Genomic DNA, 68,839 nt, shown 5'->3' with positions numbered 1-68,839 from the left:
ACACTCTTTGGCAGGTTGTGCCAAGAGTTTACAATACTCACCCCGAAAAAGTTTGCCTAACTGTTTTCCGAACTCGTGGTTTCTTTCAACCTTAGTTTGTGATCCCTGTTTTCTCCGAGTATTTATAAGATATTTAATTTACATATATGGTCTGAAGATAGTGTATTTTTTTTAGCACCAAGGAATAAAATGTAAAACATTAAATATTTACGTTTAATGTCCACTCGTTACCCATAATGGAAGTTTCATAAAGCATATATCAATATATTTTTTAGTAATGGTTAAACAGTTAATTTAGTCACATAAACTATTTTATACTTTACTTTTTCTATGATGTTCGGGAGTACCTCTTCTTTGAGCCTCAATAAACAGTAATAGTTTACACTCATTTTATGGACGTTTTCCTCGGAAAGTTGGTCACTGTCATCAGGTGGCGTCATGGTCTTGCTGTAGCAACTCATTTAAAATAATGGTTGTAAAGGATAGTTATACTTCCTTATTGAATATTCTTTGTTCAGAGTTTTGAATATTGCTTAGTTACGGTAGTCGCAACTTGCAAGATGGCTGCTCTCCACACGGGTATGCTCAGCTTGGCAAACCATTCATTGTGTATTTGAAAACGAAGCCGCTGCCATTGACATCTTTAAGGCTCATGGTATTCTGCCAACCTCCGTGAAGTGTGGAAAGTGCGGTTCGAACTGTCGCTATCGTTAAGATAAGATGAACCTTTGGTTTTGTGCAGAAAGACGTAAAGTCGCCAAGACAAGAGATCTCCTTACTGTGACTTCTGCGTTTAATTCCTCATTCAAGTGGCATCACTCCATCATCCCGCTTTTATTAATAAAGGTAAGTTTTTTACACACCGCTGTCGTCCCATCCCCCTCGCTTGAACGTCAGGTCAGGTCCTTCTGGTTTCTCTGGTGAGGAGGTTTCGTTAGGTTGGGTTTCGTTATTTTTTGCGTGTTTTTACCCCCCAAATTCCAGTTATTTCAAAACTCTGCCCACTTTGTGTGTTTAAAGTTGTTGGGAGTGGTCGTCATAGATGCATAATGGCTTGAAACAACACAAAATACGCTAGACAAACTTATTTTTGTTAGTAGTTTCCGTAGTCGTCCTTTTCCGAATCTTTATCTGTTAAGGTCAGTTTGATAGTAGCCAGGTTCCGATTTTTTCATAAACACGCTTTTCACATAGTTTAGACTATTATAAGACACCTTTTTTCTTTGGCATTTCCGTCGGAAATTTACATTTTTCGAGTATTTTAATAGATACAATTACTAACAATAATACTTTTTACAAGTGGGCAGGGCCTTAAGGTCGAGGGAAACACGTATTTTTTATGGAAAAATTGAAACCTGGCTGCATAAATCGACCCCAGATACATACCAATTGTTATTTCAACATTTGGAAAAACACATTTCACATCCTTATTAAGTATCAGCTTATACAGAAACATTGTCTGCTTATATCATCCCCTTCCTCATCACTCTGCCAACTGGACAAGCTGAGCACCAGAGCATTGCTAAAGATCGTCTTTGTAGGAGTCTCGTGGCTGCATCCTCTACAGATATTTCGTTAGAACTGAGGGTTTCCAGTTGACGCAATAAATGACTCCATAATTCACATAATTATCCCACCTGTCAATGAGTGCTTTCGTGTGACGTCTTGCATAATTGAAGTGTTGCCCATATTAGAACCGTTTTTAAGTAATTTATAAACAAGAAAATAAAACATCGGAATCATCGTACTAAACTAGCAAAGTAATCGTATTCTATATAATATTATCGTACAATCCTAATTTTTTCTTGATGTGACCAGTTAACAGAATGATTTTCACCATATTGCCACCGTATATGATAACAAGAAGAAAAACTCAACACAAAATGAAATTGCAGGTTAGATGCATATTAATTAACACATAAGGTGAACGCCCCGAGAGTTGCCCAGTCTGCACCCCCCTTAAAGCCTGCCGTGAGTCTCTACCAATATTTATTTAAACTCCTTTGCCATTGTACATAAGTTACCATCGAGTACCTGGATACCACCTTGTCCTTCCGCCCCACCCCACTATTAACCTTGATGTGCAATCCAATGTGTGTGTTGTGGTCTGTTTTTTGTTTTCCGCCTGTAGAAGTGGTGGTGAGGACATACACACACACACACACACACATACACACACATAACCAATATATTAAGAGAGTGTCAGTATAGTCCGACATCTCTTTCAGCTGGTTAGGTTAGGTTATATTAGCTTTAAGTCAGGTAAGGTTAGCTTAGATTAGGTTAGATGAACTTAGATTCCAGCACTGCGATTCTTTTTTCGGATAATTTCTGGTTCAGGACAAAACGATTTGGCTGCCGCACGGAGCTGGCAAGGTCGGGTGAAGAGTAAGGTACTTTTTATTTTAGTAATTTCCGCCAACGAAGGTCTTACGATGATATAGATGAATCAGGCGTAGAATAAAGTTCATTTTCTTTGAAGTATATAGTTAGGCGAATTAATGTGGAAAGTGACTGTTCGTGTGGCACAGTTCGTATACGGCACACTGCACTCGAGCGGCTTCACTTTCCCAACTATTTAGTTTGGTACAGTCACCCAAACAAGTCCTGTCGCGAACCACGGACCCCGAGATTCAGACTCTTGAATCCGAAGCATTTATGGACAGAATAATATATCGGTGTCCATTGCTTCGGGTTCACGAGTCTGAATCTCGGGGTTCGTGGTTCGCGACAGGTCTTTTTTGGGTGACTGTACCTATTTTACACATAGTTGGGCTGGGAATATACTCACTTAGTTCCCTCTAGCGACAACATGCCCATTTAAGATTTACACTTAACTACATAGTGCTGGATACCACAAACGTGCCTATTACATAACACGCAACGGGGAAAGCCAGGGCAGGGTAGGGCAGGACAAGGCAGGGGAAACACGCACACTAAGCAGCAGGAACCAGGTAGGCCCCAAATCATCATTATGTAAACACGACCTACCAGAGCGGCCAGGTGCGGCTGCGTTCACACCTAGCGAGGCGAGTCACGTCGAGTCATGATTCTAAATTACTCGCCATTCAAAATTACATTATTTTGTATGAAATTTTGTGGAAACCGTTCACACCAGGGAAGTCGAGTAGAATCTATTTATGAATACGGCTGGACCCATTTTTTCGTCAGTCATCGAGAGTCAGTTGTGGTTGTGGTGGAAGGAAATCTCGTCATGCAGCTGGAGGATATAATAAATCTTGTTGGAGAGCGCCCTCCTCTCTATGATTCTAGTGAGTGGAGGCGCCGGATGACTCGAGTCGAATCATTAGTCATTTGACTCGAGTTAAATTGACTCCTCCCGTTCTCACCGAAAGAGTCAAACCGAGTCAAGTTCGTCAGTACCCAGCCTGATGTCGAGCAGTATGGACACATTCTCTCGTTGAATTATACTGTATGTTCAATTGTGGGTTTGGCGGATGCAGAGGAGCCGAGTGAGGGTACAGGAAGTCAACACTGAAAGACCAGATTTTGGTGATTTTAGTCATTTATTCCCAGACTTGGTGAACCAGACAGACAAAACTTCCAGGAGTTGGTGGACTTAAAGGATCCTAGGCTGTTATAATATACCTTTAATCTTCCCTGTAAAATTTAACAGCTATCTGAATATTGGTTACTTGATCAGGATATTTACTACTACTTTTCCTTTATTTTGTGTATGTACAGTATATGTATACTTAGTAAACAATGAGTAAACTTATGTAAATTATTTGGATATTCTTAATTTACAAATAAAATTCTAGACTACTATTTACTTGTATAGTCTTACCTGTACATTTCACTTCAGCATCAACCTCTTTCCACTGGGCAGAGATCACATCACGATCTTGGTGTCTCCGATCACTAGGATCCTAGAGAGCAGGACGCTCCCGATCAAAATTTATTAAATCCTCCAGCTGCATAATAATGTTCACACTACAATTGGCTCGCCTTGACTGACGAAAAAATGGGTCCGGCCGTATACCTGACTCGACTCGACTCGACTCGACTTTCCCGGTGTTAATGGTTTCTGCAAAAATACATATAAATTAATGTGAATTGGAATGGCGAGTCATGTAGAATCATGACTCGACTCGATTAGACTCGTTTGGTGTAAGCGCAGCCTGTGGCCAGCGGTCCATCAGAGTGGTCAGCGACTCCCCAGAGTAGCCAGCAGTCCCTCAGAGTGGTCAACGGTCCTTCAGAGTAGCCAACGGTTCCCTCAGAGTGACCAGATGTCCTTCTCCACACACAAGAAAACTGCATTAAAATCACGGCGTTTTTCGGCTGTAAGGATGGGATTGGTCTCATATGAATGGGCAGCTTAAGTGAAGCGTTTATACAGGACTGCGTAGCTAAGTAACCTCTACACACACACACACACACTACTTACTACTACTTTTGCTGTCACTCGGAATCGAGTTCGACTATCATCCAGCTATGATAAAATGATAGGAGTTATTAAGGATGTCACCTTCGTTGGTGAGCTCTGGGGTGAATAGAAAGGCCAATATAATATAGGACCGGCAGGGTCGTCCACAGATGTTGCACGTGTGGAGGGCTACATCTAGTGTGGGAGGGGCCGTGGCAGCGTCTTTCCGGCGTTGGCGCTTGTCTGCATAGGTATGCAGACAAGATATGCTGGTTGCTAGTAGTAGTGTTGGGTTGCTATTCGTAGTGGTGGGCTGCTATTCGTAGTGGTGGGCTGCTATTCGCAGTGGTGGGCTGCTATTCGCAGTGGTGGGTTGCTATTCGTAGTGGTGGGCTGCTATTCGTAGTGGTGGGCTGCTATTCGTAGTGGTGGGTTGCTGCTATTCGTAGTGGTGGGCTGCTATTCGTAGTGGTGGGTTGCTATTCGTAGTGGTGGGTTGCTATTCGTAGTGGTGGGCTGCTATTCGTAGTGGTGGGCTGCTATTCGTAGTGGTGGGTTGCTATTCGTAGTGGTGGGCTATTCGTAGTGGTGGGCTGCTATTCGTAGTGGTGGGCTGCTAGTAGTAGTGGTGGGCTGCTAGTAGTAGTAGTGTTTTTCGTAATCTTAAATGTTATTTTAGGTGTCATAGTTTGTCTTTCAGATTAATTAAACAACTAATGTATGTGTTAAATTTCTCTCCAATTACGAGGAAAATTAACATCGCGAAACATAATTTCAAGAATTCCCATATGCAAGTTTTAATTTCTGCCTTAGCGTTACAAATACATCACACTATCCCAACTTAAATCCCAAGGTATTTATTTACTCAACGGAGAGAAATGGCATCAATGTGGGTCTAGGATTGTAATTTGATCACCTCCATACGGAGAGAGATTGAGCAATAGTGTGTACGGGAGGTTTAATGTGTTCAAGGCAGGTGTGTGCTATGATGTGGGCCGCTTCCTGTACCATATATAAAACGTCCTCCCTTCCCCTTCCTTCTCCTTTATTCATTTTCTCCTGCCTTTCCCTCCCTCCCTCCCTCTTTCCTTCCCTCTCATCTCCCTTCCCTCACTCCCTCCCTCTCTTCCACCCTTCCCCTTTCCTTCACTCACCCCCTTTTTAACGTGTTTAGTTGATCTACATAAACAAGGGTTGCGTTACCTGGTTGACCTCTAATACTAATAAATTTCTAGTGTCGTTTCCTCCTTCTTAGTGCTTAACCCCTTGAGTAAGATGTCTTAACCATTTCACTACGATGTCTTAACCATTGAGTACGATATCTTAACCATTGAGTACGATATCTTAACCATTGAGTACGATGTCTTAACCATTGAGTACGATGTTGTAACCCCTTGAGTAAGATGTCTTATCCCCTTGAGTACGATTTTAACCCCTTGAGTATGGTCTTAACCACTTTGAGTACCATGCTATCGTATTCAAAGTGTTAAAATATCGTACTCAAGGGATCAAGACATAACCTGTGTGTAATACTCAAGAGGTTAAGTCACCATACTCACTGGAGTATTTCATAGTACTCAAGGGTTCGGGACTGTACTCAGGGGATAAAAGTACAGAGTACATGCATAAAGATACTTCCCCTCCCTCCCCACCTCCCCACCTCTCCTCTCTATTACCTCCCTTCCCTTACGTCTCCTCCCCCCTCCCTCTCGCTGCCTTCCCCCTCCCTCACCTCCCGTACCTTCCCTCACCTCCCCTCCCTCGCCTCCCTTCTCCTCCCCTCCCTCACTTCTCCCCCCTTCCCCCCCCCCCTCACCTCCTCCTCCCTCACCTCCCCTCCCCTCCTTCGCCACACCTTCCCGTCCTTCACCACCTCCCCTCTCTCACCTTCCTATAACACCTCCTCCTCCCTCATCATTTTCCTTCCCTTCTCTCCTCACCTCCCCTCCCTCTCCCTCACATCCCTCCCCTCCCTTCCCCCCACCAAACCTCCCTCCTCACCAACCCTCCCTCCTTCACCACCCCTACCCTCCCCTCACCACCCCTCCTTCCTTCCCCCATCCCTCACCTCTCCCTCCCCTCCCACCACCCCTCCCCTTCACCACCCCTCCCCTCCCTCCTTTACCCCCTCTTTCCCGTCCCTCACTTCCCCCACCCCTTCCCTCACTGCACCATATATTCTCACAAATTATCACCCTAGATCTTCGTCTCCTCCCCTTCCCGAGAACACCACCAAAAGAGTGATATCCTTCCCCACCAAGGCCAGGTAGAGGACCTTGGTGTTACCTAGGAGCATCGGTCCTTCCCGCTCCACAAACTACCTGTAAAAAACTAGACCTGAGTGACTGTTTCATGGCAAGGAAGAGTCTACGAGTGTGTGTGTGTGTGTGTGTGTGTGTGTGTGTGTGTGTGTGTGTGTGTGTGTGTGCGTGTGTGTGTGTGTGTGTGGGTGTGTGTAGTAGGGTGGTGGTAGGATACTGCAGACAGACCTCCTCATTACACAGGATTCCTAACCCACAAGAGATGATGACTCGCCCTAACACACACACACACACACACACACACACACACACACACACACACACACACACACACACACCACTCTTTCCGGCATCCCAGATTAGTACTGAGACCTATTAGAACTTAGACCTATTAGAATTGAGACCTATTAGACCTGGGAACTATTAGAACTGGAACCTATTAGTACTGGGACATATTAGAACTGGGACCTAAATAGAACTGGAACCTATTAGTACTGGGACTTATTAGTACTGGGACCTATTAGTACTGTGACCTATTAGTACTGGGACCAATAGTGCTGGGACCCATTAGAACCAAGACCTATTAGAACTGGGACCTATTAGAACTGGGAACTATTAGAACTGGGACCTATTAGAACTGGGACCTATTAGAACTGGGGCCTATTAGTACTGGGAGCAATAGTGCTGGGACCCATTAAAACCGAGACCTATTAGAACCGAGATCTATTAGAACTGGGACCTATTAAAACTGGGACCTATTAGAACTGGGACCAAATTTACCCCAAACGTCGTATGTTTATATAACCGCCCACCAGGTGACATCCCCGTCTGACCATCACCTTGAGGTCTGAACGATAATCACAGGTGTGTATTATTCCTGGAAGATGACTATTAAGTAATTATCTTCTTTTATCATGGACTCGATAAAATCCCTTGTGTGAACTAGAGATGAAGTTAGTTTTTGCTTTCTTTGTGATGTTCATATGACGAGTACGGTTAATTTTGATGTTCCGAGAGAGAGAGAGAGAGAGAGAGAGAGAGAGAGAGAGAGAGAGAGAGAGTATGTCTGAGGCTTTTAAGAGAGAGTGTAAAAGTGAAAGTGGCCTTGACCTATCACAAACTACTACTACTACTATTACTAACTCCCCTAATCACTACTAACTACCACACCATCGACCATATTTCACTACCATTATCACCATCAACCACCTTTCACAACCACCATTGCCACGTACAACCACCACTACTAACCCCCTTTACTACCACCATCTACCACCACTACTAACCCCCTTCACTACCACCATCTACAACCACTACTAACCCCTTCACTACCACCATCTACCACCACTACTAACCCCCTTCACTACCACCATCTACCACGACTGCAGCTGGTAAGGGCGGGTCAAATAGTACTTTCCAGTCACCCTCTCATTCACGCCAAAGGTCACCAAGTATCGGAGGGTGTACTGGACTGACTCGATCCTGGACTGACTCGATCCTGGACTGACTCGATCCTGGACTGACTCGATCCTGGACTGACTCGATCCTGGATTGACTCGATCCTGGACTGACCTGCAGCTATAGTAATGCTTGTAGGCCCTTGTTTTGATAGGGCCCCAGTCCTAATAGATCCCTGTCCTAATAGGTCCCGGTTCTAATAGGTCCTCAGTTGTAATGGATCCCCAGTTCTAATGGGTCCCCAGGTCTAGAAGGCCCCTGGTTCTAATAGGCCTCTAGTTCTAATAGGTCCCCAGTTCTAATAGACCTCCAGTTCTAATAGGCCCCCAGTTCTAATAGGCCCCCAGTTCTAATAAACCCCCAGTTCTAATAGGCCCTCAGTTCTAATAGGCCCCCAGTTCTAATAGGCCCCCAGTTCTAATAGGCCTTCAGTGGCCCCCAGTTCTAATATGCTCCCCATTTATAATAGGCCCCCAGTTCTACCCCCAGTTCTCCTTCTAATAGGCCCCCAGTTCTAATAGGCCCCCAGTTCTAATAGACCCCCAGTTCTAATAGGCCCGCAATCCTACCCTACTACTATCCGTCATCGCCACCACTCTCACACACAAGCTACCTGTTACCTGTTGTTGATAATGACCTTAATAGTGATTGTTTACCTGTAGGTGAAGGTGAACACACACACATACACAGTGTGTATGTGTGTGTGTATTACACACACACATATATACACACACACACTCATAGCCCCCTGTGTGTTTAAGCGAGACTAGGGCGTCCTCCAGGGGGCCGTATCTTCAGGTGGCCCCAAGACTCGCCACCATCAACACCTACATAACTCACACCTTTACGCTTTGTTAATTAAAACACACTTAGGAGTAGTGAAGGTTAGAGTGACCTCACGCTCCCGGATACGCCATTGGAGTCAAGTAAATATTCGGACCACGTAGTTTATTTTATCTTAAAGGTAACCACACTAAGGCTAACCTAACCTAACCTAACCTGAGACTAACTTAATGCTAATCTAACCTAATCTAACGCTTAACCAACCTAACTAACCTAACCTAACTTAATCTAACTAACCTAAACTAGCTTTACCTAACTTAATCTAACGCTTAACCTAACACTAATCTAACCACATCTAACATGATTCTAATCTAAACTAACTCGACCCTCTAACCTAATCCCCCCACCATACTAGGTAGTGTTAAGGTATTGATTCATCAGGTGTAATAAGCTGGGGACCTAATCTTCATGTAATCCACTTTTTTGTCGTATCTAAAGTGAAATCGACTCGGAACCCGGATTTTCTTAATTTCGCGAGAGATCTTCGAAAGGTACAGTTCCCAGTTTTTGTTATATTTTTGTCGTGAGTGAGTGAGTGGGCGAGTGAGTGAGTGAGTAAATGGGTGAGTGAGTGAGTAAGTGGGTGAGTGAGTGGACCAGTTAGTTACATTTTGACGGTCTCCTCTGGTTAGGGATTCTCAAAGGTGCCCAAGTTGATGTTTTTCCTTGAGTGTCGAGATAACAATACACATTTCTCTCTCTCTCTCTCTCTCTCTCTCTCTCTCTCTCTCTCTCTCTCTTTATTTTGTCTTTATCTCGCTTTGTCTCTCTCTTTATCTATCTTTCGCCCTATTTCTCTATATCTTGCTCTCTCCCTCACACACACACACATACACACACACACACACACACACACACACACACACACACTTAAGTATCATCATCACCACATTAATTAACATAAGAACATAAGAACATAAGAATGGAGGAAACTGCAGCGGGCCTATTGGCCCATACTGGGCAGTCCCATTTACACCCAACCCCTATTGCTCATATGAGCATCCAACCTATGTTTGAAGCAATTCAGCGTATTCGAGTTAATGATGATATTTGGTAACTTGTTCCATTCATCCACTACTCTGTTTCCAAACCAGTGTCTACCTATTTCACGCCTAAATCTAAATTTGTCTAATTTAAAACCATTGTTACGAGTTCGCTCCTGGTTGGATAATTTGAGTACCTTTGTAATGTCCCCTTTGTTTAGCCCTGTCTTCCACTTATACACTTCTATCATGTCGCCCCTCACTCTACGTCTCTCAAGGGAGTGCAAATTAAGATGCTTTCACCTGTCTCTATACTCAAGGTTCCTAATGCCCGGGATTAGTCTAGTCATTCTCCTCTGAATTCTTTCCAAGGATTCAATAACCCCTGACAGTAGCATGCAAATGAACGTTACGTGCATGTTGCTCCGATGTGCAATAAGCGATTGCATCTACAGGTGGTGTGTGTGTGTGTGTGTGTGTGTGTGTGTGTGTGTGTGTGTGTACGATGGTTTTGCCCACACATGCACTCGTCCATCACACACACACACACACAGTCAGTGATGTAAGTCAGTGTACGCGCGCCTTGCATAGCCCCGTGTACCTCAGGGTGTGGTGGAAAGTTGGAGGGCGGCAAGCGACTGACCTTGTGTATCGCTTGCTTAAGTTTCACCGGGAGAAGGAGTTTTACCCCCCCCCCCTCGCTCGTGCGCCGCAGCCGGGAGAAGGGCCTTTACGCTTCGTTACCGTAACTCACCAGCACTCGCCGTAACTCACCAGCACTCGCAGTAACTCACCATCACCCATCATCACTCACCATCACTCACTACCTGGACTGCATTATCTCCACACAATCTACACCTGACTCCTTGGAACTAATTAGCATGAGAGGTACCGTAGTAAACCAGGTTTGGGTCTGGTCGTGTGGCGCGTGTAACCAACTCTCTCTTCAACCAAACTACCCCAATCAGGTCACAGGTCCGTTCTCCTTTAAAGAAATTTTGGAAGGTTCTAATATTAATGGATTTTGTGAGATTAAGACTGGGGCCTATTAAGACTGGGGCCTATTAAGACTGGGGCCCTATTAAGACTAGGGCCCTATTAAGACTGGGGCCCTATTAAGACCGAGGCCCTATTAAGACTGGGGCCCTATTAAGACTGGGGCCCTATTAAGACTGGGGCCCTATTAAGACCGAGGCCCTATTAAGACTGGGGCCCTATTAAGACTGAGGGCCCTAATATGGGAGCTACCCCCTAATGAACTATTACAGACCTAGGAATGGGTCAATTAGGGAATGGAACATACTAATGAGACGCCCATTAGAACTGGAACCTGTAACACTGGGGCATTAATTAACACTCAATAGAGGAAGTGCGACCTTCTAAGATTAACACCCTATGAGAAGCGTTACCTGTGGCACTAGGTTAAAATGGGTTGGTAGAGAAAGGGCAAATTAGCACTGAGAGGGAGAGGATTAGTGGGACTGAGAGAGACAGATAATTGGGACTGAAGGAGAGAGTTAGTGGGACAGAGAGAGAGAGAGAGCTAATTGGGGTCTGTGAGGGAAAGAGCAAATTGGCAGAGAGAGAGAGAGATAATTAATTGGCACAGAGAGAATTGGGGAGTGAAGGAAAGTGATAATTGGGACAGAGAGAGAGAGAGCTAATTGGGGTTTGTGAGGGGAAGGGTTAATTGGGATTCTTGAGAGACATACGCACCACTGCAACACGACAGAGCCAAGTGGTCAACAAGACGTAGACCTGACCCTGAATGACCTAGTTCCAGGGAAGTCGTCTGAGGGGATCTTGTTGGACGGACCAGAGAGAAGGTACACATCGACCCTATCCCCTTTTTTCGGCAGGTGGTGAGTGTGACCTTTATGATGGTGGCAACTAGGGCAGCCAAAAGGTAGGCAGAAATGTCTGGCAGCAGGTTGTTTATAAGCCCTTGTCGTAAAAACCCCCTAACTTATTTCTAAAATGCAGCAACTAGCTAAAAACTAGAAGCTAACCTTCTTCTAAACTATAACTAAGTAAACTAAGGACTAAAGCTAGAGCTAACCTGGCACAAACTAAAGTGGGCTAACCTAAACTAAAGCAACTAGCACAAACTAAACTAACTGAAGCCAAACTGAAGCCTGGGCTAAACTGACTGAAAGGTAGAGGCTGACAACCTGAGGCTGGGCTGAAGCTGGCCAACCTGGCTGAGCTGTGAGCTAGAAGAAAGGCTAGGCTAGGCTAACTACATTGAAGGTGAAAACTAGTAAGCTAGAGCTAGGCCCCACCTGGCCTGGCTAAAGGTGGGCCCCAAAATGAGGCCTCAGGCTGGGCCCTGGCCTGGGCTGTACTGAGGTGAGGCTAAAGCTGAAGCCAAGGCTAGGGCTAGGGGTGGGCTGAGGTAACAAGGGCTGAGCTGTAACACTGGGCTGGGGTGGAAACTGGGGCAGGCACAACCTGGGCTGGCAACTGAGTGAAGCTAAACTGAAACTAAGCCCAACCTGAGCTAAAGGCTGACCCTGGGCTGTGCTGAAAAAGGTCTGAGCTGAGGCTGAATCCCCAGCTGGCTAGGGCTGGCGCAGCATTCTGGCCTGGCTGAGAGTGGGCTAAGGCTGAGCTAGAGCTAGGCTGGCTGGCTGAAGCTAAAGGTGAAAGCTGAAAGTAGGCTAAGCACTAAGCTAAACTGACACAGGCAGCTAGGTGAGGCTGAAAGATGGCAAGGCTGGCTAAGAGCTGAAGGTGAGCTAAAGCTGGGCTAGGCTGAACTGACACCAGCCTGGGCTGAGCTGCCTGAGCAGCTAAACTAAGCTGAAGCCTGGCCTGGCCTGGGCTGTGGCTAAGCTGACCTGGCCTGCACAGGCTAACCAGGCTGCCAAAGTAAAGCTAAACTGAAATGACACTAGGCACAGGCTAAGCACAAGCCCCAGCCTGCTGTGTTCAAGCTAAGGCTAAACTGAGCAAAGTAGGCTGAAGCTGAGGCTAGGCTGAACTAAGCTAACCTAACCTAAGTACTAGTAAGCTAAACTAAACTAAGCTAAACTAACCCTAGACCCTACTTCGTAAACAAATAAGCAAAACAAGCTAAACTAACCTAAACTAAGGTAATAATACTAACTAAAGCTAAAGCCCCTAACTTGAAGCAACTTCTTTACCTGAAACTGAATTTTGCAAAGCAAATCCTCAACTAACCTAACCGAGTACACTGTAACTTGTGTTTCAATTGGACTTGGCTAAAATCCTGACGGTGAGGTGAAGTTTGATTATGCTAAGTCGTGTGATGTTAAGTTAGGTTAGGTTAGGTTAGGTTAGGGCAGGACTACGTATCGTAACGTTTCTTGCCCACAACATCTTCACTCTTGCCCAGAACACCTACACTCTTGCCCACATCACCTACACTCTTGCCCACATCACCTACGCTCTAGCCCACTCCCTCCGTTGCACAATGTTGATAGTTGAGTCACCTTGTCTTAGAGTATCATAATATGGCCCTCCTCCTTGGCTTCTACGGTCAGGGACCTCCACGTCAGGAGGTACTGCTGACAGGCCAAGCTAACGAGGGGAAAGTGTCAGCTCAAGGTCTGTTTATGGGTTGTTGGGCTCGAACTGGAGGTGGTAGTACTCGTGTGTGCCCTTTTTTGTCACGATTAAACCACGACGCAAGGGTTAAGCAAGCCAAGAACATGGGCCACTCAGAGGGTATTTTCATGAATCAAAACATGGGCCACTCAGAGGGCATATTTAGTTTTCAACACTATTACCCAACGAGGGAGTATGTTTACGAGTAAAACTGGGCCACTCAATACGAGTGTTACTGACCAGGTATTCCTTGTAAGTCAAGATACGAGTCATCCAGAAGGTTTCAAGACGACTTAATCAGGGAGTATATATAAAAATAAATTCCTACCATTCAGAGAGAAATATTTACGAGAACACGAAAATAAAAAGGGGCCACTTAAGAGGAATTATTAAAAGTTCCGCAACATGGGGCCACTCAGAGGGCATTTTCAACGAATCAACACTCCTTGGCCAGAAAATACTATAAAACTAATCACAATCTTCTTCACTATCCGCTCCCTCAATAAACTACAAAACTCCCACCGAGATAAATATTTGCCACGTCTTTTTTATCCACTTAAGATGCTGCAGATCAAACATATGTCTGTCACAATACTCAAACGGTATAAAAACAGGAGACTGGTTTGCGTTAACTATCCGGTCTGACCCGTTTCTGCCAGATGTACAGTACTATAGGTGTTTGGCGGGAATAATCAGACAGTCTTATTACGAAACTTCAGTGCCACCGTCGATAATATGTTAAGGGGGTATATCAGAGGTTTAAGGGGTTATGTGGTTTAAGGGGATATATCAGGGTTTAATGGGTTATATCAGGGGTTTAAGGGGACATATCATGATTTTATGGGTTATATCATGGGTTTAAAGGGAAATATCAGGGGTTTAAGGGGATATATCATGATTTTAAGGGATTTAAAGGGTTATATCAAGAATTTAAGGGATTTAAGGGATTATATCAGGGGTCCCAAAAAATCTCGTGCCAAATATGATCCTCAGATAAAACTCCTAAGTCATGGTTCCTTTACCTTGTTCTCGGAATCTGTAAGACTGGTAGCATACGGTTAGGTTGGGTTAGGGTAGGTTAGGTTTGGTTGGGTTAGGTTAGGTTGAGTTGGGTTAGGTTAGGTTATGTTGAGTTGGGTTATGTTATGTTATGTTATGCTATGTTATGTTATATTATGTTCACGTGGATTATTAACGTGACGGGAGGCAAGTTTTTGAGGGCGACGTCACCTGATAACTCGCCCTCAAGGTGAAATGGTTAGCACATGGGCCAGGGAATTTCCCCGAACTTCCGCTCTCTCTTTCTCCCTGTGTGTGTGTGTGTGTGTGTGTGTAATACTACTGCTACTAATACTACTACTACTACTATTACTACTACTACTACTACTACTACTACTACTACTACTACTACTACTACTAATAATAATAATAATAATAATAATAATAATAATAAACGGTTTATTGAAAGAGCATGGCAGCCAGAAAGCAGAAAATATACAATTGCATAATTGGGGAATGGGTCACTTGATTGACAAATAATATACAAGTAATATAAGTGATACAGATAAGATATATAATAACTAGGTGGGGAGAAGGTTATACTACAGGGCATTTCAACATAGTGACAGTGCAAAAAGGTAAGATTGGCTGGGAGTAAACACACTGGTTGGTTACGAGTTGTTGATAATTTTTACAATGGTTTAGACTGGGCTGTTCCTATAGCGATCAGTACATGCTCGTATGGGCTAGTAGGAAGGGGAGAGAATAATCTTGCATGCCCTCTTTTGCAATTTTTTGTGTTTCCAGTGTGTGACATTTAGGGAGGAAGACCAGGCAGGGGAGGCATAGGTGAGCTTGGGAAGTATGAATATTGAGTAATCATTGGGGCGCTCGGGTGCAGGAACTCCGAGGGAATCGAGTCGGCGGAGGAGGTGGAGACGGAAAGTGGAGGATTTGACAACTGTACTGACGTATGTTATCCAATTTAGTTTGTTATCTATAGTGACGCCGAGGAGCTTAGTGGAGTCCACAACCTACTCCAGGTTGTGTTGGGGCTTAAAGTAATGGAGGGAGGTGGGACCAATGTCAGAGGAGAGGTTGATGTGCATAACCATTGTCTTGGTATGGTTGATGGTGACATGGTTGTTGGTGGCCTAATTTTGGAGATTGTTCAATGTATTCTGGAGGGCGGTATAGTCGGGAGCCGAGTTGTTCACGCTGATCACAAGGGTGGAGTAGTCGATATATTTCCAGCAAGCGGAAGTATCTCTTAAGGTATCATTGATAAGCATGAGGAAGCAGAGCGGTCTCATCTTAGTGCCTTGGGGGACTCCACAGGTAAGTGAGTGAAAAGTGGAGACGGCCCCTCGGAAGAGTACTGCCTGGCGTCGGTTCACTAAGGAAGTCTTGTAAGCCATGGTATAAAACGTCTCAGAAACCCGAGGTCGATAGCTTTGTTGATGATTAAATTGTGGTCGACTAGATCAAATGCTTTGGTGAAGTCAATGAAGGAGACAGCCACAGAGGTCTTTCGTTTTTTTCCAGATGGCGGTATATGTAGTCGAGAAAGCTGACAAGACAGTGAGTGGTGGAGGAAGTTTTCATATTGCCAAATTGCTGAGGATCTATGGCGCCTGCTATATCAGCACAAGCCCAGTCAAACACGAAACTTTCACAGATTAAGCTGGGTATTAGGGTGATGGCAAAGCGTCGTAGCTGATTTAAGGACTGTCGGCTGGTTGACTTGGGCACTGGTGACACATTATGAGGTCTTCCAGTCAGATGGGCATCTTGCTTGGCTGAGGGAAGCATTGATGATGGAGCAATGAGTTTTAAGACAAGTGGTGGCTGGCTGGCTCTCTCTCTCTCCATCTGTCTCTCCCTCTCTCTTTATCTCTTTCTGTCTCGCTCTTTCTCTGTCTTTATCTTTATTTACCTCTCTATCTCTATCTCTCTCTTTCTCTTATTACGAGTTTGTGTATTGAAAGAGAGAGAGAGAGAGAGAGAGAGAGAGAGAGAGAGAGAGAGCAAGCCATCCACCACGTGTCTTAAAACTCATTGCTTCATTCACGAACATAAAAAAAGCTGCTCGTGTGATGCCATAAATCTCGCCAGATGACCCCTAAACATATCTTACCTCACACACTTCAAGGTGAATTTCATTTACTCCATAAGGGCCACGTAAATGGTCTGACCGTGACAAAACTCCTGAATATAATTTAATAAAAAGTTTGACGTGCAGGAGCCTGTGGGGTGGGGTGGGGGGGGGGGTGGGAGGGTTTGTGAGAGTGTGGGAGGGTTTGGGACGGAGTGGGAGGGTATAGGAGCAGAGTTGTAAGAAGTACCGGACTTTGTTACTAAGTAAAAGTATTGTTATATTTGCAAAATCTTAATCAAGTAGAAGTAAAGTATCCAAAGTTCAATGTGCTCAAGTATAAGTAAAAAGAAACAACAAAATTATTAATCGTCTCAAATATTAAAATAAATTTTCAGTAAATTATATTAATTGGTAACCAAAGAAATACATAAAAGACACATAGCATTACACATGTTTATCGGCTAATGTTTCGTGATGTGTCCATAGTAACCATTTAATGAAATCAAATGCCTAAAATATGAAATTCTTTGAAAGTGCAGAGAGCTTTGAAAACTAGAGAAAATGAGGTGTTAAAACAAAAGGTTGATTTTTAAAAATTCGAGACAAAACATGGCTAACGCGGGCTCCAAAAAGAACGATGGCCGTAAACAGGTTCATTTTGATGCAACATTCCTGGGTTAGACTTTGGTGGTTGACTCTGTATACTCTTGGTTTGAACTTTTTTAAATACAGTTTGGGGGATTGCATTATCAAATTCTTGGCTTAGAAATTTTAAAAACAATCTTCGTGCATCCTTAACCCCACACCTTCAGGTAAAATTGCAGTTTCACTACCATTTTTTTTTTACCAGAAATCTAAGTTTTTCCCTGTGGTATTTGGTGTGATTCATTCGAAATTTAACTTTATTTCTGTCGGAAATGAGTCGTTTTTGAGTTATCACCCCCATACACACACACACACACACAAATTGCTCTAACCCAATTGGGAGTGAAACTGCAATAATACCAATTCCCTTGTCTTCATATCTTTCCCCACTAGATTCAAGTAAGAAAGAAATGTTGGGCTTTTTAAAGTAAATTACTATGTATATAATAATATAAATAAACATTTGGTTTAATATTTTTATTCAATTCAATTTCAATTTCAATTGTTTATTCCTTGATAGAGGAAGCGGGATCCTAGTGCTGTCACTAGGTACCCCTGTACAATGACACCAGAAGCATCTGGCAAGTGTGACAAGTATATACAATATAAATATTATAAAGGGGCTTACTAAAGCCTAAGGAAGGAAGGATATTCCTTTAACACATAATCATTGTTTTGTACATAATATCTGGCCAGTATGGGGAGGATCATCGTGTCTCCGTCAGGGGGTCGTGGAGTGGTGGTCCAGCAGGCGTCACGGAAGCGTTGTGTGTGGGGACATCTTAGGAGGTAGTGGATAAGGGTGCGGCTGTCGGGTCTTCTGCATAATGCACAAGAGAGTTGCTCAGGGGAGGCGGGGATACCAATTTCCCAAGCAAAGTCATATATTTTTATTGTATTGTGAAAGACACGTGAACGTTCCCGAGTTCCGACTCCCACTGCTACCTAACGCCTGACTTTGTCAAGTATTCAGAACATTATTATTGTAATAACTTCCTTTATTACTTCATGGGAAAATCAGCCACCTAAAATAGTATATATATATATATATATATATACTGTACATTATGGTAGAGAACAGCTATATCCTTGGCCATTTTGGCGCCACTCCAGACAAGACAAACAGCTGAGTCTAGGAAAGAAACATCACCTTGAGCACAGTAGTAAAGAAAATTATCACTAGAAGGATAACTACTGTTTTCGGCACAGGTTTCACATTGCCTTCATCTGATGACAATTTGTCAACTAAGCTAACAACTTACACAAATATCAAAACATTAATTTTATTATAGAGCAAACCGATCTCATAGTTGCCATTCTAGTGACTTTTCCGTTTCCCACACTGTAAATTTCCGTTGTTTATAACTTCATTGATTATTAGAATGGTGATTTATTGGTCTTTAGTGCTTGAGTACATAGATGAAACGATATGAAAGAACGCATGTGATTGGTCAAGACGTGAAGAAATGCTTGTGGTTGGTTAGGTTCCTAATTTGTCCTGTGCCCCGTGATTGGATATTTAAAACTATTGTTTGGGGCATGTAACGAGTAATGGTTTTTGTTTATTTCAATTGTATTGTAGTAAAAGTATTTGAAAGCCATACTTAAGTAAAGGTACTGAAAATTTGGAGTATTTTTAAAAAAGTAAATACCCAAAAATGTTCCTTCAGTGTAGTACTCAAGTAAATTTATTTCGTTACCGGTACTTTACAACTCTGGAGTGTGGGAAGGTTTGGGAGGAAGTGGGAAGGTGTAGGAGTAGTGTGGGAAGGTTTGGGAGGACGTGGGAAGGTGTGGGAAGGTGTGGGAGAGTGTGGGAAGGTTTGGGAGGAAGTAGGAAGGTGTGGGAGAGTGTGGGAAGGTTTGGGAGGAAGTAGGAAGGTGTGGGAGAGTGTGGGAAGGTTTGGGAGGAAGTAGGAAGGTGTGGGAGAGTGTGGGAATGTTTGGGAGGAAGTAGGAAGGTGTGGGAGAGTGTGGGAAGGTTTGGTTGAGTGTGAAAGGATTTGGGATGGAATAGGAAGGTGTGGGAGAGAGTTGGAGTGTTTGGGGGGAAGTGGGAAGGTGTGGGAGAGAGTGGGAGGGTTTGGAGGGAAGTGGGAAGGTGTGGGAGAGAGGTGGGGAGGGTTTGGAGGGAAGTGGGAAGGCGTGGGAGAGAGTGGGGGGGTTGGGAAGAAGTGGGAAGGTGTGGGGAGAGTGGGGGTGTTTGGGGGAAGTGGGAAGGTGTGGGAGAGTGGGGGTGGGAAAAGGGTAGGAAGGTGTGGGAGAGAGTGGGAGGTTTGGAGGGGAAGTGGGGAAGGCGTGGGAGAGTGGGGGGGGAGGGTTGGGAAAGAAGTGGGGAAGGTGTGGGAGAGTGGGAGGATTTAGGGAGGAAGTGGGAAGGTGTGGGAGGTTTTAGGAGGGAGGTAGGAAGGTGTGGGAAGAAGTATTGGAAGGGTGTAAAATAGTGTGGAGATAACATAGGAGGCTGTGAGAGGGGTCTAGGATGAGGTAGGAGGCTGTAGGAGGGCTAGTGGGAGTCTAGGAGGATGAGGAGTGGGAGGCTGTGGGAGGGTCTAGGGTGGAGGGCTGTGGTAGGAGGATGAGGGTAGAGGAGGCTGTGGGAGGGTCTAGGATGAGGTAGGAGGCTATGGGGAGGGTCTAGGATGAGGGTAGGGAGGCTATATGGGAGGGTCTAGGATGAGGTGGGAGGCTGTGGTAGGGTCTAGGATGGGTAGGAGGCTGTGGTAGGGTCTAGGATGAGGTAGGAGGCTGTGGTGGGGTCTAGGATGGGTGAGGCTGTGGTAGGGTCTAGGATGAGGTAGGAGGCTGTGGTAGGGTCTAGGATGAGGTAGGAGGCTGTGGTAGGGTCTAGGATGAGGTAGGAGGCTATGGGAGGGTCTAGGATGAGGTAGGAGGCTGTGGGAGGGTCTAGGATGAGGTAGGAGGCTGTGGTAGGGTCTAGGATGAGGTAGGAGGCTGTGGTAGGGTCTAGGATGAGGTAGGAGGCTGTGGTAGGGTCTAGGATGAGGTAGGAGGCTATGGGAGGGTCTAGGATGAGGTAGGATTCCACTATACAAGATTGCTGCTACTGTTAGGTGGGGATAATTGTACTTTTTCAGCTTTGTTCGACTTGCTTCATTGTGATGCAGTTTTTCTCTCTTCACACACACACATACACACACACACACACACACACACACACACATACTAACATCACATAACTACAAAAAAGTACATAATTTACAAAAAACTAAAAAATCTATGTAGAGTAAATTATGTGTGTGTGTGTGTGTGTGTGTGTGTGTGTGTGTGTGTGTGTGTTTCCTATGCACTTCCACAGTTATAAAAGACAGATAGCTGAAATTTGGTAGGGAGGTGCGGGTGGCCTATTGAATACTGCTGTACTATCTCCTGTATTCCGTCCCTCCACCCGGGTACAGTCAGGTAACCCAACTTTTGAACCGATAAAACTACAAGAAATTTTCAATACTTTTTCATTGGGAGTTTGGAGAAAAAATAACTATTTTTGCCTTTTATTTTATTTTATTATATTAGGAACAGACAAGAACTACTTACAGATAATAAACCCGGTATTTGATTTTTCATTCTACCGGTAAATTTTTCACGAAATACCCGGTACTTGGTTCATTATTTCTACAGGTAAATTTCTCACATAATACCCGGTACTTGGTTCATTGTTTCTACTGGTAACTATCTCACTAAATACCCGGTACTTTGTTTTATATCTTACCAGTATAAGATTCAGTAATACCAGTAAAATCATTAGTTATTACCGGTACTTGTATATATTGGTATGACCGGTACTTATGTCAGCATCACACCGGTACTCACACCAACATCAACTGTCCACTTAATAATCTTTACCGGTGCTTACATCACAATTCCCAGTAATATTATAGGAAAACAATATTTACACCAACGTTACCGCAATTTGTACCAGTGCTACTACCGGTATACTTAAACCAGTACATTCTTCCGGTACGCAGATCGTCCCGGTACACACATCGCCCTGGTAGGTACTGGTAACATCCCGGTAGGGACTAAGAGGCGCTGCTACAACGCATCGCCGTAAATATTATTATCACAGGAAGTCAACACTCTTTGATCAGCCTATCGCTAGGACAGACTTTCAAGGGCCGGGTCCCGCCTGCGTGACACACTCAACAGGCCATGGACCGCCTTCCTGACACACACTACAGGCCATGTCCGGCCTGCCTGACACACACTACAGGCCATGTCCGGCCTGCCTGACACACTCTACGGGCCATGTCCCGCCTGCCTGCTTGCCACACTACGTGTTGTCAAGTCTGCTTGCCACACTCTACGGGTTGTGTCAAGTCTGCTTGCCACACTCGACGGGTTGTGTCAAACCTGCTTGCCACACTCGACGGGTTGTGTCAAACCTGCTTGCCACACTCTACGGGTTGTGTCAAGTCTGCTTGCCACACTCTACGTGTTGTGTCAAATCTGCTTGCCACACTCTACGTGTTGTGTCACGTCTGCTTGCCACACTCGACGGGTTGTGTCAAACCTGCTTGCCACACACTACGGGTTGTGTCAAGTCTGCTTGCCACACTCTACGTGTTGTGTCAAGTCTGCTTGCCACACTCGACGGGTTGTGTCAAACCTGCTTGCCACACTCGACGGGTTGTGTCAAACCTGCTTGCCACACTCTACGGGTTGTGTCAAGTCTGCTTGCCACACTCTACGTGTTGTGTCAAGTCTGCCTGCCACACTCTACGTGTTGTGTCAAGTCTGCTTGCCACACTCGACGGGTTGTGTCAAACCTGCTTGCCACACTCGACGGGTTGTGTCAAACCTGCTTGCCACACTCTACGGGTTGTGTCAAACCTGCTTGCCACACTCTACGGGTTGTGTCAAACCTGCTTGCCACACTCTACGTGTTGTGTCAAATCTGCCCGTCAAACTTATGGGTTCCGTCAAAACCTGCCTGACGGATTCCGCTCCGTCTTCTGGGGGCTGTCCGGGTCCTCTCTTGCTACCCTCCGTCTCTCACTAAACACTTAACACTTATAAAAACAGACTGTATCAACAACACAGTTTTGAGGGATACCTTTTACTTGGTCTCGTCACTCACCACAGCACTGTTCAAGCGATAAAGAACTAAGTTTTTGGACGCGTCATCACTATAAACAACTTCCTCTCCTCGTCCTCCTTTTCCTTCTCCGTCTCTTTCTTCTCCTTTCTCTCCCTCCTCCTCTTCTTCTGTATTACAGAAAGCAGGATTATCAACACCACACTTCTCCAGTTCCTTTTTAGTTTCCATTATCTTGTGTGACGTCATCCTTTGAGGGAAGGTTAATTCATCCTCAATAACTTTTTTATCAAAATTCCCGAGTTCACTCACAGTACACACACTCCTACATCCACCACCTCCTTCATGCCTTTGAACCTCCGCCATCTTAATGTTCTTCTTCTTCCTCATGGGCGTCGCTATATGGAAGTTCTCCTCCGACAGAACGAGACTTGTCCTCTGGGTGTCCAAGTTGGTGAGTATTTCCGTCTGGCTGCTGGCTGGCTGGAGGTGACGATTGAAACGCTCGCTGAAGAATCTGAAGCTTTTGGGTTCGACAGCATTTCGACCTTCCAGTGAGTGCAAGTCATCGAGGCTGTAGCTCTTAGAGGTCGTACAGCAGATGATGAAGCTGTAGTGAGAGGGAGGAGGGACAGATAAGTCACAGATGAGGAACAGGTGAGCCACTGGTGAGTCACAGGTAAGTCACAGGTGAGTCACAGATAAGTCACAGATGAGTCACATGTGAGTCACAGGTAAGTCACAGATGAATCACATGTAAGTCACAGGTAAGTCACAGGTGAGTCACAGGTAAGTTACAGGCGAGTCATAGGTGAATCACAGGTGAGTCACAGGAACTAACTGGTATTCTATGAAAAATGATCCACCCAGGTCTGAACGCACTTAAAGACTTATTACATATGTCATCTACTTCAAAAAGTTAACTAAAAACTTAACTTACACACCTTAACTACTTAAAAAATATCAACTTGAAGGGAAGTCCTGTTTCTTACCCCTGTATATCATCAACTTAAAAAATTCTACTATAAAACTCACTTACATACTGTACACCACCTAGTTAAAAACACAACTAGAAAAACTATAAGAAACTAGAAAACTTAAAATAAATAGATACCATTCCTTCAAATTATTATATATACAGGGTGGCAGATAAACCCTTTCACCAAGAACTCAACTCACCACCACTCAAAAAAGAATAATGGACCACCCTGTACTGTACATACAACTCCAAAAAATATCTTCACGGAGTGGTCAAGTCAATCTCAAAATGAACACTGTGACTCCTGTTGTCTCGGTAGGGTTGTCAAAATTCTTCGTCATATTATCTAACACGAAATCGTAAAGATTCTTTTTTTGGAGCGTTTATACATCATCTAATACAAAAACAAAATAAATAAAAACCCACAAACAACTATACTAATTTCAACTCACATAAAAATCAGCGTCATCAACAAATTTGCTGATGCCCCAAAGAAGAACTGAGCTCCTGGGAAGACGTGGACGGTAGCGTGGTAGATGGCAGTGTAGAGCGAGAAGATTATCATTGGCATTACTCCGTCTAAGGCTCCCATCACCGCCGACACCTTCCCTGTAAACACCAAGGGAGGATGAAGATTACGTTGCGGGGTGCCTCAGGGTAGTGTTGTGGGACCTCGGGTGTTCTTGTGTCACGAATTGGTTATATGATTGAGTTGTTGGGAATGTTTGTATGTATTATCATTATTATTATTATTATTATTATTATTATTATTATTATTATTATTATTATTGCTACAGGTATCATCATCATCACTCACCAAGCTCATCACCGGTTACAAATTTGGACAGGATGGACCGGATGGCTATCACACAAGAGTTGACGAGGAGAGCTGCCACAGGCGCTGTAGGAGAAAGGAAGGTAGGCCTTGTTGAGCATTTCATTCACTGAACTATCCGCTCCAGCAGTAGAGAGAGTCGTTTATGTCTCACTTAGCCACACAATACACAGATTTATCCTAAACTATCCATCTCAGCATTAGAGAAAATCCGTCCTCCCTCACCTATCCACACGAGGAACTCCCAGTCCTTGGAGACCAGCCCGTAGAAGGTGTAGTCGGCGACGGAGGCGAGAGCACCCAGCATGGCCAGGTAGTTGTCAGCGAGGCCCAGGACCTTGGAGAGGAGAGGAACGGCTACCAGTGACCCTGTAGGAGAAGGAGAGAAAGTTGTATTAGTGAGCTGTTGAGAGAGACCTTTCATGGAGAATGGTGTATAGCCTCTAATGGATCCACACACACACACAGAAGCAGGCAGAAGGTTGAAGTAAACGATTCGCTATACTGCTGGAGGAACAGGTCGGGGCGCTCCCAAGCACTTTCCTCATTCTTGTCAGATAGTATCCAGATGGTGGCAACCTTAGCCAAGACGAACGAACCTCCTCCCCCTCCTTCTCTTGTTCAGCTGATCATGTTGGCATTTAGAGAAATTTATTTGGAAATATTAATTACAAAAACAGGTTAATGTGTAAAATACAGCTAAGGTAATTACCATGAGTTGACTGTATCATACCCCGTGTTAACAGTACCATACCCCGTGTTAGCAGTACCATACCCCGTGTTAACAGTACCATACCCCGTGTTAACAGTACCATACCCCGTGTTAACAGTACCATACCCCGTGTTAGCAGTACCATACCCCGTGTTAACAGTACCATACCCCGTGTTAACAGTACCATACCCCGTGTTAACAGTACCATACCCCGTGTTAACAGTACCATACCCCGTGTTAACAGTACCATACCCCGTGTTAGCAGTACCATACCACGTGTTAACAGTACCATACCCCGTGTTAACAGTACCATACCCCGTGTTAACAGTACCATACCCCGTGTTAACAGTACCATACCACGTGTTAACAGTACCATACGTGTGTTAACAGTACCATACCACGTGTTAACAGTACCATACCACGTGTTAACAGTACCATACCACGTGTTAACAGTACCATACCCCGTGTTAACAGTACCATACCCCGTGTTAACAGTACCATACCCCGTGTTAACAGTACATTACCCCGTGTTAACAGTACATTACCCCGTGTTAACTGTACCATACCCCGTGTTGACTGTACCATACCCCTACTGCTGCAGTAAGTACACCTGTCTGTCTTTTTTACTAAGGTTCCTTCCATAGCTTTCACTACCCCTAACACTCAAGTTCATCCAGGTGCGTCGACTCGGGTGTGGCCTATCTGGTGTGTTTTAGTAATGCAAGGTGAAGTGAGGTGTTGTGTTTGTGTAAAGCAAGGTGAGGTGTTTGTGTAAAGCAAGGTGAGGTGTTGTGTTGTGCTTGTATAAAGTTAGGTGAGGTGAGATGAGGTGAGGTGTTGCGTTGTGGTGTGTTATGTTGTGTTGTGTAAAGCAAAGTGAAGTGTTGGCTGGGCAGGTGTTAGGGACTTTCACCATAGTACCTGTGTATCCCATTAGCATGTTGTAAAGTCCCGATTAAAAAAAAAATATATATATATATGTATACTTGACCAATTAGAATATTATACATGCCCATTAACATGTTGTAGAGGTCCATTATGATGTTTAACGACCCGGTTCAAAATTGGTGTACACGACTGTTAGAATATTAGAAGGGAATATGGTGGAGGATTCTCTCCGACCATCACCACTGTCACCCCCACCACCACCACCCCCTCCACCACCACCACCACCCCCCACCACCACCACCACCCCCACCACCACCACCACCACCCCCCACCACCACCACCCCCTCACCACCCCCCCACCACCACCACCCCCCACCCCACCACCACCCCCCACCACCACCACCACCCCCCCCCCACCACCACCACCTCCCCACCACCACCACCCACCACCACCACCACCACCACCCCCCACCACCACCACCACCACCCCCCACCACCACCAGGCCCCTCACTGCTCCTTCTGTCTTCTGCATCGTAACAAAACTGGTCACTGTACTAAGACGAGAATTTTGCTCTTAAACATCTTCTTGCACCCTCCATCCTCCGAGACCACCACCATCACCATCCTCCGTCACCACCACCCTCCACCACCATCCTCCAACACCACCATCCTCCAACACCACCATCCTCCAACACCACCATCCTCCAACACCACCACCCTCCAACACCACCATCCCCCTCCCCATCAACAGAAACCCACCAAGACTCTCTCACAGCAACTGGTGGATTAATAGCAGCAAAATCACCCGTCTTAGTTGAAGTCTCGTGTTCAGGATTTCTGGAATGTGGCGGCGAAACTTTCAGAGTACGACGTCGGCGCGGATGGAAGGGTGTGGTAAAGTTCACTAGAGCGGCCACTGACCACCGCAGCGCTGTTACTGACCTGAGGATGTGTGTGTGTGTGTGTGTGTGTGTGTGTGTGTGTGTGGGTGGAAGATTTACTGTGGATTTATGGATGTATTGTCTATCTACTGAGTGGATTTATTGACATTAACAATATATAATGTATGTGGGATTGAAGGAGAGAGAGAGAGAGAGAGAGAAGGAATGGCGAAGGAAGAGAGAGAAGGAATCTAGGATGAATGGGTGGGAGGGAGAGGGATAAGTGGAGGTGAGTAGGGAAGGAGGGACTAAGGAAGGGAAGGAGGGGTGAAAAGAGGGAAGATGAAAGGGAAGAAAGGAGGGGTGGAGGTAAGGAGAAAGGAAAAGAGGGAGAGAGGGGTAAAAGAACAATGGGAGAGTGGATGGAGGTTAAACGGAAGACAGAAAGAGTGAAGGGAGGGAGGAGAGGGATGGAGGAGGAAGCAAGCAAGGAGGAATGGAGGAGGGAGGCCTTGAACCCCCTCCCCCCCACTCAACAAAACATTTCAGCCTCGAATCAGTGACGTCACGCTTCATATCACCACCCCCTCCTCTTCTTCTTCCTCCTCCTCCACCCCACTTTTTCATCCTCTTCTTTTTCTACCTCTTCCACCTCTTCCTCCTCCTCTTTCTCTCCTCTTCTTCTTCCTTTTCTTTCTCTACTTCTTCCTCCTTCTCCTCCTCTTGTTTCATCTTATCCGCTTCCCTCATTTATCTTGTTCTTGATCTATATCTTTCTTGGGAGAGAGAGAGAGAGAGAGAGAGAGAGAGAGAGAGAGAGAGAGAGAGAGAGAGAGAGAGAGAATCACGTCAAGGATAAGAGTTGGGCCTTTCCCTGTGTGTGTGTGTGTGTGTGTGTGTGTGTGGCTCCGTGATACAGCTATTATAAACAGGATGCACACGAGGAAATCCTGCAGCCTGTAATTTTCTGCTTCACATCTTTAAATAATATAAAATTATTTCAGTTTTGCTTGACCGTTCTTAAGCATAAATTACTACTATAATAAACATCTGACTTCCAACTATGACTCACAGCAGTTCAAAATCACTGTTAATATACACCTGACAAAGTGTAGGTCTCAATATCAGTTATTTTCCCTAATATCATAAATTTTCTCATTATTTTTTCGGACAACTCTTCCTGACTCAGGTGTTTCAGTGGACAGTTTGTTGCCTTTGGCTGGTGTCATTGGGTGTAAGACTGGGAACAAACGTGCTTCACAGAACACGACATGACACGCAACTCAACAAGATCAGCTGAGACGAAGAGGAACACCCCCACTGCATCTTACTATAGAGTTATACCATCATGACCGCCCTGTGATCTCGATTTCACGTATGTCACAACAAACACACACAAATAATACCTCAAGAGAGCACTATCTCGCTACCTCACCCCATAAAAACTTGACGTAGATGTAAAAAAAAAAATAATCTCTTCGAAAAACTTGCAGGTATGTATGCGAGGCGGGCGGGGCGGGCGGGTAATGGGAGGTGTGTGTGTGTGGGTTTTGTCCTCTGCCGAGTATAACGTGGGTTTATCTTCACCTGATGACAAGGAAGCTGAAAGGAATCTCATACACTTAATGTTATGGTGAGTCATGGTTGAACATCCTCACGGCGACTCATTCACAGCTTAGAGAGAGAGAGAGAGAGAGAGAGAGAGAAGAAACTACGCTACTGTGCAATGACCTAACACCTTATCCTCTCTCTAGAAGGATGGAAAGAGTGGATGCTTTGCTAATCATCAATTCCTTGTTATTTCACAACACAAAATAAACCTTGTTACTGTATTATGTTAAATGAATCACCCTAATAAGTTCCATGCATTAGTGTCCATCAGTAAAAATGGGTTGACTGGCTGGGTAGTACCGCATCAACCAGAACACACAAGTCATCATTACTCGCTCACCAAATAATAGAACTTTTATTCAGTGTAGCATTTATTCATTGCTTTTTTTTTATCTTTCAATGTTTTATTATTATTATTATTATTATTATTATTATTATACGATGTTTTGAATATTTACTGCATTTTAGCATTGAGTTTTTTTTTTATTATTATTGTTTTTATTTACTTACTGAATTTAACGTCGTCATATGTACAGTAGATTTATTTGAATTAGTCTCTGAAGTAGTAAACAAAATGACCTGGAATAATAAAACTTCATTTTATACTTAACTTAAAACTGAACACTTTCCCTCACCTTCCCTCACCCTCATCAAGTCTCCCACACTCTCAGCCGCCTACAAGCACACGACCACCACTTGCATGTTGACTGCAGCCGTTCCTTCAAGGCCACGATGGCGAAAAGTTACGCATATTTGAGCGGAGGATGTTGGAGGGGGAGGGGGGGAGGAGGGGGGGGGGCAGTTACGACAGTTGAGTTATGTGTGTTAGTGTAGTTTGGCAAGTATTTTACACGTTAAATATTTAGCCCCCCCCCCCCCTAGTACCTGAAGGCTTTGTTAGGCTTTCCTTGGTTAGAATGTCTTATTGTTTACCATTATTTTATACCTATACTGTCTATGTGTATTGTTTGTATACTTACACTGTTTGTCTACATTGTTTCCTGTACCTCGTAAACAGTGTTAAGATATGGACAGGTGACCGTGGCCATTTCTCGGTGTTATCTGCGTCATTTCCTGTTACTTTTTTTATACCAGTTTATGGCCTTCTACACAGTTATTGTCCTCTACTCCTCTCACACAGTCTTTTCTTTCCAGTCATCACCCACCCATGTTGCTCTCCTCCTCCCTCTCATGTTGTTTAACTCCGTCCACTCATGTTCCTCTCTTCCTCCCACTCATGTTGCTCTCCTCCTCCCACTTATGTACAGTACGTCATTAATCCCATCTGAAGTGAAAATCCTATGGAATAAATTCTTAACGAGATTGTTCATTAAATTTACGATTATTATAACATAAAGGTTGACCTTCGAGATTGAGGATGGCGGCCCAAGGTTCACCTAGGTATGAACTTGTTTAAGGTGTAGAAGCTGTCGCCAACACAACAACCACACCCTGAATTAACGAGCTGCATAAACCAGTGTCAAGGAATAGTCCGAGAAGACCGGACAACTAGCCAATTGCACTGGCTAACCATTACCCAGGAACGCGATGAGCAAATCGATTAACATCCAGGTTTCCAATTACTACTGGGTAGACAGAGGCAAATGGCGTAAAGAAACTTGACGATTATTATGTACACACGCACACATAACACACACACACGACATACACATAAGACAAAGTAAATGCACACACACACACACACACGTGGGAAAGAATTAGAAGCAAAAATAACCTCACGATTCTTATGTAGCAACACTTCTCTTCAGAATAAAAATTGCAAAATTGGCATATTAAGTTGCAACACTTGATCTCCCAAGCCAACAGGAGAGAGCAGTGACACAAACAACAGTCAACAGGAGAGAGCAGTGACACAAACAACAGTCAACAGGAGAGAGCAGTGACACAAACAACAGTCAACAGGAGAGAGCAGTGACACAAACAACAGTCAACAGGAGAGAGCAGTGACACAAACAACAGTCAACAGAAGACAGCAGTGGCTCACATACAACAGTCAACAGGAGAGAGAGCAGTGACACAAACAACAGTCAACAGGAGAGAGGCAGTGACACATACAACAGTCAACAGGAGAGAGCAGGACACATACAACAGTCAACAGGAGAGAGCAGACACAAACAACAGTCAACAGGAGAGAGCAGTGACACATACAACAGTCAACAGGAGAGAGCAGTTACATACAACAGTCAACAGGAGAGAGCAGTGACACAAACAACAGTCAACAGGAGAGAGCAGTGACACATACAACAGTCAACAGGAGAGAGCAGTGACACATACAACAGTCAACAGGAGAGAGCAGTGACACAAACAACAGTCAACAGGAGAGAGCAGTAACTCACCTACAGCCGCCAGAAGGTTCTTGTAGGTGACCCAGAGGCCATAGTCAGTCGCCTTCCATCCCAGCACCCGGCGTGTGAACAGGAACATGTAGGCTCCTGAGGGTGGTGAAGGAGAGGTGGTAATGATGAAGCTACTACTACTACTACTACTTTACTGTTACTACTACTACTACTGTACCTCTACTACTACCACTACTACTACTACTTTTTTTTACGTGGCCCCCATCCTCCCCCAATAGCCACACCTAATAGCCACTCCCTACTACTACTACTACTACTACTTTACTACTCCTACTTTACTATTACTACTACTTTACTACTACTACTACTACTACTACTACTAATAATAATAATAATAATAATAATACCGACATACTGTGCCACTACCAGAACCAATAAGTACCACAATGCCACTACTAGGACCACTAACACAGCGCCACTAAGCAACACAGTTAACGAATTAATGAGTTATATTTTACATTCATTGTGTAAGTTAGTAAGTCAATCGGGTATAGAGCTACAGACGCAAGTAAGATTGTGAAATGTCAACAATCTTCACCACCTGCAGCATGTGTCTGTCTGTCTTTCTGGCTGTGTCTGTGTGTGTGTGTGTTTATGTGTGTGTGTGTGTGTGTGTGTGTGTGTGTGTGTGTGTGTGTGTGTGTGTGTCCTTGACCTGTTTACATTGTGTGTATTTGTTGGCGGGTAAGACAAAGTTAATCAATTATTTAGTTAATTTGTCAGTCAGTTATTATTCCTCCTTTCCCTCCATCTCACCATCCCTCCCTCCATCTGTCCCTTACTCCCTCCATCTCACCATCCCTCCCTCCATCTGTCCCTTACTCCCTCCATCTCACCATCCCTCCCTCCATCTGTCCCTTACTCCCTCCATCTCACCATCCCTCCCTCCATCTGTCCCTACTCCCTCCATCTCACCATCCCTCTCCATCTGTCCCTTACCATCTCACCATCCCTCCCTCCATCTGTCCCTTACTCCCTCCATCTCACCATCCCTCCCTCCATCTGTCCCTTACTCCCTCCATCTCACCATCCCTCCCTCCATCTGTCCCTCACTCCCTCCCTCTCCTCATCTCTCTCTCACTCCCTCCCTCCCTCCTTCTATGTCTCCAGCCCTCCCTCCCTCCACAAAGAACAGAATGACTCACTCCACCACTCCACAAGTCAAGGACGAGTATTACAAAAACATCATGTCCTTGAAGACGGTGTTAAGTGAGCGTAACTCCTTCAGGTTAACTCCTTCAGGTTAACTCCTTCAGGTAGAGTCTCGGCGTACTTCAGATACCATTTTTGACTTAGGTTTTCTTCCCTAAATTGAGAAACAACTAATTCAGTGTATTGTTACTTGAGTTATTACAATGGGTTATTATTTAATGTGTGTGTGTGTGTGAAGGTAGTGTTGGTGGTGTTTAATGTGGTGTTGGAGAGATATAAATTGTGTTGGAGGAGAATAAGGTAGTGTTGGAGGGGGTGTAGGTTGTGTTGGAGGTGTTACAGGTGAGGTGATTTGGGACTGGACCAGGTGAGATCTGGGGTCGCTGGCCCAAACAGTACCAACATATTCAAGGGCGCTCTGAGATCTTCCCTACCTCGTTCTCTCCTCCCCCTCCCCCCTCCTTCTTCACTACTTCCTTCCTCCCTCATTTCCTCCCCCTCCCACTTCCTTCCTCTGCTTCCTCCATTCTCTCCATTCCTCCCTCTCCCTACTTCCTTCCTCCCTCTCCCTACTTCCTCCCTCCCTTTCCCTACTTCCTTCCTTCCTACCTCTCCTTCCTCCCTCCCCCCTACTTCCTCCTTCCCCCCTTCCCTCATTTTATATCTTCTTCATTCACGTCATTCTCTTTCTTCCTTCCTTTGCCCTTTCCCTTTCTCCCTGTGTCCGAATCTCCGAAGGACATTATATTCACCCATTTAACCGGATTTTATATTCCCCCGCTTAACCGGACATTATTCTCCCATTTGACTGTTTTTTTAACAACCTATGTGTCGAGGACTACCTATGTGTCGAGGACTACCTATGTGTCGAGGAAAGATAACTCCTTAAACAACGTTGAAATCCTATTGAGACAGTATGTAAGTATGTATGTATGTATGTATGTATGTATGTATGTATGTATGTATGTATGTATATATGGTATATGTATGTATGTATGATGAAAAATCTAAGTTTGGTGAGAGAGGAGTGAAAGTTGCGGGAAAGGTCGTTAACTGTCGAGGTGGTGGTGATGGGTGGTGGTGGTGGTGATGTGTGGTGGTGTTGATGTGTGGTGGTGATGGGTGGTAGTGATGGTCAGGGGTGGTAGTGTTGATGTGTGGTGGTGGTGATGGGTGGTGGTGTTGATGTGTGGTGGTGTTGATGTGTGGTGGTGTTGATGTGTGGTGGTGGTGGTGATGGGTGGTGGTAGTGATGGTCAGGGGTGGTGGTGAGTGGTGGTAGTGGTGGTGATGGTGATGATGATGGTAGTGATGAGTGGTGGTGATGGTAGTGATGAGTGGTGATGGTGGTGGTGATGAGTGTGATGGTAATGGTGATAATCGATTGTATTATTTGTTAACTAACTCTATTGTATTAGTGTATTACCTGTTGGAAAGGTGTATTAGGTGACAAATAACTGTATGAGGTGTTGTATTACCATGTGTGCGTGTGTGTGCAGACCAGCTGGACCGGTTCCCTCGTATATTGTGACAGCCACCCTACATCTTGCCCACGTGACTACATGATACCTGGGTACTAACACAGCCACACCCTAGAGACTAACACAGCCACACCCTGTCATGACAACACACGTATATCTGCGAGACAAAAACAAAATAGAATGATGTTGTCAACTTACCTCGACCCAGACGACGCAGGAGGTTACAGAGGATGAGGAGGAGGATGAAGGGTCGCACGAGTCCTTCTCTTGCCTTGAAGGTACAGCGGAACGAGTCGACGATCCTCTCGTAGTGGAAGAAGTCGCTGATGATCTTCCAGATGGACACCTTATCAGGGCAGTCCGCTATCTCACTCGGCTTCTTCAGTGAGAGATGGACGGAAGGTTTTTCCCCTTGAGGCTCGCCGTTCACCTCGGAGAACTTGTTTTTAGCGAATGGTCCGTGACTCTCGGGGAGGAAGAAGAGGTAGGCGAGGGAAACACAGTGCAGTAACACTGACGTACCGAACAGCACCCGGTAGCCTCCGTATTGGTATATGTACAGTCCCAGCAGAGTGCCAATCGGACCACCTAAATACCAGATGCTGTTGGCGAGTCCAACCCTCATAGTTCTGGTCTCCTCGGAGGTGACGTCGCTGAGGTAGGCGTTGGCGGCGGTAAGGAATGAAACGTTACCACCCCCGAGGGAGTCTAAGAGGGCGGCCACCAGCAGGTACTCCACTGGCCACTCCGTCACCCAGGAGTTGAGGAGGTAGCCTATAGCCCAGCAGAAGTGACCGAGAGTGGCGATATACAGCGGCGTCTTTCTACCATACTTGTCACTCCACGCACCCATAAACAAGATGAAGAACACGGATATAGATGACATCATTATCCCATTATACATCCCGAACACACTCACTGACTGATGCACCTTGATGTTCTCCTCAGAGTAGCGGGAGAGGTTAGCACACACCTCACTCGTGTAGTTCAGGTTAACGTGACAGATTTTCTCAACTTGGATGTCCTCGACGAAGACTATCATGATGGAGTAAGCGAGACCGTCCAGCAACATGATGGGTTCTACGGCCACGTTGGAGAAGATGGCCCGTAGCTTGAGCCAGACAGCCCAGACGAGGGCAGGCGGGGCCAAGGAACACGCCTTCTGCCCCTCATCGCCCTCCTTCCTTGGTGACCCAACACATTTCAGGCGTTTCTGTGACGGAAGAATATAACACGTCATATAATCATTATTTACTTAAAGTCATCGTAAACACCGACACTCACTCACTCCCTTGAATAAATTTGAGGAGTTTTTGTGAAGGACGACGACCACACTCACTCACACTCCTCCTGTACCACCAACATTCACTCCCTCACATATACAATGAACGGAAGAACAACTAAGTACATTACCATAAGTGTCAAAAAAATCAGATCCTATTTGAATTATCTTAAATACACCTCAACTACACCGAAGAAACTCCTACTGTTGGCATTATTATAAACACAGAGAGAGAAACACTTATATGATCCACTTCGTCTCCAACACAACGCTTCATGTTGAGAGCCACACAAGAGGAAGGAGCTAGCAGTCTCATGCTCAGGGAAACCTTGCACATAACGCTGCAAGTCCACAAGATACAACTATAATCCTTCGACGAGATAATGTGTTCACTCACTGTGTCTCAACTGAGGTTCACAACACATAGCACTTGACTTGTTGTAGAGATGAATCCATACTGGCCGTACACACTAAGTGGGGGCACACTGGGAGGAGACATACGCTGGGTGGGGGCACACTGTGTGGCGGCACACTGGGTGGGAACACACTGGGTGGGGACACGCTGTGTAGGGGCACACTGGGAGGGAAACACTAGGTGGGAACACACTGGGTGGGAATACACTAGGTGTCAACAATGATCCTCGTAAAGGGGAAAATAAATAAAAAATACTATTTCACTAAGTATTGACCGCTGATGTTAACTGTCCTTTAGTCTTAATAAACCGATAATAAACAAAACAAAATAATACTTAACGTAAACAAATTAATATCAGAACTGAAATTTGTAGCTGATGAAAAGATAAAATGGATTTAATAAAGATCTTAAGTATTAAATGTTAAAAAAGGTATTGAGCCAATATTAATGTAGATATATTTGCACACGAGTCATGGCATTAGTGAACATATCCTGAAAGACAAAGGTTATTAGTGAAGCAGCGAGAAGGTTCGTACTATTGCGGGCGGCTGCATGATCGAGTAACGAGGGCGGAGTGATGTGTGCAGGAGGCAGAGCACCGCTTAAGTAAACTTTGTCAAAAGCGGAGCTGGGCGTCGTAGCCTCGCTCACCACCACCACGCATCTCTACTGCGCATCTCACCCCCCATATTTCCATCCCTTACCACCAAACCTCTTTTAGGCTTCAATTTCCAACCCGTAATTATCACTAAACGACACAGTCATTGTCCTGTTGGGGGTTTACCTATAAACTTGGTGGCTAATGCTCGTTCTCTCTCTCTGATTGTCAACCACCATCGACCACTCACTAAAAACACTCGGCTGTGAGAAACATTTTTTTAAAGCTCTTTTGAAAGTCTGGAACATTCGGTGGGAACATGCAAGAGTCGAAAATCTGCAGCGACCAATGAGTAGCGGTGTAGGGTAAACAGAAGACCGCGGTGGGAGCCAATCCGGGGGCTTGACCACACCCCACCACAACACTTCAGGGCCAAGGTAGAGAGGTCCTCGCCTGCACCCCCGCTCACCCACCAGCCCGTCACACCAGCCCTCTGTTGCTGCTGTTACCTCAGAAGCCTCGGGTACATCAAGGAAGCCAGTGGTGATCTCCTCTTACAGCCTCCCTCCTCTTCCACCTGCACAGGGCTTTAAGTCTCTCTCTCACTCACTTCACATCATCCACCAGGCCCCAGAGCGTGCCACCGGCGTGTGAAGTCTCAGGCAGTGAACACTTGTAACATGAAGACCAGCACGACTCCCGTGAATACCCGCCACGACGACTCTTATCAAGCGGAGAAAGTTGAATTTTTCAGTAACTCAGAACAAGAGAGTGAACTTGGATAACACTTGGAGGACACCTGGAGACCACTTGGAGGGCACTTGGAGACTATTTGGAGAACACTTGGAGACCACTTGGAGAACACTTGGAGACCATTTGGAGACCACTTGAGTGCTTTCTGAACAAACTGACAAATATCTTATCATCTTTCAAGCTCTGTGATGATGGTTTAAGGAAAGAACTACTGAACAGCTTGATTGGAAATATTTGGCAATTTGTCTGAAAAACAGTTTGCGGTTAGTATGGAAAAATTCCGTCTAATGGTTAGGTTAGGTTTAAGTTAAGTTTAAGTTAAGTTATGTTAAACGAAATTAAGGATCTAAACCTCACCTCTACACCTCCCCTCTACACCTCCCCTCTACACCTCCCCTCTACACCTCCCCTCTACACCTCCCCTCTACACCTCCCCTCTACACCTCCCCTCTACACCTCCCCTCTACACCTCACCGCTACACCTCCCCTCTACACCTCACCTCTACACCTCCCCTCTACACCTCCCCTCATACCCTCACCTTACCTGGTTGGGCCACAGGTGGCACTGTTACTTAACTTCTATAAGAACACAACTCTGATCCAGTTTTTGTCCATCGTTCCGTCTTCTCTCCATCATCCAGGTTACAATGCCTAACAATTAATGGATGTATGAGTGTTTGTCTTCGATTTATGACACACAAGACTAATTATGAGAGTTACCCCTTGGCAAGTTAAGTTTTTATCCCACTCTTAACTGTCAATTCCAGTCCTCTTCTGCCCCGTTAACTGTGTGTGTGTGTGTGTGTGTGTGTCCAGACATACTCTACAGCACAACACTTGTCAAATTTCATACTTAACTCCACACACACACACACACACACACGCACAGCCATTCATCTCCCAAACTAAACAAACTAGAATCCAGGCAAAACCAAAACCAACATTAATACAAACACTCCACTTCTACTGAGCTGTGCAGGTATATAATCATAATGAGGGTGGAAGTGTGTGTGTGTGTGTGTGTGTGTGTGTGTGTGTGTGGCCCAAGGTCTAGCTAGGTAGGGGGAACTCCTGACTGCTAATGTCTGAGTCCTCTAAACTGGAGCCGAACCTGCCCCCCCCACCCCATTCTGAGTTATAATCTTTATGTAATCCAAGAGAGAGAGAGAGACTGGAGACTGACTGACTGACTGACTGACTGCATCCCCCCACAACACAACCTAATTCCATCATCACACCTGACTTTTACCTGTACAATCTAAACAACTCAACGCGATGAAACAAAATCAATGACAACTTTTATCTCCAACAATTAAAAAACAAAAAAATAAACATATTATCCCTGATTTTCCCCGTCACTATAACACCATCGATGACCACTAGACTGTACACCCGATTCTGGCAGCAAGGAAACAGACAAACCTTTTTTTTTTTGTCATAAATTTTCACTGGTCTTAAATCTCCTGCGTTGGTTAATGTGTTGGGATATCCGAGGTCGAATCTACTTACTGTTTACAATTGTTTGTATACCTACACTGTTTATGTACATTGTTTGTATACCTGCACTATCTATCTCTCTATCTATATGTCTGTCTGTCTGTCTGTTCTCCCAGTCAACTCATAATATTTTCCTTTTCTTCGCGTAATAAACACAACATTGACCTCCTGACTCCAGTGACCTCTCCTTGTCTTCCGTCTTTCTCCATTGTCTTCCGTCTTTCTTGTCCAGCTGCACAACTGCCTGGCTATCTGGTGCCTGACTAAGAACTGCTACCTACCCCTGCCCTGTCAAAAGAGCGCCAGGGTAAACCAACAACGATCTGACTCTCTTCTGGGTTATATCATGGTGGGAGGGAGGTAAGACTGGTGAAAGTTCGTCTGGCGTAGCTCCCGTAAGATTATGTTATCAAGAAATGGAAAGAAATTGAAGGGAAGATTATCTGGCGAAGTTCTTGCAAGTTTTTTTATGTCATTGAGGAGTAGAGTAGAGGAAGGAAGTCGAGCGAAAGTTTGCCTGGCGAAGCTGCTATACTGGAGAGGTATTTGTCGCTGCAGGGTGAAGAGACTCGCCTGGTGTGTTGATTTACCTTGTGGTGGTGATGTGAACGACCGCGAGAGGAACAGCAACACCCGTTGTCTACTTCGAATAGGTTAGGTTAGGTTAGGTTAAGTCACAGGGGAAACAGAGGCAACCCCGGATCACCTTTTAAACCCTCTCCAACAACGGGGTCTTGGGAAAGGTACCAGAGACTGTATAAGGAACGTAATCACTGTTCCAAATGTAGTGTCTTGGAGAGGCGTGGCCCGTCCCTCTCGCCCTCACTGGCCTTCGCCTTGCCCCAGCAACCACCAATCAAAAACACCGCAAAACAAAAAAATGAAATTAGACGGTAGCCAAAAAAACCAGTACTTGTGCGAGCGAAGAACTTCTCTCTCTTGTCCATCTCTGCTCCATCCATCTCTCTCCCGTTCATCTCTGTTCCGTCCATCTCTGTCTCGTCCATCTCTGTCCCGTCCATCTCTGTCCCGTCCATCTCTCTCCCGTCCATCTCTGTTCCGTTCATCTCTGTTCCGTCCATCTCTGTTCCGTCCATCTCTGTCCCGTCCATCTCTGTCCCGTCCATCTCGGTCCCGTCCATCTCTGTCCCGTCCATCTGTGTCCTGCTCCTAAGACTGGTCCAGGGACACCACCCGGCCTATTAGGGGTCCCAAAGTTATAATAGGCCCCAGTTCTAGTTTAAACCTGTGCTATAATAGGCCCCAGTACTCAGCCCCAGTTCTATTAGGTCCCAGTTATAATAGGCCCCAGTTATGTATGTATGTATGTATGTCCATACATACATACCACCGTGTTCATGTATGCGTGTGTGTGTGAATAAACGCTTCAGGAACAATCCGCACTTATGACCCTGAGCACACACACATACACACACACACACACACACACACACACACGCACACACACACACACACATACACACACACACACACACATACATACATACACTATTACATCACAGCAAATCCCAGTTAACCACACACAAAAAAATACAATGACGCACCACCATTCACAGCGCCTCTATAAAGACGACGCACCACCATCCACCAGTCACAGAGCCTCTATTAAGATAACGCTTCACCAATCAGTGCCTCTCTTCAGATGACGTACCACCAATCACAGCGCCTCTATTATGTCACAATAAACAACAAAATACGTAATAACATTAAAATCATCAACTTTATCATGACTTAACGAAAACTTGGGTAGAAAATATTGATAACGAAAGATAATCGCAGGTGTGAGAGAAGACTTTAGGAAACATCTTCTTTCTTTAGAATTTTATAAAGCAGAAAAGTGATTAGTTATTAAGTATTGGTGTTTAGTGTAAATAACAGGAATACCTTACAGTGATAAAGATTTGGTTTACCTCAGTGTGCATAGTTAAGGTGGAGGCTGGAGGTGTCACGGGCTTCGTTCACAGGCTGGCAGACAAGACGTTCGTAGATTGGCAGGCTTCAAAACGTTCATAGACTGGCAGACTGCAAGACGTTCATAGACTGGCAGACTGCAAGACGTTCATAGACTGGCAGACTACAAAACGTTCATAGACTGGCAGACTACAAAACGTTCATAGACTGGCAGACTACAAAACGTTCATAGACTGGCAGACTACAAAACGTTCATAGACTGGTAAACAAGACAACACGTTCCTTGTAGAAGACTGGGGTCGAACCACAGGTAGATGCTGGTTATATACACACATGATGATCCTGGAGTGGTCGGGAATATGGAAGGTGTTGAACGTTTCCCTTGGTTCTCTCTCCCTCCCTCCCTCCCTCTGTGCTTGCTTGATCTCCCTCCCACCCGCCCTCTCTCCCTCCCTCCCTGCTTGCTTGATCTCCTCCCACCCACCTCCTCCCTCCCTCCTCCCTCCCTCTGTGCTTGCTTGCTCTCCTCCCTCCCTCTCCCCCTCTGTGCTTGCTTTGCTCTCCCTCCCTCCCTCTCTCCTTCTTCCCACCCTCCCTCCTTCTCTCTCCTTCCCACCCCTCTCTCTCTCCTCACTCTCTCCCACCCTCTCTCCCTCCGTCACACCCCTCTTTCCTCCCCCTCACACCCTTCCTCCCTCCTCCTTCCCCCTCCCATCTGTGGTCAACGTGGGAAGATAGTGGTGCTTATTCTCTGCCTTGTTTAATCTATCTTGATCTCACGTTTAAGCCATTTTCTCCATGTTTATCTTCCTTCCTTTCTCTCTCCTCTCATGCCTACCTTTCACCCTCCCCCTCCAACTGTACTCTCTCCTCCTACCTCTCACCCCCCCTCTCTCTTCTTCCCCCCGTCTCTCTCTCCCTTCGTGTACCGTTTCCTGCATCCTTACTTCCTCCATCCTTGCAGTACCCTCCTTCCCTCTTCCCTCCCTCACATAAGGGATCATCCTGGACTCATCAAGGGGAAGATGATCCTTCTGCCCTCATCAACCCCCCTCCCTCCCTCCCCCGGGGCCTGCCTACCTGCTTCTGCCGCCGTGGCTATTGGTAGAGTCTTCCGGGATACGCTGACGGGGAACTTGATGACGCATTTAGCTAGAAAAACTGTGCTCAGGTTATAAGGGGTCGTGTGTGTGTGTGTGTGTGTGTGTGTGTGTGTGTGTGTGTGTGTGTGTCTGTCTGTCTGTCTTTATTCATGATTATCCGCATTAATATATCTCACACACACACACACACACGCGTATTTTCTCGGGAAAAATGTCCAGCCAAGTTATAAATCACTCTAAAATCACCGTGTTCTTTTAATGTAATTATGACCACGTGTATAATTAACACCTAAAGGCAAAAAAAAAGACGAAAATAACATCCAACAAAAGTTCAAATACAATCAAAAGAAGAATAAATAATAAAAATAATACGAACAAAGCAAAAGATAATCATTCCACAACATTCAATCTCCCTCTCTTAATCACGACGAAGCCAGTGCCAGAGGCAGCAGTTCGGACGCGCTGGTGAATGTAAACAATGAGAATAGTGAGGTAACCAATATTTTTTTCTCATCAGTGACTGGTGATGAGCGAACGAATACAGACAACGACGCAATTTCAAGGTCATTAAAGATCGTTTGTATTTTTTGTGTATGTTCAACGTTGATTTTAGTGATCTAAGGAGATGCCAACATGTTACAGTTAATGAGGGTGGAGGAAGAGGTGCGTGGTAGTAAGTAAACATTCTCTCTCTATCTATTGTATCTCTCTCTCTCTCTCTCTCTCTCTCTCTCTCTCTCTCTCTCTCTCTCTCTCTCTCTGAAAATTGTCCGAAGTCGTGAAGGCCAATAGGCGGTAACCCTGTGAACCCTGGGGGAGGTGGGATGCCTTATTGAGGGGCGTGGATGCCCATTGAGGGAAGGCGTGGATGCCTTATTGAGGGGCGGATGCCTTATTGAGGGGCGTGATGCCTTATTGAGGGCGTGGACGCCTTATTGAGGGCGTGGGATGCCTTATTGAGGGCGTGACGCCTTATTGAGGGTGGATGCCTTATTGAGGGGCGCGGATGCCTATTGGAGAGGCGTGGATGCCTTATTGCGGGGCGGATGCCTTATTGAGAGGCGTGATGCCTTATTGGAGGGCGCGTGGATGCCTTTATTGAGAGGCGTGGATGCCTTATTGAGGGCGGATGCCTTATTGAGAGGCGGATGCCTTATTGAGGGCGTGGATGCCTTTACGAGGGGCGTGGATGCTTTTTACTTATCGTGGGGTGACTGGCGTTTCTTTACTTATAAATCCTAACATGTGGAAAAGAAAGTCATTGAATGGTACTTATATCTTATAAGTGATGTGAGATTCTATCACACACACACACACACACACACACACAACACACACATACACACACACACACACAACACACACATACACATACACACACAACACACACATACACACACACAAATCTTCAAGACTTCTAAAGCCGATGTTAAGAGGGCTTCATTTCTTATGACGATGGAGAGAGGCGAGGCTTCCTTATGCTTCACTTACTGGCTGGAACACAATAGATCCGCAACTCTCTTTCGTGGGATCGTAGAAACCTTGCCGGCATCCTGCACACAACAACGCTAAGGATAGCCCCTCGTTAGTGAGTGAGTAATTCTGTGAAGGTCGTGTGAGAAATGGTAAGTATTTGGCGTCACATGATTCATCGAGTGTGACTGAGAGGCAAAGTGAAACCTGATGAACTAGAATAGGCAAACACACTTAAGGTAGACACAGATGAGGTAAGAAACACGGTTGTCCTCTGCCGAATCAAACACGATCGCTCTTGTAGGGGCACCGTTTTTCCTTTTGTTAGTCAGGAGAAACATTCTTAAGAACTAACTAGAGAGGTTGGTGTTGTTGTTCTCAGCATGTATACCTTGGGGGGAAATTTTTTAATCACTGTGTGTATGTTTCGTTGGCTGCCAAGGTTGTAACTAAACCATTAACTGAAAACTTCAGGAATATTGGTATTGGTGAGAGAGAGCTGTTACCTGAGGGCAAGGGAGTGAATAATGAATGACCAACGTAACCCATCATCAAGGGTCTGCTTCATGTCCCCTTTATTGCCAACTTTATCTGTTTCACTTCTTGGCTGACTCGTCAAGTCCGCTGAGCTGAAAAAAAAAATAATAAATAAAATAAATAAATAAATAAATAAATAAATATATATATATATATATATATATATATATATATATATATATATATATATATATATATATATATATATATATATATATATATATATATATATATATATATATATATAATGTGTGTGTGTGTCTTCACTACTCAGCGGGCCTCTCAACACCCGGAGCTGGTCCACCTCGACTACCCTCCATCCCGTGACTGACATCTATCAGATAAAACTAACAAGGCCATAGGACCTGAGGGAATTCCGGCTGAAGTATGTAAATCAGGAGGACCTCTAGCGGGGCAGATAAGTGAAAGAATCTTTCAAAGGGTGGCACAAGCGCCACACTTAGCATGACTACTTCTCTGAGGCTACTATGTTGAAAAAGCCCGTTAGCCACCTAAAAATTCAAAATGGCCGCCATTTTTTAAATATGGCCGCCATTTGCGGTATAGAAATACTATGTTTGCCACATAATTTGATACAGTGGGGCGTTTTGAATGATTTTGGTATCGAACCACATGTTTTTGACTATGCAGAAGCTGAATCTACAACTATAAAACTTCTCAGAAGTTTCTTTCTACCACTTCTAGCAGCTTATGTGAACAACTTAACCAGATTTAAACAAAAATTGGAGCTGTCGCCACGCTATTCATACCTCCGAGGTGTGTGCTCCTTAGCCACGCCTGCGCCGTCTTATTTGGTTCTCAGATAATTAATGGCCGCCCAAAAAATCGTAAACTTCAAATGACAATTTCCTGGGGACTAGGCCCGGCAAACTGTCTTTTGGTGGATAAAAACTTTAGGCTAAAAATTCTCATCCTACAAAAGACCATTTCCCTAGTACCCCCCACCATCCCCCACACCCACAGAAAAACACCTACCCTGACACCCCCCCCCCTCCTCTCCCGCTCACGAGCCAAAGCTTCGGATTCACTCCTCAGGGAGAGAGAGGATTGGAAATAGTAAGTGGTAAACGCAGGAGTGAAGCCAGCTGTGCCCTCGCATAATTATTTATGCGTGTGTGTACTTAAATGTGCAAGTGTGTGTGTGTGTGTCTGTGTGTGTGTGTTTAAGGTGCACACAAGACACCTCGACTACATTGCCTCCAACAACCCTTCTTACCCAGCCCTTGTTGCATCACCTGACCTGACATCCGCTGCTGCCATCATCACCACCACCACCTCCTCCACAACCACCACCTCCTCCACAGCCACCACCTCCACAACCACCACCTCCTCCACAACCACCACCACCACCACCACCACCACCACCACCATCTACTCCACCACCTCCTCCACAACCACCACCACCACCACCACCACCACCACCACCATCTACTCCACCACCTCCTCTTCCTTCCCTTTGATGTGGTGGAGGCAGTTTATTAGCTTTGACTTCTGCGCAAGGTAGTGGTAACTCACTCTCTCTCTCTCTCTCTCTCTCCCAGATTAAGCCAAGTGTCAGATAAAGCCAAGTGAACACAAGATTAAGTCAAGTGAACACAATATGAAGCCAAGTGAACACAAGATGAAGTCAAGTGAACTGAAGATGAAGCCAATTGAACATAATAAGAAGCCAATTAAACCAAAAATCATCTAAATAAACAGAGCCAATTGAATACAATAAGAAGCCAAAGGAACAAAAAAGAAGCAAAGTAAGCACAGAAAAGTCAAGGTTGAACACAAGATGAAGCTAACTGAACAAAAAAAGGCCAAGTGAACAAATGAAGCCAAAGGGGAGGGGAGGGGGAGGGGGCTTCACCTGCCTAGCAACACCACCCTCGTCTGACTAGTGTAAAAACTATATTATCCTGCAAGACTTTGGTGATGGCCGGCAGTTATGTGGTGTGGGTCATCTCTCTCTCTCTCTCTCTCTCTCTCTCTCTGAATATCGCTTTAACCTATTTCTTTCTGTGCACTCATGAATATAAACTTGTTTTACGTATATAAGTAGCACAGTATGTCCGAGCCTAACCTAACTTAACTTAGCTTAACCTAACCTAACTTAACTTAACTTAACCTAACCTAACATACTTCCTTGTTGACGTTACCCCCATAGCTCACCACCCTACCCTACCCACCCACATACTCACCCACCCACCCACCCGCCCACCGACGCTCACCTGCCCACCGACGCTCACCTGCAGACCTTCCCCAAGACAGTTACCTGGTGGAAGTGTCGTAATATCACGTCCTAAAATAGCCCTGATAATGTTGTTCTTCAAGAGGGAGTCCTCGTATGTCTGTGTTCTGGGGCCCATTAGGACTAGGGCGTGTTAGAACTGGGGCCCACTAGGGTAGGACTAGGGCGTGTTAGAACTGGGGCCGATGATTAGGACTAGGGCGTGTTAGAACTGGGGCCCATTAGACTAGGGTCTGTTAGAACTGGGGCCCATTAGGACTAGGGTCTGTTAGAACTGGGGCCCATTAGGACTAGGGCGTGTTAGAACTGGGGCCCATTAGGACTAGGGCGTGTTAGAACTGGGGCCCATTGAGACTAGGGCGTGTTAGAACTGGGGCCCATTAGGACTAGGGTCTGTTAGAACTGGGGCCCATTAGGACTACTATTGATAGGATTATATTAATATTCGTGTAATTTGATTTCAGTGATCGATTTGTATTGTAGTGTAGGAAGAGAGAGAGAGAGAGAGAGAGAGAGAGAGAGAGAGAGAGAGAGAGAGAATTCTCACCAGTCAAAAGATATTCACTGAAGTCACGAATGAATTAAAAAAAACTTACCTGTGTGTACGTGTGTGTGCGTGTGTGTGTGTGTGTGTGTGTGTGTGTGTCAGGCGTAAACACAAATGTCACTTGATGAACGAGTGTGTAAAAAAAAAAAATCTTACTTTCTTGAGATAAAAGCCGAGTCTCGTCTTCATTAACAAGTAACTGATCATTTCGTGACAAGAGACTGTTTGACTGTAAGTTTTAGACCGTCAAAATGAACAGTGATAAAGTGTACTCAGAGAAGGTCTTGTAAATGAACTGAAGAAATTAGTTAAACATGTACAAAACTCTCGTCATTATTATTATTATTATTATTATTGTTGTCGTCATTATCATCATCATCATTATTATTTTTAGTAGTAGTATTACCTATATTCTACTACAACAACAGGTATTCACACTAACCCAACCCGTCCCGTGAAAACACCAGCAGTATTAGACCACCACAGGCAACCCATCAACAGTATTTACACGTCCAGGTAAGAGGCGAGCCAACAAGGCACCATCACGGTAAACCCCCTCGGTGCTGCTTCTTCTTCCTCCGTCAGTATTCCAGGGTCGAGGAGGAGCTGCATTTTGCCCCAGCAGGTAGCAGGAACTTTCATAATACTTCTTCAGGTAAAAACAAGACCCAGGTTAAAATGTCTAGGATCCTCAGCTGTTAAACGTGTTGGTTGGAGTTGAGGGGAAAAAAAAATTATATATTGTTTTGTTGTCCTGATATTTAAGATAGATATTTCCTTTTTTTTTCTTTACCTAAAAAACCACATAATTTAGGGAGTATTTTTAGGTCCTCTGATGATACTGTAAGTTAACCTTAAATCTTTAAAACTGATTAGAAAAAAAATTGGATTATCAATTTCGTTTCACCAATCCTTCCTCTCTTGTGATTGGTGAGTGCTTCGAGGAGACATACAATCATGACCATTAATCCTTAAATGGGTCTGTGTAAGGGTGTAAGGGTGTAAGGGGGTAATGGTGTAAGGGTGTAAGGGTGTAACGGGGTAATGGTGTAAGGGTGTAAGGGTGTAAGGGGGTAATGGTGTAAGGGTGTAAGGGTGTAATGGTGTAAGGGTGTAAGGGTATAATGGTGTAATGGTGCAAGGGTGTAAGGGGGTAAGGGTGTAAGGGTGTAAGGGTGGTGGACTTGAGGCGACGTTGTGATGACAGATCGGGACTTAAGTTTATGCTATAGGTATTTTGTGGGGTGATGGAAGGAAGGAAGGAAGGAAGGACTGAAGGAAGGAAGGAAGGAAGGACGGACGGAAGGAAGACGTCTCATGGCCCACCTCTCCCTAATCTATTGTACTTCTGGTAAAAAAAAAGAAGAGAAAAACATAACGACGGTGTGTATGTATTTGTGTGTGTGTGTGTGTGTGTGTGTATGTGTGTGTGTGTGTGTGTGTGTGTGTGTGTGTGTGTGTGTGTATGTGTGTGTGTGTATGTGTGTGTGTGTGTGTGTGGCTGGCCTTCTTAGGATGGGTGTGGTCAGAATGTAACCAGTAATATCATCCTCATTTAGGCCTGACCTCACCACCACCATCCACCATTACCACCATCCACCAACACCACCCACCAACACCATCCACCAACACCACCCACCAACACCACCCACCAACACCACCACATCACCCTCCAACTCATCTACACCACCACTATTATTATCACCACCACCATCATCACCACCACCACCACCACTACTATTAACACCACTATCATCACCACCACCACTACTGTCTATTATCACCATTATCATCACCACTACCACAACTACTGTCACCACAATCACCACCACCGCTACCACTGTTCCATTTCCAGGCCAGGCAGAGGATAACAGAAGGGGACAACAAATTTACCAGATTCTCACACTGTAAACGGCTCGACTAACACTCAGACACACGTTTCATTATAAAGCCAAACCAAACTAACAAGAATCATCACTTCATCATCCTGTGTCACCCTAACCTAATCAAACCTAACTGATATCGCTTTGTGGTTTATAATTATCATCTTGTTGAAGTGTCGAGGAGAGAAGGGGCTAGTTGTCCCGTTCTCTATAGTGGTGAGTGACCCGGTGTCCATTCGTGTAACAACCACCACTACTAGCACTACCACCACCATTACTACTAGCCCCACCACGACCACCACCATTACTAGCCCCACCACCACAACCACCACCACTACTACTACTACCCCCACCACCACCATTATTACTAGCCCCACCACCACAACCACCACCACTACTAGCCCCACCACCACCACCAGCCGCTTTCCCTAGACCAGCTGGCACCTGAACCTGGAAGGGCGTCAACCGTATCTTAAGTCTTGGTCTCTGAATGTGTTTATCTGAGAACGTTTTTGTTTTCTGTGTTTGTTTGTTTGTTTGTTTGTTTGTTTTTTGGTTAATCTGAGGATATTTGTGTTTCTCTGAGTGTGAATCTTTGTCGTAAATTTGTTTTTGTCGTGTGGATATTGTTGTCGTTGTATGATGTCTTTGTTGTTTACTTGACATCCTGACCCCCGTGATACTTCCAGTACACACACACACACACACACACACACACACACACACACACACACACTATCTTAACCTCCCCACTAAGGCAAACAATATTACATTGGAGAAAATAATTACCAACACTCACTCAGACATTATCACTTAAGTCTTCACAGATACCCGCACTAACCCGCGCCATCAGTATATCATTTACTAATACACTGAAGCCTAATTTAATCTATTCATATTGATATAGATTTATTTGGTGTTCAATTTAAAATGGGAGACATTATAGTAAAGATGATGTTAGTTAAATGCAGGTTTGGCAGAGTTAAGTACAGGTGTGTTGAGTGTTAAGTGGACAGGTGTGTGTGTGTGTGTGTGTGTGATACATTTAAGTTAGGTATAGTTATATTAGCGTTTCCATTTATATCTAAGTTAAATGGCCCTTTCATAACACTGCCCGATTGTAGGTATTACTGTGGGTGTAGTTAGGATGATAACGACAGAGAGGGGGGGGGCAGACCCAACACTCAGGCTGAAACAAGTGTCGAGTCTAAGCTTGTCTAGTTGACCTTGTGCCTGTCTGTTATGATATGTTGAAAGAATTAGTGGTACCAACACTCCACCCTGAGGTACACCCACAGTTTGTTAGGTACCAGTACTCCACCCTGAGGTACACCCACAGTCTGTTAGGTACCAACACTCCACCCTGCGGTACACCCACAGTTTGTTAGGTACCAACACTCCACCCTGCGGTACACCCACAGTCTGTTAGGTACCAGCACTCCACCCTGCGGTACACCCACAGTCTGTTAGGTACCATCACTCCACCCTGTGGTACACCCACAGTCTGTTAGGTACCAGCACTCTACCCTGCGGTACACCCACAGTCTGTTAGGTACCAGCACTCCACCCTGTTGTACACCCACAGTCTGTTAGGTATAGCACTCTACCCTGCAGTACACCCACAGTCTGTTAGGTACCAGCACTCCCACTCTGCAGTACACCCTGATCTGTTAGGTACCAACACTCCACCCTGCGGTACACCCACAGTCTGTTAGGTACCAGCACTCCACCCTGTGGTACACCCACAGTCTGTTAGGTACCAGCACTCCACCCTGAGGTACACCCACAGTCTGTTAGGTACCAACACTCCACCCTGAGGTACACCCACAGTCTGTTAGGTACCAGCACTCCACCCTGAGGTACACCCACAGTCTGTTATGTACCAACAATCCACCCTGCGGTACACCAACAATTTATTACATCCAATGTAAAACATCTGTTTGAACGGATCTAAGGCTCACTTACAGTATACTAGACAAAGAGAGATTCTCACAGTTTCGCAAGTTAACTTTTCCTCATAACTGGAGGTGTGAGAACGCATCTAAGTGGCTGACTCAACCAAACAAATAAACATGACTTGAGTCCTTGGCATCACGTATAACATAACTGGGGAGAAATTAGAATAAATAAAAAAAAAACAGAAAATCACATTAGGTTAGGTTAGGTCAGGTCACATTAGATTAGGTTAGGTCACGTTAGGTTAGGTTAGGTCACGTTAGGTTAGGTTAGGTCACATTAGATTAGGTTAGGTCACGTTAGGTTAGGTTAGGTCACGTTAGGTTAGGTTAGGTCAAGACCACCTCCACTTATGGGTGTCTGGCACCGTATTTGCTCACCTGAGGACCTACGTGACTCAAACATTTACCCCATTACAACATCCGCTCCTTTGTTTTTTAAGAACCTGCATCACGACCCCGCCAGGTGAGGTAATCGGACACGACCGGTGTGCCGGGTGAAATGGTTTGTATGGTGTAACGTGTGTGGTGTGGGATGTGGGGTGTGAGGTGTGGGGTGTGAGGTATGAGGTGTGTGGTGTGAGCTGTGAGGTATGAGGTGTGAGGTGTGTGGTGTGAGGTGTATGGTGTGGGATGTGGGAATGTGTGGTGTGGGGTGTGAGGAAGGGTGTGTGGTGTAGGGTGTATGGTGTGGATGTGGGGTGTGTGTGGTGTGGGGTGTGGGGTGTGTGTGAGGTTTGTGGTGTGTGAGGTGTGTGGTGTGTGGGATGTGGGGTATGTGAAGGGTGTGGGGTTTGTGTGGTGTGAGGGTGTGTGGTGTGAGGGTGTGTGGTGTAGGGTTTGTGGTGTGACTGTGAGGGTGTGGTGTGGGGTGTGTGGTGTGGGGTGTGTGGTGTGAGCTGTGGGGTGTGAGCTGACAAGTGACAAAAGACAGATGAGATAGAGATAAAAAAATAAGGCAAATAGAGGTAGAAGACGAACAAGAAGAACAAGAACAAGAACAAGAACAAGAGAACAAGAACAGAAGAAACAACCACTATTACTAGCCACCCACACCTCCCTCCACCACCACCCACACCTCCCCCACCACCACCACCTCCCCCACCACCACCTCCCCACCACTACCTCCTCCCACACACACACCCACCCACCTCCCTCCACCACCACCCACACCTCCCCACCACCACCTCCCCCACCCACCCCCCCCACCACCATCACCTCCCCCCACACACCTCCCCCACCACCACCTCCCCCCACCCCTCCCCTCCCCACCACCACCTCCCCCTCACCACCACCTCACCCACCACTCACCTAGCCTACAAGCCCCAGGAAAAAATAAAAACAAATATAAACCCAGAATAAAATCTCTCAACGTCAATTTCTTCTTAAACCACCTAACATAAACCACAAATCGAAACCAAGCTAAGATAAAGGCAGGAAGTGTCACAATAAACCCTGGTTTAATAACAACAAGTTGGAAGGGTCGTGAGAATATTGGATCATCTTGCTCACTGATATATCCGGTTCACTGAGAGAGGCAGTGTGTTCCTACAGCCGGATTTGGTGCTCTAGCGGGCAGGGAGAGGGAGGGAGGAAGGGAGAGAGGGAGAGAGAGAGGGAGAGGGAGGGAGAGGGAGGGAGGGTTATTTGGAGAGTGGAGATTAGGAGGGCTGGAAGGGGTGGGGAGGGGAAGAAGGAGAGGAGGAGTGTTTGTGAAGTAGGAAGGAAGGTGAAGGGGAGAGAGAAGGAGTTAAGAGGATGTCAGGATTTTCCCCCCAAATCCTCTTTGGTGTGTGTGTGTGTGTGTGTGTGTGTGTGTGTGTGTGTGTACAAACAATAAACATAAACAGTACAGGTATACAAACAATGGTAAACAATAAATTGATTCAACCAAAAAATTACCTGAAAAAGAAGTCCTCATTAACCTGACCTTACCTGCTGGAACACACCACGCGTCTCTCTTCTCATTGTTATACACTATCAGACATTTATTAACAAACCCACTCCGTCCACTCAGCCCACTCTACTCTACTCACTCAATCCACTCTACTCACACAGCCCCCTCAACCCACTCAGTCAATGTAATCCACTCAACCCTCTTAAGCTACTCAGCCCACTCACCCAACTAATACCACTCAACTAACTCACCCCACTCAGTTCACTCAATCTACTCAACACACCCAACAAGATCAATTTACTCTACCCACTCAATCCACTTAAATCAGTCAACCAACACTGCCCACTCATCCCACTCAACCCACCCAGCCCACTCAAGTCACCCAGCCCACTCAACCAGATCACCGAGCGCGCGTCTGAAGAAAATAAGTTACACGTGCTAGGTATGGCCTTCCTCCCCCCTTTCCCCCCTCTCCACGCCCTCTTCCCCCTCTCTCCTTTCCTGCTCTCCCCTTCCTCTCCCCTCTCTCCCCCTCCTCTCCCCTTTCCTCTCCCCCTTCCTCTCCCTCTCTCTCCCTTTCCTCTCCTCCTTCCTCTCCCCCTCTCTCCCCTTCCTCCTCCCCTCTCTCCCCCTTCCTCTCCCCCCTCTCTCCCCCTTCCTCCCCTCTCCTCCCCTTCCTCTCCCCCTCCTCTCCCCCTTCCTCTCCCCCTCTCTCCCCCTTCCTCTCCCCCTCTCCCACTCCTACCCCGATAACCAAGGGCATAAACTAGATATGTAGTGTATATGTGCTATTAGTCATAGTATAGTCCACAGCTGTACGGAGGAGGAGGAAGAAGAAGAGGAGGAGAAGAGGAGGAGGAGGAGGAGGAAGAAGAGGAAGAAGAGGAGGAGGAGGAGGAGGAAGAAGAGGAAGAAGAGGAGGAGGAGGAGGAGGAGGGTGTGGTCTTCAGGTGATAAGTGATTCCCTGAGGCAATTGTTTGTATCTCGCCTTTGTCCTCCTGAGTTAAGGTCTTCCATGTGTGAAGTTTTATAAATGTAGTGAATATCGCTTCTTCTTCTTCTTCTTCTTCTTCTTCTTCTTCTTCTTCTTCTTCTTCTTCTTCTTCTTCTTCTTCTTCTTCTTCTTCTTCTTCTTCTTCTTCTTCTTCTTCTTCTTCTTCTTCTTCTTCTTGTTGTATTTTTGGGTCCTTGTTGTTTCTTCAATTGTACACACACACACACACACACCACACACACACACACACACACACGAATGAACTGTGTTTATCTTTCAACATCGAGGAAGGTTCAGAACACTAATTGGAAGTTACTAAGTACACTTGGCACGATCTGAAGGAAGCCCTTTAGTAGAGAGAGGGAAGGCGGGAAGGAGGGAGGGAGGGAGGGAGGGAGGGTAGGATAAAGGGAAGGAGGGAGGAAGGAAGTAAAAGGAAAAATGGAAGGAGGAAAGGGATAAAGGAAGGGAAGGGAAAGAAGGAAGGATGGAAGGAAGGGAAGAAAAAGAATGAAAGAAGGAAGAGAATGGAAAGACGAGAGGATGGATGGAAGGAAGGGAGGGGTAAGAAAAATGAATGAATGCATTAATGAATGAATGAAGGAAGGGAAGGGGAAAAAAGAATGAATGAATACATTAACGAAGGAAGGATGGAATGAAGGAAAGAAGGAAGGAAGGAAGGAAGGAAATCTACATTACCTTAAGGTTATTTTCTTAACATATTGTATCTACTGATATGTCAATCAGCAGGTGAAATAAACTAAGGGGCTAAACTACAGGTGATCCCATAGTTATTAGTGCATCAGTAACTACCCACCTTCGGCTTCTACTCCTTCAGGTTAACCAGCCAGGGGTTCATAGGCTAACTCTTCTTATATCTCCTCCCTCAGTAACGCCCCTGGTGCTTGGAGAGGCTTGTTACCTCCTGCTTGGTCTCCCACACTCAGGTAGCACACCCTAGACTAGTTATACAGGTATTTGGTAGTTGTCTGGGTGACGTCTAGGAGGCGAGGTGACGTGTGAGAGTGTGTTTTCTAATACCTCTCTCTCTCTCTCTCTCTCTCTCTCTCTCTCTCTCTCTCTCTCTCTCTCTCTCTCTCTCTCTCTCTCTCTCTCTCTCTCTCTCTTTACTGGATCAACAGCCATACATCCCTCCCCTTATTGTTACCTATCCCCCTCTATCCACCTAGAAGGACGCTGTGGGTAGGTTAGGTCCCCCATCACTGTACCGCCAGCCGCGCCTTCTGCAGGTTCAGTGACCTAAGGTGACCCTCCCCTCAGACAACTAGCCTTTGAGAGTGAATTAGTGAGACGCGCAGCTGTGGCTATTAAGGTGTGGTGATGGAGGGAGGGAGGGAGGGAAGTGGGAGGGAGCGTAGGTGTTCAGGGAGTGGTGTTGAAGGAGGGAGGTGGGAGGGAGCGTAGGTGGTCAAGGAGTGGTGATGGAAGGGGAGAGAGAAAAAGGGTAGATCGTCAAGGGATGATGTTGGAGAATGGAGGAGGAGAGAGAGGGAGAGAGGGGTCGTTGGTGAAGGAGTGGTGTTGGAGAATGGAGAGGAAGAGAAAGGGAAGGAGGGAGGGACGGTAAGTATTGTAGTTACGAAGGAAGATGGGAAGAGACAGACAGACAGACAGACAGACTTCTCGTTCTCTCGAGGACAATGACAATGACGAGGAGAGAGGTGGCCGTGTGTCAGCTATGTTAGGAGAGGTTGTAAGACACGTGTGGAGAGCTGGTCAAGCACTAGGTGAAGGAAGTGACCTATAAAATACATGAGGTGAATGCTGAAAAGTTTTACAATAAAGAGAAAGGTTTCGTGCGTTTCACCTAAAGATTAGACACCCCAGCATATTGGTCTTGAATATGAACCTAACCTAACTCAACCCATTGAGTACGATGATATAACCCTTTGAGTACGATGGTTTAACACACCATAACCTTAGAGGTCAGAGGTCAAAAGACTCATATTGACAGTCTTGGATTAATAACATGTACTGTAATTATGGCACTAAGCTTTCTCTACGGGCCTCACCTACCATCCGTCCGTCCGTCTTTTTATCTATCCATCTATCCACCCGTCTATATATCTCTTTACCGATTTATCTAGCCTATCCATCTACCTTCCTGTCTATCCATCCGTCTATCTATCTATTTACCTATTTATCTAGTCAATCCATTTCTCTACCTGTCTATCCATCCGTCTATCTATCTATTTACCTATTTATCTAGTCTTCCCGTTTCTCTGTCTGTCTATCCTACCGTCTCCGTCCGCCACCTCTAACCGGGAGTTGTAGTTTACATAGGGTACTGCAAGCCGTCTTTCTTACCAGTGATTCACAGGACTGGTTCCGGGAGGGTCATCGTGGGAGGTGATGGTCGCTGTGTGTTTTATAGACCCGGTAATTTGATCGTGGTTTGGGATAGGTCGTGGGTGGGATGGGAAAGTAGGGAGTGTAACGGGAGAAGGGGGATGGAGAGTGGGTTTATTGGAGATGGAAAGGGGGGTTTTGGAGAGGGGGGTTTGGGAAAGGGGGAGGGGTTTTGGAAAGGGGGAGGAGTTTTGGAAAGAGGGAGGGGTTTTGGGAGAGGAGGAAGGGGTTTTTGGGAGAGGGGCTTGGAAGAGGGGAAGGGTTTTTTTTAGGATGGCGAGAATGGGTTTTGGAGGATGGAGAGAGTGGGTTTTGAAGGATGTAGAGAGTGGGTTTTGGAGGACGGAGAGGGAGAGAGTGGGTTATGGAGAACAGTGGATAGGGAATTTAAGAGAGGGAGAGGGGGTTTGTGATAAAGAGAAAGAATTTGTAGGGGAGAGAGAGAAGGGGAATTGCAGTAGGGAAGTAGAGGTATGGGAAGGGAGGAAAAAGAGATGGTGGAGCTATTTCGACCATTTCTCGTTCTTGGTTTTAGCCGGATTTTAATGACGTCAGAAAATCCAGATAGAATTGCAGGTATGTTTTTGTGGGTTTCTTTTTCGTGTCGTGTTGACTGTGTGAAGTATTTATAAGGCCTGATAAACATAAAGATTATCACGCGATGTATTGTGTGTATATGGAGAGAGAGAGAGAGAGAGAGAACGATTGATGGGTGGATCTTAAACAAATATTGACTCACAAAAATGCATTAATTAATCATCTCCTGGTCAATGAGCCTTTAGTTGTGATGGTGTCTCTGTATAGCAACAACGTCTATCCTATATTTTATTATAAAAAAAGTAATTGGAGCAACAAGTTTTTTTTTTTTAAGAGGGCAGGAGGGAAGAAACAAGGACAGTGTGTGTGTGTGTGTGTGGTGCGCAACTCCACTACTACACACTTGCACAACCTCACCACTATTATACACTAGCACAACCTCACCACTATTACACACTAGCACAACCTCATCACTATTACACACTAGCACAACCTCACCACTATTACACACTAGCACGACCTCACCACTACACACTGACACAACCTCACCCTGACACACCCCCGCCACACCTCGCTCTAAATCCAACAAGTTCACCTTCGAATCCAACATTTTTTTTCTGCATAATAAAAACTCGTTGAAGAATTGACCAGATGACCGTAGCTGGTGCTTAAGTCCCTCAGATGAATAACTTTATGATCGCATGAGATGAATAACTTTATGATCGCATGATGCACTTAACTCACGTGGTCATAAAGTTAAAGTGCATGTCTTAGTATCCTGAGGGTTGTCTACCACGGCCCTCTATTTCCAAATGTTTTAGGTGTGTGCTGATTAAGTGAAGAGTAACCCCCGAGATTATCTCACTTTATGAATAATCACCCTTATGTAAATGACCCTAATCTAACCGACCCTAACCTAACCTAACTTAACCTAACTTAGCAAAACCTAGCCAAACCTAATCTAACCTAACCTAATCTAACCTAACCTAACATGATACCCCTTCCCTCAGTTGCATTTTCAAACTATCAAAATTTGCCCTTCTGAAATCTGGGACTTTTATGGAATTTTCCTTGCGTCTGCCATCAAATTTGTGATCGCTGTTACCTCGACATTACTAATGAGGTTTTCTCTATTTGACAGAACTAAATCGAGTATATTATTACCCCCGGGTGGGTTCGGCTATATATTAACTTAGGAAACAGTCCTGAACTGTTTCAAGAAAATCCTTTGATTCTGAGTAACCTGTAAGGTCGGTCCAATCTATGTGTCTAATGTTAAAGTCGCCTACTATACAGACTTTGCTATGTATGGAAGCCCTGCGCACTTCATTCCAAATAAGTCGCTTTAACACTATCAAGACTAGGAGGTCTATATCTTACTCCTAGGATTAATTTTTCCTCACCATCGGTTAAATCTATGCAAATTGTTTCTGTATTCAGCTCAGTTTTTTTTATTTTATCTTCCTACCTACTATCTATCTTCCTATCTGTTATCTACTACCTTTCTACCTACTCTCTATATGGTCAAAGTATACCTAATACAGTATATCCCGTTGTTGTAGTTAATCTTATCGTGTTCTTGGGGATCACCTGAATATCTGCCCCTCCATCCATAGTATATTTTCACCTGATGATTGACTCTAACGCCACCTTGGGGGGTTAGGTTAGGTTTGGTTTGGTTTGGTTATTCTTAAGGTGAATTAAGTTGGTACTGAGGGTGTCTGCTGAGGGTGTCTGCTGGGTGCTGAGAGTGTCTACTGGGTGCTGAGAATATCTACTGAGTTCTGAGAGTGTCTGCTGTGTGCTGAGAGAGTCTACTCGGTGCTGAGAGTGTCTACTGGGTGCTGAGAGTGTCTACTGGGTGCTGAGAGTGTCTACTGGGTGCTGAGATTATCTACTGGGTGCTGTGAGCGTCTACTGGGTGCTGAAGTGTCTACTGAGTGCTGAGGGTGTCTTTTGGGTGCTGAGAGTGTCTGCTGGGGGCTGAGAGTATCTATTGGGTGCTGAGAGTGTCTGCTAGGTGGAGAGAGAGAGAGAGAGTTCTAGGAGTGGCAAGAGGAAGAATTTAGAAGCTGTAAAAACTGATGACTAGGAGGAGGTAGAAAAATGATACAGAAGGAAGAGATGAGAAGAGGAGGAGAAGAAGAGGGGCGGAGGAGAAGGAGAGGGGCGGAGGAGGGAGAGTAGGAGGAGGGGAGGGAGAGTAGGAGGAGGAGAGGGAGAAGGGGGTTAAGAGGAGGGGGAGAAGAGAGGCTAGGAGGATAAGGAGGGGGAGGAAGATGGGAAGGAGGACTAGGAAGAGGGTATAAGGAGGTGGAGGAGGGATAAGAGCAACAGGGAGGAGACCACGTGAGCACTGACCTCCAAAACACAAACCTCTACAGACACATACACCTGATCCATTTCTTACCTCCTCTCACTCTAACACTACCTCCACTACCTCCAGACCTCAACCTAACGTGAATATATACCTCCTAAATGTATCCAAAAACCTCAACAAAAGAAGTTCAATTAGATTTTACCTGACGAGGAAGGAATGCATAGAGAGGAACCCCACGTGATACAGTTGCTGACTACCACGTGTTGATGGTAAGGTTATTGTGTGTGTACAGTATATAAGCTGCTCTACGAGTCACCACGGTCAGTCTTGGATGTTTGTGGGGGGTGACGTGTGTGTCTCTGTCGATCAGGTGTGTCCCAGGCAGGTGTGTAGTCAACAGGTGTGTGGTGTGTGTCCAAGCTCTACCACACACACACAGACGAGGTTTGGGTGAAAGTTCCTATCAGTGTTCCTCTCCATCATGTACCAAAGGTGGTGGTGGTGATGGTGATAATGGTGGTGATGGTGATAATGGTGGTGATGGTGATAATGGTGGTGATTGTGGCGTTAATGATGTTAGTGATGAAGCTGAGGAAACAACATCTCTATTGACACCAAAAATATTCTTGATTCACATCATTTTTCATATGTAATCAATGGTGACAAAAATATACGATTGTGATACACAGTTACAAGTAATACAAGTGACCTAAAGTGAAGATCTCATCCGTTAGTTTCATTCACAATCTCAGCCTAACCTAACTTAACCTAACCTAACCAAAGCCATCCCCCAAAACAGAATAGTGAATCTTCTTTTAGTTTCGTATCTAGAAATTCCCAGATGTGTGTAGAAGTGTCCCCAAGTGTTCACAAGTGTCCCCAAGTGTCCACAAGTGTTCCCAAGTGTTCACAAGTGTCCCCAAGTGTTCCCAAGTGTCCACAAGTGTTCCCAAGTGTCCACAAGTGTTCCCAAGTGTTCCCAAGTGTTCACAAGGTGTCCTGGTGTCCCAAAGTGTCCTGCCCAGTGTTCCCCAAGTGTCCTAAAATTGTTCCCAAGTGTCACAAAGTGTTCCCCAGAGTGTCCTAGAGTGTGTTCCAAGTGTCCCCCCCAAGTGTCCCCCAAGTGTTCCCACAAGTGTCCCCCAAGTGTGTTCACAAATGTTCCCAGAGTGTTCACAAGTGTCCACAAGTGTCCCCAAGTGTCCACAAGTGTCCCCAAGTGTTCACAAATGTTCCCAGGTGTTCACAAGTGTCCCCAAGTGTCCACAAGTGTCCCCAAGTGTTCACAGGTGTCCCCAAGTGTCCCCAAGTGTCCACAAGTGCTCCCAAGTGTTCACAAGTGTCCCCAAGTGTCCCCAAGTGTTCCCAAGTGTTCCCAAGTGTTCACAGGTTTCCCCAAGTGTCCACAAGTGTCCCCAAGTATTCACAAGTGTTCCCAGGTGTTCACAAGTGCCCCCATGTGTCCACAAGTGTCCACATGTGTCCACAAAAGATGATGATTCAGTGACGCTCCCTAAAATTCACTCAAAGACTTCTTAAAGTTTCATAACAGAGGTTTAAGAGCTTTTCAAATGTATGTACCTGTACTTGAAACCTGTATCCGTAGTGTTGATCCTCTACATGTATTTGTAATGTTTATTATCATACTTGTACCTGTTGTTTTTATACCTGTAATCAAATTTGTAACTATACCTGTACCAGCATTACAATATGTATCTGTATTTTGTACTGTAGTTTCTGAATCAATAAAAAAATAATATTACCTGACTGCCTGAGCGAGAGTTTTACCTGTCCCTCTTCGATATACGTTGCTGGACGAACGATCAGTCCAGCGTTAACGTAACTATAACTTTTTCTAGTCAAACTTGTTTCCCTATTAGACTTGGTGATGAGAGCAGACATACTAATTATGCTACAGTCTCAGGTATGATTTGGAAGTCATTTTATGGTGTTGTTTAAAAGACAGCTGAAGGCATTCTCAACTTAAAGGATGATAATTATCGTACTGACAATTAGCCTCTAGTCAAGCCTGAATATTGGAATATATGCAAATTAAGCAACCACAAATTACCCACGGTGACTAGCAAACAAAACAACAGAGAATTATTTAAACAAAGACGTAAGAAAACAAAGGTATATATATATATATATATATATATATATATATATATATATATATATATATATATATATATATATATATATATATATATATATATATATATATCCACATACCTCTGAGCCTCATACAATCCTCGCTCCTGGGTACTTGCCTGCATGGTTTCTGTAAGCTCTCCCTGGAGGCCTCACCCCCAGGTTGCACTTTGTCAAAACTGGCTTCCATCATCATGCCTTGATGTCACAACAAAGATTCAACACTTCACAAAAAAGCTTGTCTCAGCTTCCCAACCCAGGTGTAACAATACTGATACATAAGAATGCTTAGAATATTGACAAAATGATTCATTACTAAACAACTGGTAATGCTCTAGACTGCCACACAAAATTTGCTCTAATCTTTCACAAGTGATTGACACAATTTGTTTTTTATTTTACTTTTCAAATAATTAATCTCACTTATTTCAACTACAAGGTAATGTTTCAATGCAGAAAAATAACGGCGAACTTTATTAACATGCAACTGATGAATTTAACACTGCTATGTCACTTCACAAATTACACTGTACTCTCAGTTGGTGTCCATACATGCACTGTAATCAGCAGTCTTTTTCCGGAGTGTTTAATCAGTAGGCGTCCATATCACCATAAAGTCTTCAAAAACAATCAATGCACTTTCTGGTAATATATGTGTAATAGATCTCAAATACTCATAACGCATGTATTCTATAATATAATTCAGGGATTACTAATACACCACTCTGCATTAAAGGTCGTAGCTTTAAAAAAAATTACAACATTGGAAAATATGACACTAAAATTTTATATCAATAAATTCAATAGTCATAACCTGAGGTCAACTTAGAGCTTGAACACTTTCTATCTAGTTCACAACAGCAACTAATGTTACAGGAACACATAAACATTGATTTCATTATCGCAACTGTTAATCTAATATGTTGAATTGCACGATAGAACGATAGAAATAATCTAAAAAATTTAGTTAGGGAGTTATATATACTGTATGTTGCATTCAATTTAGGTTATATTTAGTTAAAATAATATTTAATAGTTACCTGAATTGAAAATAATTACCCCTGATTTAAATAATAGTCTTGCGCGAGTCTCCGTTCCTTTGTCTGTGCGCATCCTACCAACTAACGTTGAATGACATATTACCTGCCATCTTCAGTTCCTTAACGATCGTGACCAGAGAAACACAACACCTCAGTAAAACCGGCGATCATGGAGGGGCTCACTAACTAAGACCCACCATCAATTCCTGACCTCCATCCACATCAACAAACCTTGAGTATTGGTTAATATTGAAGGATACCCTAACTTTATACTCTGTACGTAGTTGATGTAATAATGTAATTTAAACTCCGACATTGCCACTTAAGGTAATCACCCATATCGAGTGTTTATTTAATGTGAAGAACGTAATGTAAATATTTATTTTCCTGATATCCACCAATTCAGGACAAAATGGTGCCGTGACCAGGATCTCTTAGATCCAAGTGTAACCTTATTATTTAACGCGAGTAACTATAACTAACATACCGGTAGGCTAGCTTGATTGCTTATAGGCTTATGTTGCGGGGATCTGCTAATGAAGCCCAGCGTGGCTGAGGGGACGTAGGCACAGGGGCCTTGAATCTAGTACTACTCCACGGGGTATGACCACCTCCAAGTATAATCAGGTTAAAATTGGAGTTAACCGACGTCTTAGACGTAAAAATAATTAAAGGAGAATTGAAGGATAAATGGTTGGAATTAGATGAATTTGTGTGCGGACTGAAATTTTAAGTAGCTAACATGGAGACTAGACAATCACCAGTAGAACATTGTCTCCACTGCGACTGCTGCTTATAGTGTTTCAAAAACCCAATGTGAATGCAAAGACAAATACTCATTGTAAATTATGTAATAAACAAGGACATTTTTGGATGAGATGTACTAAATATAAGTCAGAAATACCAAAGAGTAAACATGCCCGTCATCTGATTTTGTGTAATGGTTGTTTGGCTACAGATCATGGAAGTCAAGGGTGTACAAATCCTAAGATAAAACCTTGTAATTTTTGTCAAAATACGCTCTATTATTTTATTGCTTATGTCCGCAAATTCCAAAACCTGACGAGAACGGTTCTGCTTCAGCTGTAACATTGGCTGTAACAACTAACACTCATACTGTATTATTACCAACTGTAAAGGTTCCAATTTTAGTTGCTCTGGGAGGTACTACCAGAATCAAAACTATTGGATCATTGCTCTCAAAGGACGCTTATTGTGTGTTCTTCCCTAACCTAACCTAACCTAGTGACCTCGTCACTCGAGGTATTAATGCTACTGTCCTCAAGTAATCCTCGCTGTGGTGGGAAGGTCCATCATGGCTCCCTCACCAGAGTTTGTGGCCCGAGGTTATGATATTTAATGGGGAGCGTGCTGGGATTTATGCTACAACTGAGTCGACCTACGCCGACTAATCCGCCTGTTCAATATCCTGTCTTATTAAATTGGAATCAGTACAGTACTTATAATAAAGCCTTACATGCAATTGCCTGGATAATGAGATTCTTACGGAACCTTAGGAGCAAAACTCATAAAGAGGACACGGTAATGTTGCCGTACTTAACGGTTAGGGAAATAAGGACTGCTGAAATGAAAATGGCATTTATGGCCCAAAGAGAAAGTTCCCTCACTGAGTACTGCCAGTTAACCAGTAATCAAGGTGTTCGGACTAATTTTTCTAAGCAATTAGGCCTCTATATAGAAGAGGAAGTTATACAATGTAGAGGTAGAATGGAAATGACTACACTGAATGACACAATGAAATGTCCGACATTGCTACCCACCAAGCATAGGTTAACCCCCCTTGTAACCGAAAATAGTCATAAATTTTGCCTTCATTATGGAGTGGGATGTGTAGTAGCTTTCATAAAAATTAAATGGTGGGTTCATAAGATTAGGAAAGTAGTCTGTAATATTCATAGGAAATGTACCACCTGTAAAAGACTCCAAGGTTTGCGTTTCCGAAATCCTACGACACCTCTTTTGCCTGACTTCAGGGAACATAAATTAGATCCTTACCAAGTAACAGGTTTAGATTATATTGGAGGTATGCAGGTGTAAGGAAAAGGGGGTATTATTACTTAGATATATGTAGTCCTTTTAACTTGTGCGGTTACATGAGCTATACACCTGGAGACTGTTAATGATCTGTCAGGTGAAACATTCCTCCACGCTTTGCACAGAGTCAGCAGCAGAAGAGGATACACCTCAAATATTAATGAGTGATAATGTTGCCACTTTTATTAGCTGTGCTAATATCCGAGGAGAATTAATGAATAACACAGGACTAAGAAATAAATTAGCCTTGATATAATCACGAGCGAGACTCCGTGCGCGTGTATCTTCTCTAATAATAAAGTTACCCAATCATTATGATTTGTTTTCTATCGGGCCAAAATAGAGAAAACTTTCATTATTTTGTATAACTGAGCGAGATAGATAGATAAACAATGGTAGATAGTCAGTCAGAGCCTAAGAAATAAAGTTCCTGTATTTATTTCCACGAGTAAGGGGAGCGTCCCTTAAACTTTATGCTTTATATATACTGCATGTGCAAGTAGTGTACTCCTTGAGCATCATAACATGCTATAGTTAACATGCCTACATTAAGTAATTTACCCTGGTATTATTTAGTTTTACTGTATCTATCTGTCTTTGTCACCGCAGTAAAGTTCATTTTGTTTTCCAGGCAGTGACGTACATTTAAAACCACAATATATTTCACACTACAACACCTAAAAAAAATTCCAAGAGCATTATGAAGGACAAAGATTGAGAAAGTAGGAATTAAGACTTAAAATGCATCCTTGGGAACTTTGCTCACTAAATAACTATAGAAAGATTTTGAAAGATTATAAAACTTTACTGGTCGGCGTCACAGTTAAAAAGGTTGTGAAGGTTTGTATAAACACATGAAACTTGATTGTAAATAAACTCAAATTATTTTCGAGGGTTTATTAAGGGAAAGGGGGGCCACCAGACTGGTGCCTGCACTACGGCACCTCAGTTACTCAAGGAAATTAGAACGCCTGCAACTGCCTAGTTTATACTACGGAAGGCAAGGGGTTACTTATTTGAAGTTTATACACATCTCAGAGGGCACTACTCAGTCGAGTGTCTATACCTGGAGCTGGCGAACACCCGCCCCACAAGGGGTCGCAGCTGAAGGTTGAAGAAGCCACAAGTCCAGAAAACTTGTGAGGGCAAACTTTTACGGAGTGAGAATTGTGAACTGGAACAATCTGCCAGAGGGTATTGTGATGGCACCGAGTGTGAGCTCTTTCAAGACCAGACTTGACCAACACTGGTGTAGGTACAGATGCATTTAGGAACCAGTACATGCCCAGTACTTGCCAACAGTGTGTAACAGACTTGACCGACCGCCCAAGCGGATAACGAACCGATAAGTGGCGAAGAGGATAAAAGTAGAAAAAGTAAAAGTAAATTGCTTCCACACCCTCCCACCCCCTACAACCACTCCCTATCCATGCGCCCTGTTCAATCCATAATTATCGTGGTAGCTACCAAATATATCAGAAAATTATTGGGTCATCTCACAGATAAATTAGTTTTAGATGGATACCCTGGGAGCGCTAAGTATACATTATGGTAAATTGAAACTCCTGATAAATTGTCACAACTTTTACCAAGTAGAATGTACTAAAAACAAAAGTTGTATCTGCAGTTATTTTCCTTGGAAAATTATGTAACTGAATTAAAAGTTGAAGATCTATTTGTTAAGAATATATCAACCTCTGAAAATATAATATCAAACGAATATTGAACGTGAAGAAGACTACTACACTGTAGTACTACAGTGTCTTGGTCTGGGCTATGTTTAATAGTTGCTGAGAACACGTCACTGTCGGACCATATTGAGTATTGTACTGGACTACCTTCCTGAGGTCTACGCAAGTCACCGTTAATGCACCGCGAACCCAACACCTCAGGTTCACGCGGTAGGAACCTTCATCAGTGGATCTGCCGCTTGTGAAACTATACAGTGTGCTACTGAACAACTATTTGGTCATCAGGTTGAAATTGAAACTATTTAGCCAGAAAAGCTCATACAATATAAAGAATAACAACAATATTGACATGGCTGTGAAATATTGTAATTAACTGAGTTGGGTTACGGGTGACGCCCGTAAGACTCCAGGTGTTAAGTTACTCCAGGGCTGAACACTGCTTCCTAGTCTCAAGCAGAGGTGACGTGTTTACAGTCTTCCGTCCTGTCTGTAGTGTGTCGGGCGTGAGAGACGGGTTGAGGATCATCACCAACAGGTCTTTAACATCATTCAACAGCGTCTTGCATCAGCAAAGTCCTACATGTGGATTTATGAAGATGAAAGGACAACCAGCTGTATAATTTAAGTCGCCCACATACCACCAGTAACAAAGGCACAGAAAAGCAAACTCGTAAAAAAAATGTTTTATGGACTTTCTAGTTATTTAAAATTTTAAAATATAAGAAATTTGGAGAATGTTACACCAGTAGTTACTGTGGGAGGAAAGAGCGAGGCGTAACGAAGGTGGCCCAGATAGGAAGTTGAATCACGCACAAAAATTTTACGTAAATTTTACAACGCAATTTGGTGAACACGACGCTGACGACATCTTGCAGTTCATTGAACCAAACTCGGCTCGTTGTCGTACCATTAGTGCACCAGTTCTAATTGGCTTGTACCCATAGAACCCACGTTTTCATTGGTCCAATCTATTTGGACCACCTTAAACCTGTCGAGCCTCGAGCGAGCGCGGCGGAAAGTAGTGCAGGTACTTACTTCACCGCTACGTGGACGATGGCCGGCGGCGGAGCTGGTGAGGACCCACCCAACTTGCTATCCGCAGGTCCAGGCCGGGGAAGTTCCCTTAGACCAGCCTCCCAACATTATACTCGGTTATTCTCGTGTGGTGTAGCCCCTCACCACACCAGGTACAGAAACAGGTGACTATAAAAAACAAAACAATTACGTGGTCTCTCTCGTGGCTATGTGGTTAGACATTACCACAAAATAATCTTGAGAGATTACGATAAAGACTTCCACCGTCTTAGTCAACATGCAGAAAACAGCCGGCTCTTCGCAATGTCCTCAAAGCGTAGAAAAATACATAACGTATACAATACAGATTATGAATAACTATTAAAATTATAAACTAATTAATGTTGTATATTACATCGTTCTGTATATAAAGGCCAGGATAAATATAGCAAAAAACAGTCTTAGGACATTTAAAGTAACCAGTTGGGTGAGATATTATGCATGGTCACGTGTCACTGTGTATAATTAATGTATATTTTAATTATGTAAGAATAAACCAAGAGCGAAGGATCTCAAGTGTTTTATGTATTATGGTTAACGTATACACAGCCTTGATAACTCGGAGTTGGTGTGGGGTATGGTTAACGTATACACAGCCTTGATAACTCGGAGTTGGTGTGGGGTATGGTTAACGTATACACAGCCTTGATAACTCGGAGTTGGTGTGGGGTATGGTTAACGTATACACAGCCTTGATAACTCGGAGTTGGTGTGGGGTATGGTTAACGTATACACAGCCTTGATAACTCGGAGTTGGTGTGGGGAATGGTTAACGTATACACAGCCTTGATAACTCGGGTAGATAGGCCAGGTATGTTTGGTCCCTCTCCCTGCCCCTTCGTATACCAAATATCACTACTCAGTTTTCCCCTAAGTGTCTACACCAAGGTGACGTATAGTATTAAACTCACCGACCAGATAACTTTGACTGACATGCACAATGGGTAATGTTTAATGAATGACCTTTTGGACGTTATCAGAGCTATGTGTGCCCTTTATGTTGTTAAACTTTATTAAAGTGTATGGAAAAAGATTCTTACGCTTACGGAATATTAAGGTTAGAAATTGGTACCACATGTAAAATACTAGTTTTCCCCGCCACAACAGAGGTAGACCCAGGTAGGTGTTGGCCTCAGCATTCAGCAGGTAAGTGGGTTACCCCACACACCACAAAAATAGTGACCAAGTCCCAGGTTGCTGATCTGACTTTCTGCCTCATTTACACACAATTGCAGGGTCTCAATTATTTCTCTTACTTTGACAACACAACATACTGTATATATATAATTTCTCACTATTTATATATTTTTTATTTTTTTTTATTTATGGTTCTTTATTATTACTATTATATTATTTATATTAAGTTTTATTAATTTTATTTTTATTATTATTATTATTATTTCATTATATTTTCGCCCACCAGGCCTTGTTGTGGGTCATAAAATGACCTGTGCCCGGGTGGACTAATGCCCGTAAAAAAAAAAAAAAAATTCTGACGATGCTGGACCACTCGCGGCTTGCCTCTACGGCTGAGGACACAAACGTTAATTTGCATGGGAGAAACCTATCCCTCCTCTCGGGCGGGAATCAAACCCGTGATCATTTGCTTCCGGGGTTAATGTACTACCGGCTGAGCTACAACAACACTACCTGGCCTCAACTCCTGGATAGTGTACAGGTATTACATACATAGTTACTGTACATGTATACAGTGAAACTTTTATACACGAAGTAAATATGAATTATGATAATACAGAGTTATGTCATCAGTTTCCTCAATGAACGTAAAGTTTCAGTCTTTGGTATTGACAGAAATCGTTATTTGTCTGTGAGGTACAACGATAAAATGATCTAACAAGCAAGAAGAATAAAAAATGACAGTGATTTTCCTACTAACGACACTACAGGACGTCGTATAAGCCAACAGAGTGAGGTCTTCTCCGGGCCTCTGGCAGCACGTAACACTACCAACAGCGACAGGCCTTGAGAGGTGCCGAGCTGTGGCAAGACAACGTCATTAACTTTAAGACTTGAAAGACAGAGAAGAAAATATCCCCAGGTAAGATGTGATCACTACTTGTCTATGTAATTATTCTGGGGATGAATATCCTGTTGTTCGCTAAGGTGAAGTGTACGAGTATATAGGTCAAGTCTTCTCTTGAAAGAGCCACACTCGGTGCCGTCACAACACTCTCTGGTAGATTGTTCCAAGAGTTTACAACCCTCACCTGAAAAAGTTTTGCCCTCACGGTTTCTGACTTGTGGCTTCTTTCAATCTTGAGCTGTGACCCCTTGTGGGGCGAGCTTGCCCGTCTGTAGTATAAGCTAGGCAAGTTCAGGCGCTCCAATCTCTCAGGGTAGCTGAGGTGCCGAAGTGCAGGCACCAGTTTGGTGGCCCTCCTTTGAACATTTTCAACCAACTGACAGTCCCTAGCATATCTCGGGGACCAGATGGGGTGACAGTACTCCAGATGGGGAAGCACTTCACTCCTGAAGATCGTCACGAGGGACGGACCGTCTAGATATCTGAACGACCTTCTTATAAGACCCAATAATTTATTTGCCTGATTTACCTTCTTCTCACAATGGCCCGAGAACTTCAGCTCATTGTCAACATACACACCTAGGTCCTTCTCACACACAGTCTCAACTAGTGCATTTTCTTCATCCCGTTGGGACATATGATACGCCTCCTTACCGTTGGTACGCCCCAGGTGCATCCTCTTACACTTCGTGACATTGAATCTCAGCAGCCATTTCTTCGACCATTCCTGGAGCCCACAGAGGTCCTTCTGCAGCTCTTCACAGTCCGCTTGGTTCTTAATTTCCCGAAATAACTTGCCATCATCGGCAAACATTTGTATGGAGGAGTGTACAACGTCAGGCATGTCATTTATGAAACAAACAAACAACAGCGGGCCCAATACACTACCCTGCGGTACCCCACTTGTTACAGGTACAGATGACGATTTCGTGCCATTAATCACCACACACTGCTTGCGGTCATGTAGAAAGTCTTCTATCCACGCTAGGACATTTCCCCGAATTCCGTACCCTTCCAGTTTGATTTTCAGCCTTTCGTGGGGTACACTGTCGAAAGCCTTGGCAAAATCTAGGTAAATATTGTCGATATTACCAAATATGGGTCCAAATATCCAATACCTTGAGCAATTGTGTTAAGCAAGAGCGCCCCGGCATAAAACCGTGTTGGCAATCTTTTACAAGGTTGTTTCGTAGTAGATGTTCCATCGCG

The 68,839-nt window shown here is 44.6% G+C and overlaps 1 protein-coding gene across 2 annotated transcripts; it reads right to left on the bottom strand.

The window, feature by feature from the left end:
- Positions 1 to 20,758: 20,758 nt before the first annotated feature.
- LOC121856569 (proton-coupled folate transporter-like) lies at positions 20,759 to 39,969 on the bottom strand. 2 transcript variants are annotated; one of them, XM_042352186.1, is made up of 7 exons: positions 39,698 to 39,969; positions 33,420 to 34,434; positions 30,568 to 30,663; positions 24,343 to 24,486; positions 24,100 to 24,183; positions 23,735 to 23,891; positions 20,759 to 22,913 (listed from the first exon to the last, which is right to left on the bottom strand). In XM_042352186.1, exons 1-7 carry the CDS (start codon positions 39,707 to 39,709, stop codon positions 22,325 to 22,327), a joined length of 2,097 nt encoding a protein of 698 aa, XP_042208120.1. In that variant the 5' UTR covers positions 39,710 to 39,969; the 3' UTR covers positions 20,759 to 22,324. The 2 variants fall into 2 exon arrangements, with proteins under 2 accessions (XP_042208120.1, XP_042208119.1); XM_042352185.1 differs by lacking the exon at positions 39,698 to 39,969 and adding an exon at positions 35,455 to 35,530.
- Positions 39,970 to 68,839: the final 28,870 nt, after the last annotated feature.

The sequence above is a fragment of the Homarus americanus genome, unplaced genomic scaffold, assembly GCF_018991925.1.
Source record: "Homarus americanus isolate GMGI-L3 unplaced genomic scaffold, GMGI_Hamer_2.0 scaffold17532, whole genome shotgun sequence".
In the NCBI taxonomy this organism is placed as follows: Eukaryota; Metazoa; Arthropoda; class Malacostraca; order Decapoda; family Nephropidae; genus Homarus; species Homarus americanus.
This window is presented reverse-complemented; position numbering and strand designations above follow the sequence as displayed.

What these genes read in the sequence shown, in the direction of transcription:
- LOC121856569 (XM_042352185.1), bottom strand. An exon ending in GGAGTTCCTCGTGTGGATAG is followed by an intron (nt 24,184 to 24,342) that starts GTGAGGGAGGAC and finishes TTTCTCCTACAG; the next exon opens with CGCCTGTGGCAGCTCTCCTC. An exon ending in TTGATGACGCTGATTTTTAT is followed by an intron (nt 22,914 to 23,734) that starts GTGAGTTGAAAT and finishes CTCTCACTACAG; the next exon opens with CTTCATCATCTGCTGTACGA.